General features: G+C 50.0%; 4 protein-coding genes and 1 pseudogene across 4 annotated transcripts; all 5 read right to left on the bottom strand.

Annotated features, from left to right (window-relative positions):
• LOC113189726 (keratin, type II cytoskeletal 2 oral-like) overlaps positions 1-2,053 on the bottom strand; it is a 27,322-nt pseudogene extending 25,269 nt beyond the window's left edge.
• A 10,150-nt stretch (positions 2,054-12,203) lies between these two features.
• On the bottom strand, positions 12,204-17,858 carry Krt3 (keratin 3). The gene is made up of 9 exons (XM_026398768.2): positions 17,190-17,858; positions 15,866-16,086; positions 15,340-15,400; positions 14,914-15,009; positions 14,453-14,617; positions 13,938-14,063; positions 13,426-13,646; positions 13,031-13,065; positions 12,204-12,562 (listed from the first exon to the last, which is right to left on the bottom strand). Exons 1-9 carry the CDS (start codon positions 17,856-17,858, stop codon positions 12,204-12,206), a joined length of 1,953 nt encoding a protein of 650 aa, XP_026254553.1.
• An 11,560-nt stretch (positions 17,859-29,418) lies between these two features.
• Positions 29,419-35,349, bottom strand: Krt4 (keratin 4). The gene is made up of 9 exons (XM_026398775.2): positions 34,821-35,349; positions 33,103-33,317; positions 32,193-32,253; positions 31,712-31,807; positions 30,999-31,163; positions 30,632-30,757; positions 30,132-30,352; positions 29,706-29,740; positions 29,419-29,606 (listed from the first exon to the last, which is right to left on the bottom strand). Exons 1-9 carry the CDS (start codon positions 35,304-35,306, stop codon positions 29,419-29,421), a joined length of 1,593 nt encoding a protein of 530 aa, XP_026254560.2. The 5' UTR covers positions 35,307-35,349.
• Positions 35,350-41,453: 6,104 nt separating this feature from the next.
• Positions 41,454-51,109, bottom strand: Krt79 (keratin 79). Its single transcript, XM_026398622.2, has 9 exons — positions 50,633-51,109; positions 47,995-48,215; positions 46,364-46,424; positions 46,144-46,239; positions 43,722-43,886; positions 43,419-43,544; positions 42,549-42,769; positions 41,920-41,954; positions 41,454-41,659 (listed from the first exon to the last, which is right to left on the bottom strand). Exons 1-9 carry the CDS (start codon positions 51,107-51,109, stop codon positions 41,454-41,456), a joined length of 1,608 nt encoding a protein of 535 aa, XP_026254407.2.
• Positions 51,110-56,301: 5,192 nt separating this feature from the next.
• Krt78 (keratin 78) lies at positions 56,302-63,855 on the bottom strand. The gene is made up of 9 exons (XM_026398779.2): positions 63,490-63,855; positions 62,908-63,122; positions 61,775-61,835; positions 61,258-61,353; positions 60,296-60,460; positions 59,828-59,953; positions 57,205-57,425; positions 56,671-56,705; positions 56,302-56,588 (listed from the first exon to the last, which is right to left on the bottom strand). The coding sequence occupies exons 1-9, from the start codon at positions 63,853-63,855 to the stop codon at positions 56,302-56,304; spliced, it is 1,572 nt and encodes a 523-aa protein (XP_026254564.2).
• Positions 63,856-69,254: the final 5,399 nt, after the last annotated feature.

Genomic DNA, 69,254 nt, shown 5'->3' with positions numbered 1-69,254 from the left:
GAGTGCTCACCTAGCATGCATGAGGCACTGGGTTCAATCCTCAGCACCACATAAATGTAAGATATAGTGTCCACCTAAAACTTAAGAATAAATCTCTTAAAAAAAAGAAAGAAAGAAAGAAATGGGAGAGCTAGAATTTGTTGAGCACCTACACTGTGCCTGCTATTTTCACATGTCTCATTAACCCTCACAACCACCTATAAATGAGACGTTATAATCCCCGTTCTGTGGGTAAGGAAACTGAAGCTCACAGACCTTAAGTTGCAAAAAAAAAAAAAAAAAAAAAAAAACTGGATACTAAGAGCCAAACCCAGAACTGCCCTGGGTCTACTGGCATCCTTCAAAACACAGCTAAAGATCAGCATGAATAAACTTACTTTAATTGTCTGTAGTTGTAAGCTTCTTTGACCACTCTAGAGAAAATGTGGTTGATGAAGTCTCACTTTTCCTTAGAAGTTTCATACAGCTGTCCTTCTCTGGAGAGTTGAGCACAGTATGACATGGAAAGCGGACCAATTGCCAATACTCCTCACAGAAAGGTAGCCCCAAAATCCATATCCATGCAAATTTCGTTATCAGCTGGTTGCGAATATTAAGCAATTGCTTTTCAAAAGGAATTGAAAGTAAACTGTCCTGATTTGGTAGCTCAAATCTCATTCTTCAAAAAACTAAGAGCATGTTAGGAGCCTGTCCTCATTCCTGCTCAACTTATTCCTACAGGGAATTAGGACCAGGAATTCTTTCCCCTGTTTCACATCTAGAAAAATGGCCAAAAGAGCAAAAGAGGCCTGCTCCCTGTCCTGGAAGGAGCAAGGCCAAGGTACCTGGCTCTTGGCCTTGCTCCAAATCTGGCAGATCCGTGGCATCTTCCCACACTGACTCCCAAGCAGCCCAAACCCTCCACTCTGGGCTTTGCCTCACCTGGTCAATGAAGGAGGCGAACTTGTTGTTGAGAGTCTTGATCTGCTTACGCTCCTGGGCCTTCCCTTCCCCAATATGGGGGTCAGTCTCCACATTGAGGAGCTGCAGGAAGCTCTGGTTAACAGTTACTTCCTGGATTCCTCCAGAGAAGCTTCCAGGGCCAAAGCCACCAAGACCCAAAACCTCCAGCTGCCCCAAAATTACCAGCTCCCCCAAACTCACCTCCCATTTCTCTACCAAACCTCCCCCATATCCACCCCCAAATCTACCTCTATAGCCACCACCCAAGCCACTGGCACAGATGCTATATCCTCCACCAAAACCACCAGCCCTTGAGCCCCCAGCTGCCACACTGAAGGAGATACTCTTGTTGCCACCTAGATTGTAGAGGCTGCGACTACCAAAGCCACCTGCTGTGCCCCAGAACCCAGAGGCCCCACCACCGGCTCCCCTGGAGCTAGCCACACTGCTCATCCTGCTGCTGCCGGTCACCACGGCCGAGTGGCCGGAGAAGCCCTGGCTCCCGCTGCTGAAGGATTCTTGCCAACTTGTCTGCTCATGGCGGGGAGCTTAGACATGAGCTAGAGATCACTTATCAAGAGCTAAGGTGTGAACACAGAGGCTGAGCACAGGGAACACTGGCTTTTATACTCCAAGCCATTTGGCCTGTCAGAAGGAGAAGCAAGAGCTTAGCTGAGAGTCGTCCTGGGTTTGGTTTGCCTTGCAGGAAACAAGCTACTTCTTAGTTCCCAACACACCTCAGATATAATCCCCGGACTAAAATGGCTTTGCTTTCTTAGCTTAATCACCCAAACTTGCCTCTGTTGACAAAAGATGGAGACCTTTGTCCGCCCTTCCTGGGATTTCTTGAGGGAATCCAAGCAGCGCCAAGTCCAGCAGGATTAACTGGCCTTTGACCCCAGGAGTTAGGGGCCACAAGGATAAGGACCAAGGAGCTGAGTCCTCCTCTAGATGGGCTAGTCCCTCCTTGGGATGCCAGAGGGCCCATGAGCTCTGGTAATAGCTGAGCTGTTTTTGCCTTTGGGCATTCTCTCCGGTGGCATGTTACCTGTGCCAACTCTTCAGAGAGGGCCTTAAGTGAGGCAGAGGGTGAGAGGCACACTGACCCCATGGGCTCCACTCTGTCACTACTCAACCAAGGGCATCCATCTAAGCACGCCTGGAGTTGGAGCTTAGAGCTGCTTCTTACGAGAAAGAAACTAAAGAGGAGCCAACATGTCCAGCCCCTGGGGAATGGGAGGCATAGAAAGAGGAGGGGGCATGTGCAGGGAAGACCAAGTCCTGCGTGTGATTTTTAGATCTGGCAACGAGAGGGGACAGAATGTGGGGACGCTTCGGATGACTGGAAGAGTCAGTTCAAGGACCCCCACTTGTCTCTGAGTGACAGAGTGTGTCGTGTTAAGGTCCCAACTCAGATCTGAAAGGTATGATCTCCTCCCCACTCTACCTCCTGGTCTGGGTCAGGAACCCTTTCTGTTCTCCCAACACACCCTGTACGGTTCCTGTCATAGTCCCACTCACTGGTCACCGCCGTTCTAGGTCCTCAAGGAAAGGGATGGAATCCCACCTGTTCTCACTGTCCAGCTCCTACCTTAGAGCAAGCACACCAAGGACATGTCCACTGATAATGACTCTTGGCTAAGAACACAAATATCCAGGCCCCGCCAGGAATGGTGGTGCACGCCTGTAATCCCAGTGACTCCAGAGGCTGAAACAGGAGGATTGCCATGTTCAAGGCCAGCCTGGGCAATTGAGGCAGAATTGCAAGTTTAAAGCCAGCCTCAGCAACTTAGCAAGGCTCTACGCACCAAGACCCTGTCTCAAAATAAAAAAGTAAAAAAGGGCTGAGGATGGATGAAGCTCAGTGGTAAAGTGCCCCTGGGTTCAATCCCTAGTACCCCCACCCCAAAAAAAGAAAAGAAAATCTAGGCCAACTTCCTGGCCCAATCTCATGAATGAAAATCTGCAAATAAAAAGCTTGGTGAAGGGGTCTGTATTTCTTTATATATACACATATACATACATGCATATATTTATATACATATATATATATACACACACACACATATATACATACATTTATATATATATAAAGAAATACAGACCCCTTCACCAAGCTCTTTATTTGCAAACTTTATATATATACATATGTATGTGTGTGTGTATATTTATATATATATATAATATATATATACAACTTATATACATACAATTTATATATAACTTATATATAATTTTTTAATTTATATATGTATAAAATTTTTAGTTGAAGATGGACACAATACCTTTATTTAATTAATTTATTTTTTATGTGGCTTATTTTCATATGCATGTATTATGTACTTTTTTTAAAATGAGAGACAATGTTTTTTAAGAGAGAGAGAGAGGGCTGGGGATGTGGCTCAAGCGGTAGCGTGCTCGCCTGGCATGCGTGCGACCCGGGTTCGATCCTCAGCACCACATACCAACAAAGATGTTGTGTCCGCCGAGAACTAAAAAATAAAAAAAATAAAAAAAATTTAAAAAAAATAAAAAAATAAAAAAAAAAGAGAGAGAGAGAATGTTTTTAATATTTATTTTTTAGTTATTGGCGGACACAACATCATTGTTTGTATGTGGTGCTGAGGATCGAACCCAGGCCACATACATGCCAGGAGAGCGTGCTACCGCTTGAGCCACATCCCCAGCCCATGTATTATGTATTATATGTGTGTGTGTGTGTGTGTATATATATTTTTTTCTGTTCTATATATATAAAGAAATACAGACCCCTCCACCAAGCTCTTTATTTGCACTATACACACACACACACACACACACACACATATATGTATGTATACTTATGTAAAATTTATACATATAATTTATATATATAATTTTTAATATATATATACTTTTTAGTTGTAGATGGACACAATACCTTTATTTAATTAGTTTATTTATTTTTATGTGATGCCTCACTTGTGCTAGGCAAGCACTCCACCAGTGCACTACAACCCCAGCCCAGGTCTGTATTTCTTAACAAACCCTCTGGATAATCCTTAGGATCCAGGAAGTTGGAAAGCCCTTGTCTAGACCATAGATGTCCCCTCTGGGACAGGGAGTGGGAGATGGAGGACCCTTGATGGAAGAACTCGCACACAGTTCTTCTGACTTCTGGGAGCTCAGCCGTCCCCCATCCCCATGCCACACCCTCTATGCCCAGCCCCACCACACATGGCAAGAGCAAACTCCACTTGCTGAGTCGATGTGAGATTTCACACAGCATGACAAGAGTAAGAGGGAGCCTCCAATTCTAGACTCCCCACACAACAGATGGCTGTCTATCTTCAGAATTCCAGTCAAGATAGTAGCTAGGATCAGTCCCTCTGTGATGGTTCCCGGACAAGCCAGGCTAAGCAGAGGATTGAAGAACTGAGAACTGTGAAGGAATGGAGTCAAGGAGTTTCAAGTGCTCAGGAGCTTATTCTCAGTTCTCTGGTCTGCAGCTTGCCTGTGACCTGTCCACCTGGTTGGATCCTGCTCACCACTTACCAGCTCTTTGACCTTCGACAAGTTTTCTTAACTTTTATGTGTCCAGTTTTATCAACTGTAAAATGGGGCTAATAATAATAGGTACTTCCTGATTGTAGTGAACATTAAACAAGTTAAATAAATATAAAAATAAAATGCTAGTAAAGAACTTGACACAGTAAATACGTGAGATTAGCTACTGGTGGTACTCTGCCTGGGGACATGGAAGAAATAAGTTATGCTGGGCCCTGGCTGCTCTCAAGATGACTTTGTAACCCTAAGGATAGTAGGAAAGGAAGCTGAGCATGAGTGGAGGGAAAGAAAGCAACTGGAATAGTAGGTTGGACTCAGGCTGGGTAACTTTGGCCATGATTTAACACATTAAGCCTGTGTTCCAATCCGTCAACCCTTTCCTATCTCTGGTTTGTCATGAACTTTGCAGAATGCAATGTAAGTGAAAGTCCTTTGAAATTATTTTAAATGCCACATAAGGGTAAGGTAACTGTGGTCTAACAGGAAGCCTGTCATGGAATTGAGAAGACCTGGTCTCAAATCCCACATCCACTTCTCACCACATGATAACCTTGGACAAGGTACTTGACTTCTACTCTCTTTCCTTATTTGTAAAAGGAGACATCCACCTTCTTCACGGTTGCTCTGCAAGGTAAACACGTAGTGTCCAGCAACAAATGTTTGGATTTTTAAATCAACATTATCATCCATAGTCAATGCACAAGGAAGATTCTGTGCCAGGTTTTTCTTAGAAACATTTACTCCCACCCATTAATTAGGATGTCGGTCCTTCCTGGTGAGGTCTTTACTCATATTCTTTGGAATTCCTTTCAAAGCAGATCAAATGACCTCTCTGGGAAAAAAACTGAGCCAGGCTCAGCTGAAGCCCCACGTGAGAGCCCATGGACTTGGTGTCTCCAATTCCTTCCCCCTTCCTGGGCTCCAGTACCAAGGCAGCCTCTGGCAGCCTCCTAAGTGTGCCTCAATGCTACCACCCTGGCATGTATGGGAAGAATGTGAAAAAGAGAGGTGATGGAAACACCACTAAAATGTGTGTGTCTGGGTTCAGTTCCCCTCATTCATGTCCCCAAGCCTGCCAAAGCATCACCTTACCTAGCAAGTTGCTATTGTTTTCTCAGCAGTTGAATAAATCTGTCATTGGCAATATTATCTTTATTCACTGTAGGAGATAGTAGAGAAGAACTTCCCAGAGCTGCTCAAATTTAACAATGTATTTTTCTATCTTTATTGGTGGGGAGGAGTCGGGGGAGGTTCCAAGGATTGATCAGATTCCCAGCCCTATTTTGTATTTTGTTTAGAGACAGGGTCTCACTGAGTTCTTAGCGCCTCACTTTTGCTGAGGTTGGCTTTGAAGTCGTCATCCTCCTGCCTCAGCCTCCCAAGCTGCTGGGATTACAGATGTGCACCACCAAGCCCAGCACATCTTTCTATCTTAACCCCTAGAGCCATGCTGTTGAATACACTTGGGGAAACACCAGTCCAGCTACCCTTTAAGGGTGGGTGAGAATGGCACATAGACCAGCCTCATGGTAAGAAGACTGCTCATCCCTGCAGAGGACTTAGTGCAAGTAAGACAGCAGGAAGCTGAGAGCAAACTGAGGCCTGAGGTTGAAGAAACAGGAAGAAGGTCCCTGGAACGCTATAAAATGGACAGGTTCTCTGAGGACCAACTCCCCTGTCCCTGTGTATTTCTCACCATATCTGGAAAGTCACATATCTTTCTGGGACTTCCCAGAAGCCATGCTGGATTTTCTGGAACTCACATAACTGCATCTCCTCCCTCTCTTCTCTTGTCACTTAATGGAGTGGAAAACATGAAGATCTTGGAGGTGGGCAGAGTCCCCCTCCTTGCTACTCTCCAGCTGCATGCCATCTGGGCCTAAAGTTTCCATTGAGCAAATCGGAGTTAGCATAACCTCCTCTTAGGACTCACTGTGGGGGTTGTCAGAAGTAATGTTAGAAAACCTTTACGAATGTCTGGGGGATAGCTCAGTGGTAGAGCACTTGCCTACATGCACAAGGCCCTGGGTTCAATCTTGAGCACTAGAAAAGAAAGAGAGAGAGAGAGAGAGAGAGAGAGAGAGAGAGAGAATGCTCTTACACAGGACATGTGTCCGGCACTTGCCCTTGTGATGGAAATGTCAATGTACAAAGCCTTCTTGGGAAGTGTCAGTTTGAAGCCAAAGAGGAGAAAGGAATTCTGCAGGGTGGCCCAGTATAGGTCAATGCAATATTGAAATATGTGATAATTTTTGCAATAAGTTGCAAGGGATCATGGTATTTGCATTGGGAGCAACATGCCTCCCTCCCTAGCCAAGCCAGTTTCCTGCTGTAGGGGCTCATGGGTAATGCAATCCAGCAAGTAATAAATATTTGTTGAGTACTGCATACGTCACAAAAGTTTGAGGATGATATTTTAGTGAAAACAATTTTCCTGGGGCTGGGGTGGTGGCTCCAAGCACTTGCATAGCACACATGAGGAGCTGGGTTCAATCCTCAGCACCACATAAAAATAAATAAAACAAATCTGTGTCTGTCTGCAGCTAAAAATATTTTTTAAAAAAGAAAAGAATTTTGCCTCTTCAAATCCTTTCTCCTTTCACCTGTGAAAATATTGTAAAAATAGCATTGCTTAAGTGCACGTCTTCAGTGCAGCGCTGACTTAGGCTGCTTACAGGTATCCTTTCTATTTGTCATAAAAATTCTTCAAGGTCAGAATTTTTATTCATATTTTACAGATGAGGACATGAGGTTAATTAACTTGTCCAAGTCAATCAGCTTACCGAGTCAAGATTTTAATCAGATTACCCAACTCCAAAGGTTGTCATAAATTCATGGGACCTTTTTATTTCTGTGTGGATATCAGCAAGTCAAAAGACATTGCCACAGAGCAAGAAGTCCACTTTGACATTGAAAGAACCCACTCAGAGAATGTGGTGGTTAGATCTGCCTTGAAACATCAACTAGTGCAGATGAAAATGTTTGAAACCTTAGAATGCCTCTTTGCATCAAAGAGAAACACCCTTGGTTGTTGAGTCATCTCCCCACTTCAATCTCTCTGGCTTCTCCAGCTGGAGATGGAAAATTCTCTGGAGTTGAAGGTGGACCTGCCCACCTGCTTAGGGCCTTCCCTGTGGAAACCTCTCCTGTGGACACAGGAACCTTAGGTTTGGTTGGTGGCTCCTCCGTACCCCAGAAAGTTGTTAGCGCCACTTGCCAGAGCTGCAGAGCATACCAAAGAGGAGCACCCAGAGGCCAGGAAGATCTGGCCCCACTTGGCAGCATAGCACAGTGATTAAGCTCGTGGGCTTTGGATTTGAGACCCAGATCTGCCACTTCCACTCAAGCATGTCACTCTGCCTCTCTAAGCCCCAATGTCCTCAACTGAAAAAATGAGGGGTAATTACTACCTGCCTCCCACGGCAGCTGTAAGGATTAACTGAGATGACATGCAAGATGCCCAGTGTATGACTTACACCAGGAACAGAAGTTAGTTTTTTAATCTTGTTGTTTTTGTTAAATACAACAAGCACCAATTGCATGCAGGAGTCCGCCCTCCTCTCTTCAAAATCTCAGGAGCACAGTGAGGTCCACAGTTCCAGGCCCTGGGCTACTGGTGAAGGAGCATAAAGATGAGTAAGGAGACCCTGTCCCTTCAAGCAACTTCCATTCTGGTGTGGAGAGCAGACACTGAGACTTGTCATTTCAATAGAACATGGCACATGACAGAAAGGTCTAAGAAAATCCTGTGGGAGCACAGACAGGCAACCAGCACGATATGGGATCTGGGAGATTTCACAAGGCAGCGCCCAAGTGACTACCAAGGATACATGAGTGGCCAAAGTGGGAGTGAGCATTCCCAGAAAAGGGAACAGAGTGACAAAGGTGCAGGTTTATACCAGAACTGCAAGCCCTTCACAGGTCATGGCACAGGCTTGAAAATCCCTAAATAAAGCCACACAGTTTACCTGGCTTGTTTCCTATGGCTTTGGTCCAAAATAAAAGTCATTTTCATCTTAAAACAAACTCCCAGGAGTGATGACATATGCCTATAATTCTAGCAACTCAAGAGGTTAAGACAGAAGGATCTCAAGTTCAAGACCAGAATGGACAACTTAGCAGACCCCGTCTCAGCATAAAAAAAATAATAAGGACTGGGGCTATCTCACGGTAGAGCACTCCTGAGCTCACTCTCTAGTACCAACAAAAAGATAAGGAGAAAGAAAGAAAGAGAAAAAGAGGGAGGGAAGGAGAGAGAGAGAGAGAGAGAGAGAGAGAGAGAGAGAGAGAGAGAGAGAGAGAGAGAAAGAAAGAAAGAAAGAAAGAAAGAAAGAAAGAAAGAAAGAAACTTCTTTCAAATCCAGAAGGGTCTCTGTCAACTCCACTATAATAATGTCACTCCAACTAGTGACCCTCTCCCAGGGAGAGGGTGACTGCAAAACCCTCTTGCTTGGGTGAAGGTTTTCCAACAGTAGCATTACTGACGTTTCCAGATGGCTATTTATTTGTTGACCTGCACACTGTAGGATGTTCAGTATCATTCAGGCTTCTGTCCTCTAGATGCCAGCAGCCCCCCTCCAGTTCTGACAACCAAAAATGTCATCAGACATTGCCATGTGTTCCCTGGAGGTAGAATCATCTCCATTGAGAACCACAGCTTTATGGCCACCTACAGCCAACTTTTCCTGCCCCCTTGTTCTCAGGGGGTTTAAGGAGCTGTCAACATTCTCTCATGTCACCATGGATTCCAAGGGTATCTGGAAAACCTCCACTGGTGGTTTCCTAGGAGACCTGCTTTACCTCCAGCCTTCACCTGGGCTGAAGGGTTGGTAGCGATTAGCTTGCTGTCAGGCATGAGAGATGTGTGTTCTGTACTTTGTCTGCCAAAAGGGCTTATAAGGGATGCAGACAAAAAAGTCAGACAAAATATGGGAAAGAGTATTTTCAGAATTGAGTTTTTCTCAGTCATCCCAAGAGTATTGCGAGGTGTTTGTGTGTCTGGCCTTTGTCAGCAGAGAGAATACACTTGGGCTGAAGTGCTAAGAAGGCAAAGAAGAGGTGGCCCAAGTCCCAAAAGATGAGATTTCTGATGATTATCTGACAAAATCTCCATCCAACTCTAGACAAAACAGAGAGGAGTCATGTAGAGATTTACCTCCAAATTACCCAAAAGTTTACGTGCAAATCTTCATCACCAGCAGTCAGGTCTGGATTACCCATAATTAGGTGTTAAACTACTTCCATATTCTTCTGGAAAATGATCCCAGTTCCCTTAACCCAGGCTTTTGTGGGTGTGTCACTATCACAGCAATACCTGCTCTGGCCTGCATCCTGCATCCCAGAAGATAGAAGGAAATAGCCTGAAATCTGCAAATACACCTTGTTCTCCTCAATGTCAAGGAGCATGTGAGCCAGTGAGTGACGACTTCTTAGAACAGGAGCTTGCTCTTTTGAGCACTCCTTCCAGTGGGAGTCAGGGAGAAGTCGGCAGATGCAGAGAGTCAAGGATAAAAATTGGTCCTCTGTGATATCATATGATGATAACGTCACTCCACGCCCAGAGAAGAGGGTGAGGATCAAAACATAGGAGAGAAGAGATTCTTCACCATGGAACAGTGGCCCCAAACCCCAGGCATCAAGTAGGTGGTATCCAACAATCACTGTTCTTTCTCCTTGTGATAAAAACATGCCTTGGAGGACAGAAAAAGGATAGACAGATGACACCCACCAATCCCTACTCAAAGAAGGAAAAATCTAGTCAAGTACAAGAAAGCAGGGGCTAGGGTTTGGCTCAGTGGTAGAGTGCTTGCCTAGCATGTGTGAGGCACCGCATATAAATAAATGAAGCCCATTAACAACTAAAGAATATTTTTTTAAAAAAATAAAAGAGCAAACCCCAGCCCAGCAACTGAAGAGCACTTGGAAAGTCAACACAGAATTGCACAAAGAAACTATGTAAGTGACGAGGTGAAGGGAAAAGAAGGGGCACTGGGAATCAGCTCAAGTTCCCTGGAAGGTATTTGCAGGCTGCACTAGAAATTGTCAGGGCTGGACTCAAAATATCAGCCAAACATGGAATTAAAAGCTTCTTCAGTCTTACGTACTGATGCCAAGGTCAGCTATCCCAGCCACTCCCCTGATGCCTCTAAGACATAGACCTCTCCACCACCCACTCCTCCTGAGCCAAGGTCTCCTTTAAGAAGCTTCATGGATCCCCACCATTAAAGGACTTCCTAGATAGTAGGGTCTCCTGCAAACCTCACAGGAGGAACAAGGCCAGTGGGCATAGGTTGGAGTCCAGGGAGAGCAGCAGAGGACAGAGGACACTGTCTAAATGTGAGACCTGTGGCAAGTGGATACTGTGGCAAGTGGGCTTTGACCTAGGATGGAAATACTGCTTCCCTGGCCTGGTCTGGATGAACGTTTTCAAAGATAGCCTACGTGCTCACTGGTGCCCAGGCAGCAGGCCATGACCGGAAGGAAGGCAGCCTCAGAGACTGGGGAAGTGAAGGAACCTAGACTCAGGACACTTGGGTCCATTTGTAGCTCACATCCTCACCTGCTATAAAACCCCCAACCCCTTCATCTGAAAGATGCAAATTGAGGCCTTGGGCTCCTTGCTCCTGAGTCTCTTCCAGCAATGATCTTCTGGACAATCTTCCAATGGCCAGCTAGCACTCCACCCGGGCTGCCTGGGGCAGGGCAGAGCCGGGACAACAGAGCTTTTGTGTTTTCTGCGGGCTATCAGCAATTCTTTCCCAGTGGGTTCTCTGTGGAAAATGCTGGGTTAAAAAACAAGTTTTCTTTGCTACAGGACTGCTCAGAATCTCTGATTTGTGCTTCAAAGAAAGAAACTCTAATGGGCATGGGACCTTTAATTTCAGAGTGTTTCAATGGACTGGTGCTCTGGGTCAGACTTTGAGACAGACTGCTCTTGAGGAATACTGCAATTCACACTGTCCCAAGGCACCTTGATGGCAGAAACATTTTCTGGATGTCAGCTGGAATGGGGACCAGAGGAAAAACCCTCTGTCCCCAAGGCCTTCCTACTTCCTCCAAATGAGAGGAGGTAAGAGGAGATAGGTGCCCACATGGCCCAGCCTCCCCCCAGGAGCTGTGAATCCCCTCAGCCCCTCCCCACAGGGCTCAAGGAATAAATGAACAACCAGCTGGTGCCCATTCCAGTCTCATTCAGCCGATGGTGGGGACAAACTGTCTTGTTTTAGAGCAGGGAGTGCTCCAGCTGCTCTGTTGACCACAGAGTCCACATGGGAGAGGTAGAAGGCAGAGAGCCCAGGGAGGTGACCAGAAGGGTAGGTCCAGTGGGAAGAAGGATGTGAAGGAATTCTCAGAGGCCTGGGGTGAGACACAATGCACTTTATTGGTGACAGAACAGATGAGCAGAGGGTGCTGCATGTTATATACATCAGAACCATGGTGACTCTCCCAACCAGAGAGAGAACACCGAGGGCAGCGGAAGGTGGCAGCTGAGGCCACAGCTGGATAATCACAGGCGCAGGCTGGAGCCAGAGAGAGGCGACTTGGCCAGGGATGTGAATGGAAGAGCAAGAGCGCTCGCCTTCCAGCCCAAGAAGCCGCTCCTTGGAGGCAGGGGCAAGGCACTGGGGGTATCACTGACACTGGGAGGGGAAGAAAAAGACAGGTGGGGAGCGAGACACTGGGCTTGCTGCAGTGCGGGTGCCCGTGAGCGCTCTTTATCGGATGTAGCGCTGGGAGGACTGGGAGATTTGGGAGGACTTGATGCTGCTCCCGCGGGTACTGCCTGAGCTGAAACCTCCGCCGCTGACGCCACCGCGACCTCCAGAGCTGGAGCCAAAGCCACTGCCACTGCTGAAACTGCTGCCGCCACCAAGTCCACTGCCAACACCAAATCCGCTGCCGCCGCCGAGTCCGATGCCGATGCCACCGCCGAGTCCACTGCCACCTCCGAGTCCACTGCCACCTCCCAGGCCAAAGCCACTGCCTGCACCACCTCCTACACCAAGGCCACCGCCATAACCGCCTCCATAACCACCTGCTGAGGCCGACGTTGTGCTGCTGCTGTTGACCACAGCTGTCGGGGAGGAGAGGACAGCAGTCAGTGGCCCAGTGCCCACAGCACCGTGTTATAATTAATTAATGAGCCACCAGGCTCAGGGAGATCAGGAGTGATCGGTGTATCTGATGATCACTGTGAGCCATTCTAATGTCATCAGTTATGCACTCCAGTAATGTTGTCATTGTGAAGTAGCCAAGGGTTCCTTTTATATATGGTCAACCCTTGATGACCCCCTTGGGTCCAGTGTCTGAATTTTTCCCCCAGTGATGGGCTTCTTATTGGATCCTTCTTACTGACCATCTATACCAATTAAAAGTACCCTGAACCCAGGACAATTTCAAAAGCCAATCCACTAGCCTCTCCATTTCCAGAATACTCCTCCAACTTATATAGGAATGTTTTCTTAAGTGATCACTACTTTCCTGTATTAGTACAGATATTTGAGAATCAACTCTGATTGTCAGGGTTCCTTTAGCTACTTACAGATGCTGACAGCACTCGGGCACTCTCCAGACATCCTGTTTAAACAAGAAAGCGAGAGAAAGGCAGCTCTGTCACTAAGCTGTCTCCAGCAAGTTCTTAGACCAAGGAGAGGAATAGCAACTAGAACTGAACTCAGAAGCCTGGCAGGTTGGTAAGCTCCAGCCATAACAAGGAGACCTGCACACACTGTCTGCATACATGCATTGGCTTCCTGTGAACGGAGTGGGCTGGTAAAGGCAAATAGCTCTCTGCAAGATCTAAGGAAGGCGTTTCTTGGGCCCTGCTGTATCAGGTGGGCTTCTCTCTTTCCATCAGGCCACCATCTCCCTTCACCTGGTCACTTACATGGCCCTCAGCATGTGACTTGGGTCAGGGAGATGGGACTGGAGGCTCACCTGCACTCCTCGCCCTCCAGGAGCTTGCGGTAGGTGGCAATCTCCACGTCCAGGGCCAGCTTGACATTCATCAGCTCCTGGTAGTCCCTCAGCAACCGGGCCAGGTCATCCTTAGCCTGCTGTAAGGCAGCCTGCAAGTCTTGGAGTTTGGCATTGGCATCCTTGAGAGCCATCTCCCCACGCTGCTCAGCTTCTGCGATGGACGTCTGCAGATTGGCATTCTGGGAAAGGGGAAGTTAAATGAGATGAGCCCAATTAAAGGGTCCAAGGCCTTCTGCATCCTAGAATGAATTACCCATTCTAAAGTCGGGGAGCATCACCCCACCCTAGCATCTCCATTTTGTCTCCATCCACAGAGTCACCAATCATCTAGACTAGTTTGCTCTTTGAACTCCCTGGAGGCAGATGCTAACTAGGATGACCTCCAGAAGGCCATTCCTAGTTAAGAAAGGACTTCCTCACCCCCATCACTCACTAGGCAGCCCAGGAGCCAGCATTCAGGACCACCCCACCTGCTTCTTGATGTTCTCGATCTCTGCCCGAAGTCTCTGGATCATCCTGTTGAGCTCCATGATCTCACTCTTGGTGCTTTTCAGGTCATCTCCATGCCTGCCAGCTGTGCTCTGCAGCTCTCCCAACTAGAAAGCAAAAGGGAAGACTTTGCCTGACTTGTTTCTGTACCCAACACCCCCTACCAAACCTTGAGATGCTTAGTAAGCATTTCCGAAAATGGCATTGAATTGGGTTTCAGCAGGGAAGAGGACAACTGATTTGTTATGGTAGAAAATTCTTCCAGACTGTAGTCACTGAGCAATCGAGAATCAATCCCCTAAGGCCTGGCAGGGGACAGTGCAAATATCTCCCCTCCCACCAGGGAACAAGACTTCTGCAACTGAACAATCACTGAAGGATGTAGAACCAAGAAGGGTGCCCCCAGTAACCTTAGGAACTCACCACCTAGGAGTCCCATAGGCCACAGCCTCCCTGACATCCCCAGTGAGTCCTCTGAGAAATGCCTCACACGCACCTTGGTCTGGTACAGGGCCTCAGCCTCAGCCTTGCTCCTCTGGGCAATATCTTCATACTGGGCGCGGACCTCAGCAATGATGCTGTCCAGGTCCAGGTTGCGGTTGTTGTCCATGGAGAGGATGACAGACGTGTCACTGACATGGCTCTGCATCTGAGACAGCTCCTGCCAACACAAAAGGAAACTATTAACTTTCAGGGTCTCTGCAACAAGAACACAGAGCCCCAGAGAGTCCTGATCAACAGTCCCACTCACTGACTCTTAGTTGTAAAGGTATATCTAGCCCACCCTGCCCCAGCCCTACAGAGAACTCAATGTCTACAGACCATACTGCCAAACCCCTTCCAAAGGGCCTCATCTCTAGGTTCTTCGCCAATAGTTTTCAAAATATATACCAAAATGCCACAGTCCCGAATCTGAAAACATCTCCCCCTCCCTCTCTTAGTAGGAAACATTCTCACTGCATCATAGAGGGTCCTCAGGAAGTTGATCTCATCCATCAGGGCATCCACCTTGGCCTGAAGCTCCACCTTGTTCATGTAGGCAGCGTCCACATCCTGAGAGAGACAGGAGCATAAAGGCCTTATTCCTCCAAAGAACAAGCTGCAAACTACAGCGAGAGAGCCGGGGGAACCAATGCTTGAGATGGTCCTTGTCCAAGATGGGGCACCACAACCAAGAGGTGATTCCTAGCTCAGAGTTCAATTCCATCAAAAACTAAAGGCCAGTGAACTGACTCTTTCAAGGATCTTTCCAACTAATGTGCATGTGATTTCTGTTTTTTGCTCCAATGGCCTGAACTTGGAAGCCCCCTGGCAGCAGAGTAAGGAGATCCCCGAAGCCAGCTGGAAATCTGCAGCTACGAGACCCAGAAACCTCACACATACCTTCTTCAAGGTCACAAATTCATTCTCAGCAGCTGTACGTTTATTGATTTCATCCTCATATCTGTGAAAGTAAGAAATAGATGAATTTGGTTATTAATCATCAATACAACTGTTCTCTGAAATCTCTTCCACCCCTCTGTCGCTATCCCAACCTCTTAGATGAACACATCCTCCTATCTCCCTAATAGTTAGGGGGACCAGCCATTCCAATTTCCCAGGCAAACTGGCCCCAGGAAACTCCTCAATCCCAAGCAAACCTAAAGAATAGATCTTCCCTGACCTGGCTCATGAGAAAAAGTTTTGACTGTAATCTCAACCCTCTTGCCCCAAGTTCATTTGTAAAGGACTATGCTTGGAGAAGGAGAGTGAGGGGGAACCCAATAAACCCAACTATCCACCATGAAGGCAAGAAGAGGGAAAGAGGTTAGGTGACACCACAACACAGCAGTCACAAGGAATGCAGACAGGGCCATGACTCTGAGAAGGGTGACCCATGACATCTTCCCACTCCTGCCCTGCCACTCACTTCTTCTTGAAGTCCTCCACCAGGTCCTGCATGTTCCTCAACTCGGAGTCCAGGCGGCCTTTCTCCCCGAGGATGCTGTCCAGGTAGTTCCGCAGATAGTTGATGTGGTTCTCAAAAAGGGGCTCAAGGTTGTTGGTTCCTGTGATGGAATTGGTGCCCTGCTGCTGGAGCAGCTCCCACTTGGTCTCCAGGACCTTGTTCTGTTGCTCCAGGAACCGCACCTGCAGCACATGGGGGAGGCAACATCAGACAAAACGTGCAGCGGAGGAGTGGAGGCCCTTAATTAGCTCAGGTAGGTCTGGGTGTCTATATCTCCTGGTCCACCAGCACAAAGGCCTAGAAAGCACGTGAAGAGCTCCAGCTCCTGCTACAGCTGCAGAGAATGTAGTCAGATGGGGGAATCAATCCAAGCACTAAGTTTGCAGCATGGCTTAGAAAGTTACCAGGAAAGGAGAGATGTGCAGGGAAACTGGAAATACCCCTGCCTCAATGAAAAATGAGAAAGATGCTTGGTGTTCCTGGGGACTTCAAAACTCTATCCCAATTTCCCAAAATGCAGCACTCTCTACAAAAATGTACCCAGCAGCACCATTTCCACATAAGACTACAGACGACACAGTTCTTCAAAGGCTATGAACCACTGGGAACCAACACTGATTGACATGTCACAGTCAGCACCTCTCTTGAGACTGGAGGGAAGACAGCCCCATGTGAGCTGTCCTGATCTGAAGAAAGTCATGGAACACCTTCCTTTTCCTGAGAAGGTTGAGTAGGGGCATAGAGGAAATCACCAACTTCTCAAAGCCCCTTGGTCTTTAGGGTTCCACTTAAGCCTCATTCATCTCATCTCGGAGACATCTGTCTCTTTGCAAGGCACCACACATAGGGAAAAGGGCCTCATTAAAAGTCTCAGAAGATAGCTCCTATTTGCAAAGTCCTCAGTTCTGGGTCAAACTCTTCCTCGCAAGTGGCCATGGCTCTTGGTTTGAGCTGCCAGCTCTGTCAGCCTAGGCCTAGGTAAGGCAAAGGGAAGGAGACTGGGGCATAGGGTCACACAAGCAGGATATGGAGAGTTTGGGTCCAAATAGGGGACCATTGTCTTTCCAACCCCCCACACACACACACACACACACACTCACACTCCTGCTTGACTCTGAGGACAAACTCATCAGCCCTGAGTATCTTCCCAGAACCCCCCCAGAATTCTGCCTGAGACCCTCATGTCCAGCCTGGCCTGTCCAGGACACAGTTAAACACTAATGACTCTAAATGTCAAATTCAAAGTCCTTAGCCTAACAGTGAGGATCCATCATAGCTTCGTCACCTTGTCAATGAAGGAGGCGAACTTGTTGTTGAGAGTCTTGATCTGCTCACGCTCCTGGGCCTTCACTTGCCCAATCTGGGGGTCAATCTCCACATTGAGGGGCTGCAGGAGGCTCTGGTTAATGGTTACTTCCTGAATTCCTCCAGGGAAGCTTCCAGGGCCAAAGCCACCAGGCCCACCAAAGCCACCAGGCCCACCCAAACCTCCAAGACCACCCAAACCTCCAAGACCACCAAAGCCACCAGCTCCCCCAAGCCCACCAGCTCCTCCAAGCCCACCAGCTCCAAGCCCACCAGCTCCCCCAAGCCCACCTCCCATTCCTCTGCCACCTCCAAAGCCACCGCCAAAGCCACCTCCATACCCACTCCCAAAGCCACCTCCATAACCACCTCCAAAGCCACTGACATAGATGCTACGTCCTCCACCAAAGCCACCAGCCCTTGAGCCCCCAGCTGCCACACTGAAGGAGATACTCTTGTTGCCACCTAGGTTATAGAGGCTGCGACTGCCAAAGCCACCTGCTGTGCCCCGTAACCCAGAGGCCCCACCACCGGCTGCCCTAGAGCGGGTCACACCGCTCATCCTGCTGCTGCCGGTCACCACGGCCGAGCGGCCGGAGAAGCCCTGGCTCCCGCTGCTGATGGATTTCTTGCCGGCTTGTCTGCTCATGGCGAGGAGGTTAGTGAACAGAAGAGCGTGAGAGGTAAGCAGGGACACAGAGTCAGAGGAGGGAGAGGGACTGGAGACCTGGGCAGAATAAATCCCTTTATATACATTTGAGGAGGTTGCTGGGCTCCAATGAAGGAGGGATAATTAATCCCAAATATTCATGGGCTGGGTTTGCCCTAAGGCAGTAAGTTTGTTCCAGGCTACCAAACACACCTTGAGAACAAGCTGAAATGGTAAAAGTGCTAAGGTGGCAGGCTTACCTAGCAGGGGGCGGTGCCTGGCGGTGCCCTGTGCTTGGGCATGGCCACCTCCTAGCTTTGTCTGACAGGACCCAGGAGGCATGCTGACCTGCATCAGGGGCTTAGCTCAGGTCTCTCTACCCAGCAACCACCCCTGGGTGCTACCAGATTCAGGCTCAGCTCTGAAAAGTGAAGTGGAAGGAGTAGGGGAGGTTCTGGGTCCCTGAGTGATGGAGACAGTGAGGTCCACCAAACTCTGGGAAAGTGTCTCCACAGAAGGGGTGATACGATTCACTCCACAGTCAGCACACGGTTACTAAGTGGTCACGGTCGAGCTCAGTGCTAGACTCAGGAACAAAGTAATGACCTCTCTTCCTCCCTTGCTAGAGACAAAGACCAGGATGATCACCAATCTCCCTCTATTCCAGGCTTCAGCTCAGTGGCTTTTGGGCTTATGATTATCTTCTAAGAGAAAATGTGAAGCTCACCTGAATGCACATTGATCAGACACTGGCAAAACCCAACATGACAGATATTTGTTTGCTTTGAAAACTTCCTAGAGAAACTATGGGGCTCCTCTAAGGCTTCCTTTCTTGCTTCCTACATTTTGGCATTCCTCTGGCTTTATTCCAGGTCCCATGGAACAGGAAGCTCAAAGATCAACTCAACAAAATATTCAACCAATTCTCACAGATCCACTAAGTGCACCAGGCACCATGCACAGTGCAGGATGCCAGGTCAGGAGCCAGATACACAGGGCCCCTGGGGACCATTCTCTGGTAGCAGGCATGCTCCTGAGAGTCCCCTACCAGTCTCAGGAGGCTAGTTCTGGCTAGGCCAGCAGCACTACTGAACAAGTCTGACTCCAAAAGCCTGAGAACTGCCAACCCGGTGTTTTCCAAGGCTTAGGCACTGGCTTGGTTTGTCCAAGAGAAGAGGCGGCCTGCACAGCTCTGAGCTTGCCAAGTTAACTTCTTATCTCTCCAGGACAGGTCTTTTTTCGTTGTGTCTCCTGCGTATGAAGCTCTGCCAAGGGTGTGGCCTGTGTGCTCTTGGCAGGAGCAGTCTCAGAACTGGGGGAAAGGAGGAAAAGACAGGGATGTCAGAGCTCATGGGGTAGGGTTGTGGGAAGGGTGACTCAAGTGCGTATTTCCCCAGTGGTCTGGTTCTGCCCTTTTGTCCTTCTCTTCCCTGCATGTTACCCCCAGGCTACGCAACATCCCAGCCCCTTTCCTAGGACAAAACCATGAACTTTCCAGAAGTTTCCAGTCTTGATCATGTACTGAATCCTTTGATTCTTAACACAATGCTTTGCCAATAATTGATGCTTATAAAGCTTGATTGATGGAATGAATGAATGAAACAAATTATTAATGAATCAATTGATTAATGAAACCCTTAAACTGGACTACAAACAGATACAACTGGTTAAAAGCTGGTTCAACTGCTATTATATGAGGTGGCCCAAGCTTATTGAGATCATCTCGACTTGAGGAATCCAGATAGACTTTTCAGACATGGTGTTCAGATTTGGAAACATACCCATGCAAAATGAGCATCATCTCCTCCACAGCACAAAGAATATAGAATCACAGAATCAGAACCCAATGATCAAGAATCAATCAGAGAATCAAGCCGAAGTTGGGCATCCCTAGGATCTTCTCTCCAACATCTCCAACTTCTTTCCCTGATCTCCCACAACTGCTGCTGGAGTCTTAATGAAATGTGAAATGAGCCCAGGCCCAGAGGTGGCCACACACAGCCCTCTTCCCCACTTTGCTACCTCAGAGGAAACAGAGTTTGAGGGATGAACCAAACCCAGGGCTGAACCAGACTCTCTCCATGACTAACCATGACCAAGGCTGGTCCACTGAGCTTTAGCATCATTAAAAAACCATCAAAGGTGATCAATCATCTCCACCTTTCTGGATGGATCTCCATGGAACATAGCTAGATAAAGGAATTCTGACAATATTTCACAAAAATGTATCACACAAATTAGGTCATTTTTTTTAATTTAAGAGAGTTGAGTAGTGTATAATGCTGCTAAGTGTTATTACACACTTAGCAGCAGAAATGTATTTGTACTATGATGAAGTAATTTTCTACAAAAATTACATATGTATGTGTATTTATATATACTTACACATACATTTATATATATATATATATATATATACACACACACACACACACACACACACACACACACACACATACAAACACATATTACATATATGGGGGAGTGGAAACCCTGTCTTTATACCAATTAAAAATGAGCTTCCACATGCTTCAGCTTATCCGTGAAGTCCAGAGCAGATGGATTTCAGGAATTCTTAAACCTATGGTGAGTCAGGGGACCTCAGTGTCCCCCTAGGGGAGATCCCAGCCTTTGCCAGAGTCCACTGATTTTGAATCATGCTTGCCCTTTCTTTAGATGGAATAAATTTGAAGAATAATCTTTGAGAAGCAAGGTCACAACCACCATTGTCAAGAGTTAGTCCCATGTCTGGGACGTCCCCAGCAGAAGGAAGGCCTGACAAGAAGGACATGATCTATACTTATTCTAGGAGTCAGAAAAGAGACAAGAAGGCTGGGGTTATGGCTCAAGTGGTAGAGTGCTTGTCTTGTGCATGGGAAGCACTGGGTTCCATCCTCAGCACCACATAAAAATAAAATAAAGATATTGTATTCACCTAAAAATAAAAAATAAAAATAAAATTATATATGTTTTAAAAGAAAAGAAAATCAGACAATATATGACCTGGTCTTGGGGAGACAAGAAGTAAAAATAAAGACCAGGGAGTACATTAGCAGGACTGGAATGTCAATTCTGATCAGAATTATGAGAGAAGGAAGCGAAGGAAGGGGAGGAGGCCATGTGTGAGGGGAACTCTTGGTGGTTGGGCTGGTCCTCTGCACTTGGGGCACCTGATACATATTTTGAGAAAACAGAGTTGGTTTACACGTACCCCACCACCACCCAAACGTGAATTTGGTTAACTACGTATCCTAAGCACTTTCTGGAGAAGAGTGAGTCACTGGGTTGCAATGTTTGAAATCCAATACTCGCAGGGTGCTGCAGCCAGGAGGCTGCCCATCCACTCCTCCTAGAGACCAGCACCCACCTGGCCTCTCCCACTCATTAAGATCCTTGTGGAAGCCAATTCATCAAATCCCCTGACTTGTCCAGACCAGCAAGATGCCACCCTGATTCCAGCAAGGTCTTCACGGATGTAGCTTTAGTGCTTTCTGCTCCATCCAGTGGGAGCCTGACTCCTCCATGGGATCAGTGAAATCGGGGTCAGAGGGGCCTCATCTGCCCATCTACTCAGGGGGGACCTATATGTCCCTAGGTCTGAAGTTGCCTTTTAACACACACACACACACACACACACATTGCATTGTCAGAACTTCTGTTTTCAACGTCCTTTGATAATATTCACTTTTACTATGAATTCAGCAATAGTTGTAAATAAAATTGCATTTTATAATCACATACATTTGGAAATGACAATACCTATATATGAAAAGGCACACTATTCTTCAATCTACTGACATGTAAATTGCAACAACACAATAACCACCTCACCAGAGCCTTTCAACTTCAGGTCCCAGTCCCCTGCCAATCAGCCTATGTCCCTGCTGGACAGTGCATATACTCCCTAGAAAGGACTCTGTCCCCAATTGAAATTCCTCACTGGACCATAACCCTCTGCATGTTGTCACCACCTGTCCTCCTTGCCTTTGTGTCCATCAGCCTTGGGCCCTGGGTAGACGTCAATGAATGTAAACTGAACTAAGATGCATTTGCTCTTGCTTGGCCTTCATAGTAATGCGCACAAACGTCCCTGCTTCTCCATGATGGCCCTTACAGTAGCAGAAAATACTCCTGCCTTCCTGGAATGTCCCAGGCTAGATGCACCCACTGTTTCACCTCGTCCTCAGTGTGCATGGTTCCCAGGAGGCTCCCCTGAACCAGCTCCCTCTTGGGTTCACTTTTCTTTGTTTTTGATTTTGAGGGAATGGTTGGTTGTATTTGTTTGGTTTGGGGTTTTTATTTTGTTTTTGCAGTCCTGGGATTTCAACTCAGGGGTGTTCTATTACTGAGCTGAACCCCAGCCCTTTTAATTTTTTGAGACAGTCTCACTAAGTTGTTCAGGCTGGCCTCAAACTTGCAGTCCTCCTGACTAGACCTCCTGAGTAGCAGGGATTACATGGCTGAACCTCGAGGCCTTTTAAAATTACAGTGCCTACCTAAGGCATAACACTCAAAAACAGCCAAATGTACACCAAAAACTGGTAGGAAGCCCCTTTCTATCTGTGACCAGGACAGAGTGCTTCTTCCACTACAAGTTAAGATCCTATTCCCTTTTCTAACTTTGGGCTCATCTCAATCCTGTCTGGAGCTAAGATAGGGGCTTTGAAGTCAGGCTGTCCTGGGTTTGAATTCTGGCTCGACTTCTTCCTGACCGTGCCTCATGTTTCTCCAAGCCTAAATTTCCTCCCCTATAAAATGGAATGAATAGCAGATTCATCTTTCCTAGCTCTTGTGAGATTTGAAGTAAATAACATAAGTAAACACCAAGAATGGCACCTATACACAGTTAGCACTTGGAAAAATATTAGCTAATATTTTGTATTTGTTATTTTGTCTCACTTGAACTGTGCTTCTATCCTAATATGAGAAGAGGGCCTCTCTATTGCTCTGGGGAAATTGCAGGTTAATGCAAAGAACTAATTGCTCCTGTGACAACCCAGGAATCCCATTTTGTTAAAATATTTTACTTCATGTCTTTCTTTCACAGATGCAAAGCATCATGCCTGGTCTCTCCTACCTCTTTCTCTTCATGCAATGAATACTTACTGATTGTCAAACACTGATGCAGGAACCAAGAAAACAGTGGACAGACAGAACAGAACCTGCTAGGTCAAGCTCACATGCCAGTAGGGGGCAGACAATAGAGAAATACACACAGGATAGGCAGGGGGCAGAAGATGATGCTTGAAAGAAATTCAGCAGGAAAGGGATGGGAAGCCTGACCAGGGCCATTTCATAGAGTGCTCTGGGGGAACTAAGCAAATACTGAACACATTAAGAAACAGGCTAGGTAGCCCTAGGGCAAAGGCCGTGAGGCAGGAGCGTGGGGCGTATCAAGGAACCATCAGGGGCTGGTGTGGCTGAAGCCAAGGACGGAGGACAAGCAGTTTATGAAATGAGTTCCTTATGGCTGCAAAACAGATCCCACAGGGCCTCATTAGACCTCATTGAGAGGGGGGTTTAAGCAAAGGTGAAACATGAGCTTACTTTTTTTTTTTTTTTTTTTTTTTTTTTTTGTACCTGGGATTGAACTCAGGGGCACTTAACTACTGAACCACATCCCCAGCCCTTTTTTGTATTTTATTCAGAGACAGGGTCTCACTGAGTTGCTTAGTACCTCACTAAGCTGCTGACTGGCTTTGAACTTGTGATCCTCCTGCCTCAGCCTCCCGAGCCACTGTGATTACTTTTAAAGGCTCCATCTGGCCAGGCACAGTGGCACATGCCTGTAATCCCAGCAATTCAGTGAGCCCTGTCTCTAAATAAAATATTAAAAAGGGCTGGGGATGTGGCCCTGAGTTCAATCCCTGGTACCAATAAAATAAAATAAAGCATCCATCTGGCTGCTGTGTAGAAAGCAGACTTCAGGGGCTAAGGGGGAACCAGGTGAGACCTGTCGGCCTTCCTTCCTTGCCTCCTGGTTTTAAATAACTCACTTCCACCTCCTGCTGTAAGAATAAGTGAAGGAGCAACAACCACAAAGCCATTAAGGAGAAGCTTAGCCTGGCAATCAAACTGAGAAAAGGCTTTGCCCTGAATAAGCCTGGATTTATGTGAGATTCCTCTGCATGACAAAAGCCGTCTGCTTATATTTGTGTTGAATCATGTTTATCCTGCATGACTCCTCAAACCAGAGGTTAGTAAATAGCAGCAATCACAGCCTTGTCCTTGCTAGGAGTCCCCAAAAGGCCTTGGGAAATTTTTCAATAGGTTACTTGACACAAAAGATAAAAGGGGAGGTAGAAAGATCATTAAGTGATCATTTAACCTGGGAAAGAGGGAGTTAAGAGGAAATTTATTTTTTTTTTAGAGAGAATTTTTTAATATTTATTTTTTAGTTCTCGGAGGACACAACATCTTTGTTGGTATGTGGTGCTGAGGATCGAACCCGGGCCGCACGCATGCCAGGCGAGCGCGCTACCGCTTGAGCCACATCCCCAGCCCATGAAATTTAAATTTATTTTTCCATGGAATTATTTGCAAAGTATGGATCTCTTTCCATTGAAGAATTTGAGGGAATCCAGTTGGATGTAAAGTGGATTGTGTGAGCATGGTAGTAAATAGGGTGAGTATGGACACTGCAAATAATCTAAGGAGAGCCAAGTGAGTAGTACATACCTGTAATCCCATCAGCTTGGGAGGCTGAGGCAGGAAGATCACAAGTTCGAGGCCAGCCTCAGCAACTTAGTGAGACCCTTTCTCAAAATTAAAATGGGGATGTAGCTCAGTTGTTAAGCACCCTAGAGTTCAATCCCCAGAACCAAAAATCATCATCATCATCATCCAGAAAGATTTAGAAATAAGTGAATACCAAAGAGATGAATATTCTTTTGGAGGATAAGAGACAATTCTGCCAAGAGACAAAGGAATGACAATAAATGCCTTAGTCCCAGACACATCTTCATAGTACACAGGAATGAAAAAGGAGGTGGAGCAGGTGCAAGGCTCAGCATTTCTACTGCATGGAAGGGGAGTGAGGTGCCCTGTAGCAGGCCCCAGACATGAGTCCAAAACATAACATGGGCCCCGAGGCCCCACCCCAAAAGCAGGTAGCCCAGAGTTCCCTTCTCCTCTCCTGCTGAGCTTTATCTCTCAGACATGCCTTGTCTTGCACTTGTCTGGTCTTAGAACACGAGGACCAAGCCCCACACAGATTAGACAATGGGCCAAATCATGGTCTTCCACTGCCCAGATTCGACCTACCTCTCCAGCCTCCTCTCCCACCACTCCCGGCCCTTAACCTTGACTGATGCCAAGTTACTTTTGGTTTATATATGTACTTCCCTGAACCACACTCCAAGAGCCTCTACTCTGATATTCTTGCTGCCTAGAGAACCCTGGACCCGGGGCCCTTCCTCCCAACTCCGAGTCTACGCCCCTTTCACCCCAGTGACCACTAGAACTTTGACATTCATCTCAGGTGCCACCTCCTCCAGGGAGCCTTCCTTGAATCCCTGGCCAAAGTAAATGCTTCTCCCCTGTGCTTACTTCTACCATTGCTCTTAATAGTCTCCTGAAAGCACGGAAAAACCGTATCTCATGTGTTTGCTTCCCAAGCGCTTCCCACACTCAGGCGCCCTATTCACGTAATGCTAAGCTTTCCTCAAGGGAGGACCCAGCCGCAGTGTGATTTCTATCCCCACAGGTTTGCACAGAGCCAGACACAAAAGAGGTGTTTGCAAACCTTGTCAGGCTGTCCCCGTGAGGCTCACAGGCAGAGTCACAGGAGGTGGACAGCCAGCCCAGTGCCACAGGGGAAATGCTGCCAGGGAGAAAGGAGCAAGATCAGAATCCACCCAAGGAGGCGTCAGGGAGTAGGGCATCGGGTGGAAGTCCTGGAAGACTTCCTGGAAGAAAGGTCTTGCTCTTAGAGAAGATCAGAGTCCTGCTGTCTGTCAGGAGAATACTTGCTGCCACCTCTAGCACCCAGGCCCCACCTGTCCTGCTTAAATGCCACCTCCTACCTGGAGCTTCTCTGTGCTGCCCTCACCCAAGACCAAAAGTAATTCCACCCTCGTCTGGACAGCCAAGGCCTTTGTTTATAACTCCCAGTGGCCTTCATCTGCCTGTCTGCCTCCAATCATTCACATCTAGTCATGACCATCCTTATTGAAAGCCCGTCAAAAGCAGATATAGCTGTTGATTCTATGCGGGTCCCTATCACCCAGCACAGACCAGGCACTCAGTGGATATTTATTCATTCATTTAATCAACATCCGTTAAACAGCTACTCTAAGGCAAGCGCGGTGGCCCTGGAATATCAAGATGAATAGCGCCATGGCCTCTGCCCTTAAAGAATCCATAGGCAGGTGGGTCAATAATAGTGATGGGTCACTGGCAACTGAAAATCAAAACCCTTTCTCCAGAAAACCTCTTCCTAGCTTACTTAGCCTCTCAACAACCTTCTCCTTCCATTTTTGAGAGGCAAATCTGTAACACTTAAAAAGAAAAAAAAATGCATAAAAACGGTCTTGCCTTGACCTAAGCCAACCAGGAAACCACAGGAAGCAATGGCAATGTGTCCTGGTCCAGAGACTCCCACCACAGGGACTCCTCATGGCCACACTTTACCCTCCAGCCTTCTCTCCACGGGATAAAGGGACAACTGTTCAATTTGGCAAAAAAAAAAAAAAGAAAAAGAAAAAAAGAAAGAAACAGGAACTGATGCTAAAATGGCTCCTTTCCCTCAGCCTGGTCTTTCCCTTTGTCCCTGGACTGGCCCACTGTTACCATATCCTTAGAAGACACAAAAGGGCACAGGTCCCTTGTTTGTTTTCCAACATAGCTGGTGCACTCAACCCCAACATCCATCCAAGTCATGACAGTAGCCGTGCCTTACTCTGAGGTCCTCTCATCTTAGAACCCAAAGCCTCAATCCCAATAGTGAACTAACCCAAAATTCTACAGTGAGACATCACTAAATAAATCCTCCTTTGCTATGTTCTTCTGATTTGACCAGCAGCAAGGGAGGGAGATTTCGGAAGTGTTAGCAAGAATCTTCTAGAACTGAGAGGGCTTAACTCGGCACAGAGGGTCTTGGTGATGGGGAGACCTGTGCAGGTATAATAGTTGCTTAGAAGCCAGAGGGACCTAGGCCACATAGAAGGTGGGGCTACAGCCAGGTCCCAAAGCCAAGACCCTGGGGAGTACAGGTCTGGGCAGAATAAAGGATGCACCAACCCATAGTTGGGCCCTTTAGTTGGGAAAAATAATTTCAGTATAGCCAGAGGAAAAGATTTCAAAGGAAGGGAGCCATGGGGCTTCCAAAAAGCAGGTGGTGCACCCTATGTCTCCCCAGAACACAAAGAACTAGCCAGAATCCAGTTCAAAGGATCTGAGAGAAGGGGTGCCCCTATGATCTCAGCAATGCATTTCCCCAAAAAACTCCAATGATCCCCTTCAACTAACCAAACAGCTCCAAACCCGTGGATCCACTCCCCTGGACCCCTCAGGAAATAGAGGCCGATGTGACTGTTTTTCCTCTTTCATGTCCAACAGAGGTCTAAGACACCTGTCACAGAGCCCCAAGGCCTGGCCACTTCCACACTCCCCTTGCTCAGGAGGCACAAGACTTGTGGCCCATCACAGCCTCCAGCAGGTGACCTTGGGAAGTCCCAACCCTGCCTCCAGGCCTGAACTCTCCTCCCCACCCCAGAAACTCAAAAAGGAGCCACTGAGGCATTTTCCCAGGGAAGGGGCGCAGTGGGGACCTGGTCAAAGCTGCCCGACTGGCTGCAAGGGCTGCAAACACTTCCTGTTCTGACACACGGGCAGTGAGCTGGGAGACAATGGAGAGATTAGGGCCGGGCTCTTGAAGGATGAAGCCATCTGGCCGAGGGAGGGAGCCGTTCCTCCTGGTTTCTCTTGGCAAACAGCCCCTGCCCAAGCTCCTCAGATTAACCCTTGGCTGCTTTTGGCTGCTCAGCACCTGATTTCCTAGGAGACCTCATAGGCAGGCACTGGCCTGGGCAATTCATGCACCCTCTCATCTGCATAGTTGGGCCCCCAAGGGCACTGCACTGGAGGAATTGGAGTCAGCATGAACTCCCCATGGACAAAAAGGGAAGCACCAACTGGTGACCAAGAAAGCATAGCCTGCGCCTGCAGCAGGAGGGATTTAGGTTAGACTGCACTTGGAAGAACTGCAGTCCTATGGAAAAGGGAAGATTGTGCAGCTCCAGGAAGTTGGAATTAGTCCAGGACAGAAACAGGGTGTTCTCAAGAGCTGCACCCAAATCCTCCCCCTAACTGTCCTCTCCCCACCTCAGGATTGCAACAGCCAGAATCTCCAGGGCTGCCCCAACCAGGAAGCTGCCTCCTCTACCGCTCCAGAAGAGCTGCCTCAACTCCACATTCCATGTTCTCCCATAGCGACCCCAGAGTGACCCAAGCTCCTGGGGAGGCCGGGAAGAGAGGAAAGCGTTAAAGCTCTGGGAGAACAGCAGGCTTGTACTCCCCCATCCAACCACAGTGATCTCGTGGGTTCTTAGAACAGTTCCTGAAAGCCCTGTTGTTCCAGGGCTTTGAGCTCCATGCATGGAGTTTTGTAAAAATAGAGAGGCCTTGCTAGCCCTGAGTGTAGGTTCCCTTCCTAAGCTCCACATCCTCTGTTCTGCATTCAGCAAAGCCACCACCCGGCGCCTCTCCTCACACCTGCAAGAGGCCCCACACTCCAGACCTAGACTCCTTCCCTCCAGGCTCACTCCAGACTCAGAATTAAGAAGGTGCTGCCTTGGGCCACCCTCTGATGGGCCTCCTCTCTATAATTGTTGGTTATCTCTTGAATCTGCACACCTGCCCACAGGCTCCAGACACTGCACTTCTGACCTCGGTAATCTATGCAACTTACAAATAGAGACCTGAAAAACTAGTGGATGACTTTGATCCATATAAACAGATCCTTCAGACCCCCCAGTGGTCCACTTTCACCCAAGTTAATAGATGTTCAAGATTCTAGAGACTGCTCCCCAGGGAACAAACACAATGGCTCAGACTGAATGACAAAAGCATTTTATTGAAGATTCACCTGCAGATAGTTAAGAATGATGAGAAGAGTTGAAGGGGACCTGAGCAGTTCTTTCTTAACCTTGCAGAGCCCGTTGCTACCGGGTGATGGAGAGTGAGTTTGGTTCTCTTGTAGCTGGATATCCAGAATCTGGTGGGCAACAGTGTTGAGCTGGGAAGAAATGTGTGGCCCTGACAATTCTGGAGAGGGAGCTCCTGGTCATTTTCTCCTCTGTCCATGGGAGGTGAAAGCTGAGACCCCCTCCACTGGAGGTGAGTCACCAGGCCCAAGTCAAAAAGAAGCTACCGAACTCCAAGAGGGCAGAGTCCACATTCCAGACAAGATGGTCCTGGAGCAGAGATCCCAGAGGAGAGTCGAGGTGTCAGCATCAGGGTGAACACCAGAAAGGGAAGGTGGAGATGAAGTAAAGGAAGCACAGGGACCGCAGGCCTGGGCCAGGTGGCATTTGGTTGCCAGCAAGGACCTTGTCTCCTCTTATCGGGGTTTCTTGCCCAGGGTGGTGGTAGAGATGATCTTGCTGCCGGAACTACCGCAGACACCGCCGCCAAACCCAAAGCCACCTCCAGAGCAGGAGCCAAAACCACTACCCAGGCTAATTCCAGAGCAGTTTCCGCCGAATCCTCCACTGATGCCTCCAATACTGGAGCTACCACCGACCACGGCTGCAAGAAAGACAAGGGACACAGTTGTTCCCACAGTGCCCAGAACCCTCCACCCAGATCTGGGTGAACAAATAACAAGAAGGGGCAGGAGGTACTTACAGATGCTCACGGCACTCTGGCATTCTCCAGACATCCTGTTGGGGAGAAAGAGCCGTGAGTCTCATCGAGCCCAGAACCACAATTTGTTCAATAAGTAGGTCTCATGCACTGTCCTTAAAGGACAAGATTCTAAAGGCCAAGTGTGAACCTATTATTTACACCATCCTGGTTCTTTTTTTTTTAATACTTTTTTAGATATTGATGGACCTTTATTTTATTCATTTATTTATTTGTGGTGCTGAGAATCGAACCCAGTGCCTCACACATGCTAGGCAGGTGCTCTACCACTGAGCCATAACTGCAGCCCCTCCATCCTGGTTCTTAATGCACCATCACAGCATTGAAGCAAGCAGCCCTGCAGAGGCCCCAACTCACAGCCCAGGGCCTCTCTGTCCCTCACATCACCACCCTGCTTTCCTGCTTCACCTGCACTCCTCGCCCTCCAGCAGCTTGCGGTAGGTGGCAATTTCAATGTCCAGGGCCAGCTTCACGCTCATGAGCTCCTGGTACTCGCGCAGCATCCGGGCCAGCTCCTCCTTGGCCTTCTGCAGGGCAGTCTCCAGCTCTGTGCGCTTGGTGTAGGCATCTTTGAGCGCCAGCTCCCCACGCTGCTCTGCGTCCGCCACAGACGCCTGCAGAGTCTGGCACTGTGGACAAGGACATTGGACAGGCAGCATCAGTGCCCTGTTTTCAAGACCTTTATACCTGACCCTTCTCTTGGGCCAGTTTTCCTTGGGTTAGGATGTCAGGATTCCAATTGTCCCTCTTCCCATCTAGGATATTGCTCAGAAGATCCAGGTGTGGCTTCTATAATGAGCTAGAAATGCCATGTAGACAGGATCAGGGTCTTCTGACCTCATGCTTTACCTGCTTATCCACCCCAGGGCATCTACCTTGCACTTCGGCTAGGAGAAGGTGACACCCACCTGCTTCTTGACGTTCTCAATCTCTGCCCGCAGCCTCTGGATCATCCTGTTGAGCTCTGAGATCTCGTTCTTGGTGTTCTTCAGGTTGTCACCATGTTGATCAACTGAGTTCTGGAGCTGCTGGACCTAATGCCCAAGGATACACAGGGAATCACGGGTCAAGAGTATTTGGGTAGGGTCCAGTGAGAGTAGCCACAGGTGACAGGGATAGCCCAAAATGTCAAGTGTTCCCAAGCAGACCAGGATCAGTGATGCCTGGGAGAATCTACCCATCTCTAGATGCTCTGGGGATCAAGTGGATGAGCACCTGACATTAAGAACAGAGTCCTAAAGTCACCCCCATCTCCTGAGACATCCTACCACCCACCTTGATCTGGTACAGGGCCTCGGCCTCAGCCTTGCTCCTCTGGGCAATCTCCTCATACTGGGCGCGGACCTCAGCAATGATGCTGTCCAGGTCCAGGTTGCGGTTGTTGTCCATGGAGAGGACCACAGACGTGTCACTGACATGGCTCTGGATCTGGGACAGCTCCTGCAAAGCAAATGTCTCCAGTCAGCACTCCAGGAGGTCTCCCCCTGAGCTCTGAGGCAAGCCTCTGGGTTGCAAGTTCAAATGCAAGTGGGGTTGGCATTCCCAATGTGTAGGGAGTGGAAAGAAGATACATTTTGAAGTAGAAATCAAATATTTGGTGACATCTCAGGAGAGGAAAAGCAATGCTTCTCATCTTTACTGCTCACTGGGAACTACGGCACTCTACGTCCAAAGCAACAGGTGTTCCGTGTGTTAGATGGAAGGGAATGGAATGGATTCATTTCACCAGAAAAATGGTAGACAGTAATAAATTCCATCCCACACAAACTTCAGCTATAATCACTTCTTCTAAGACAACATCTGGTTTTGAGAAGCTCTCACTTGAATCCTTCACTTGGCTCCAACCCTTTCATCCATGACCCTGCTGAGAAGCCTCTGCCCTGAAGGAAGAGGACCAGAGTCCCTTCTAAGCACTGAATCCCAACCAGCAGCCTCAGAGATGGTGAAGGAGTCGCTTTCCGTGAATGGAGGGAGGAAGGAGTCCTCACCGCCTCGTAGAGGACCCTCAGGAAGTTGATCTCATCATTCAGGCCGTCCACCTTGGCTTCCAGCTCCACCTTGGTCATGTAGGCAGCGTCCACATCCTGCAGGGGAAACAGGAGGAGAGAGGAGAAGCAGGAATGATCATGGGGACAAGGTATTAATCAACACCTGCAAGTGTTTTCAGTTGCATTTAGGAAAATCTACACAATGCCAGGTGAGGTGGCCAGGGACCAATTATTCACTCGATTCTGTCCCTGAAGCTACCTGAAGACATGGAACTTAATTGTCTACACAGGCTTTCCTCCCAAGCTTCATTCCTGGAAACTTGGTTCCCTTATCTGCTTCCTTCAGCTGCACAGATGTAGATAGTACCAAGTGAGGTGGAGATGAGCAGAGATGGGCCGTGGGTTCATGGCCAGCTGAGGACCATCACCAACGGGGAGGGGTTCCCTAAAAAACACTTCCCCACCATCTTTCATGCCCCACCTTCTTGAGGACCACGAAGTCATTCTCTGCCGTTGTGCGTTTGTTGATCTCATCTTCATATCTAGGGGTGGGGACAGGAAGGAAAAGACAAAAGCCCACAGTGAGCAAGTGTCTCTTGGATCTCTGCTGCTTGTTTGCAAACATCTATTTGGAAATATCCAGGTAATTAGCTGCATTTCCCATGTGCACAAATATCCACTCAATGTACATTTATTGAGTAACTACCATGTATGAGATAACAGGTCTAGGCCCTGGTGTGTTCAGAGACATAAAAACCAAATTTTACAAAGACGATTTTCAAGAGTTAACATGTGGGGTGAAACATCTGCAAGAAACTAATCAATGCTGTTTCCATGGAAGGAACTGTCCTTTGGGCCATTTTGGCCGATTAAATTCTCAAGAATGTTGCCAGCACTTCAGTTCCTCTATTTGGGCTGTGAGGGAATTGAGAGAGAGGGTGTGGGTCTTCATTTTATGTCTAGTGCTATGCTACCTATATTTTCTCTCAATTAATTTCATTGAATTCTTATAACCCATAAGATAGGAATAGTATCTCCATTTTTAAAAGTAAAGGATATCATCCCCATTGAGGCTTAAGAAAACTGAAGCACAGAGAAGTTAAGCAACTTATCCAAAGTCACATAGCTAGTAAGTGAGGGAGTAGTATTCAAATCAGCTCCATCTGTCTCTACAATCTCTTTGCTTCTGACTGTGGGGCAACTTGAGGTACCTAAACCTCACCCTATGAACATGTAATCATGTGGATGCAGGGGCACTGTCTAAAGGATCTTCCTGGCCCGTTGGGATCTCTTCAGATCCTGAGGTTCTAAACCACTGGAGAGGAGCCCAAGGAACCTGGGCCATGGCCAGGCAGATGCATCAGATGATCCCTTCCTTCCTCCCCACATACTTGGTCTTGAAGTCCTCCACACTGTCCTGCATGACCTTCAGCTCCGACTGCAGGCGCCCTTTGTCATTGACCAAGGTATCCAGCTGCTTCCTGAGGGCATTGATGTACGTCTCAAAGAAGGGATCGAGGTTTTTGCTGGATGTGGTGGTCGTCTGCTGCTGCAGGAGGTTCCATTTGGTCACCAGGACCTTATTCTGTTGCTCTAAGAACCGCACCTGTTTGAAGAGGGTACCAGACCACTGATGAGGTAGAAGGATCGAACCTTTGACTAGGAGGGGGCCCACCGAGGCCAATGCCAACCCAGTCAATCCAAGGCAACCACGTAGCTCAAGAGTCACCCAAGTAGAGCTACCACATGGCAACTCCTAGTGAATGACCCTCATTCACTAGGGTCAACATGGTATCCCTGCTGCCCAGGGCTGTGGAGAACAGAGTATGCATGGCCAGAGCAGCAGGGCCAGCTTCCTAAGCACCAGCATCGAAAGGCCCCAGATGACCCACCAGAGAAGCAGGGAGCTTCTACGAAATAATTAAATAAAATGAGGAGATACAACCGTGATCTGGAGGCTCTTGCATTCAAGTGACCCTGACCCAAGGCAAAGAGTTCACTAAATACTTTTAAAATAAGCCTTCTTATCAATAGACCGGTGTGTCCCCATGAACAACCTGTGCGTGACAGTATGGCTATCGGTGAGCAACATCCTACTCCTGTTCTAATCTCAGCTAGACTCCATCCTGCCAGGGACATCCCTGGACTTTCCCTCTCTATGAAAACATGTAGCCTGATAGGCCAAAGAAGCAGCTGAGTGTGACCTCTCCACCTATGGGCTTCAGAATAAAAGGAAAATAGGTAAAGAAGATCAATCACCACCTGGGCCGAAAGGGGGAGATGAGACGGAGAAGCCCCCAAAGAACTCTTCTTCTTGCTTTCATGTCTCTGTGTCCTAGAGTCACAATGAAGCCTCCTGAAGTTACCGCGGGTTTATTCAAACTAGCAGGAGAAGTAAATGCACGCATTCAGCCTGCACGAGGAAGATGCGTTCTTGCCCAAACATCTAAGAGGCCTAAGACTTTGATACGCCATGACCCAGGACAGCCGAGACCAACGTGTTTACACTTGTCTACCTGGTCATCAATCTCAGGTGACTCAGCTCTCTGAGATGACCCGATCACCATAACCTACCACACTAGGCTGGGATTGAGCTTTCAGGACTTGGCTCTCCAAATGCTCATGAAGAGGAAGTTGGGCAACAAAAAGAAAAGAGAGACCCAGCTCCTCTTTAAACAGGCAGTCGAGCCTTCAGTGAGAAGAAACGAGAAAACCTCCCAAGATCCTGCTGTGGCCTAGAATCTTCCATGGAAGTCAGCAAGTTGTTATGTGCAGAACCAGCTTGGTTTTCTTCAGCTCCCAGAACGGGAGTGCCAGTCGTTAAACTACTGAAATTAACTGTTTTTTTCCAAAACCAAAACCTAAGAGAAAAGCTAGGAAATAATGAGCCCATTTGTGACTAGAATCAGAAAAGCCAAGTGTTTTGCCTGGTAGCACACAGCTCGTCTGCCCTCTCTTACCACAGACTCAAAGTACCATCTGTCTCTCCTTCATCGCTGAAAACTGAGGCCCAGAAAAACTCAGTTGCTGTCCCTTTGCCTACAAGGAGCTCCAATTCGGGGTTCCTTCCACTCACTGCCTCTCTCTGTCCAGGACATCAGTCACGCACCTTGTCGATGAAGGAAGCGAACTTGTTGTTGAGGGTCTTGATCTGCTCGCGCTCCTCAGTGCGCACTTTCTGGATCTCGGGGTCTATCTCCACGTGGAGTGGGGTCAGCAAGCTCTGGTTGATGGTGACCTCCTGAATCCCCCCAGCAGGGCAGGCAGCGAGGCCAGAACCACCCCAACCAAATCCACTTCCAAAGCCACCAGCACCAAAGCCACCAGCACCAAAGCCCCCAGCACCAAAGCCCCCAGCACAAAAGCCCCCAGCACCCCCGGCACCTTGGCGAGACCCGGCCACACTGAGAGAGATGCTCTTGTGGCCGCCAAGGTTGTAGAGGCTCCTGCTGCCGAAGCCCCCAGAGGAGCAGCGGCCTGCACCTCCAGACACGGAGCCAGAGCTGAAGGCAACCCTCTTGCCCCCACCAACAATGGCTGAGCCACAGCTGAAGCCCCGGGACCCGCCCCGGACACACTGCTGTTTGGCGATCATGGCTGAAGAAGCAGGACAAGCTTGGAGCTATGAGACCGAGGAGAGAGGGGCCAGGCCGTGTGTGCTGCTGCCCTCAGCCTCCCTCTCTTATATGGGCTGGAGCAGCAGGGCTTGGTTGCAGGGGCATAAAGGGAAAAATCCAAAACATCTCTGGGCGTGGCCTTTGGCTCAGGCCCATCCTCTCACACCTGCTCAGCATGTCACTAAACACACCTACAAAAGTCATTCGGAGGGCACAGGTCCTTGGATCCCATCCCATTCCCCTCTAGGAGAACCTGAACTGGGCCCTAAGGCCTCCTGGATCAAGGCCTTGCCCAGGCCCAGCCCTGCAGCCTCCCCCAACCAACCGGCCTTCCATCTCCCAGCACCACGGAGGCTTAGTGCTCCAGGCCAAGCATCCTGTCCCACCCCAGGAGCCTGGGCTCAAGTGCACAGCCTGCCACCCACCAGTTCAGCACTCCTTGAGCAAGCCACCCTCTGAGGCTCAGGTGCTGAGCCTAAAAGTTGGAAATAATGCAAATGAACCGAGTGCTTTGGAAGCTGTGAGGAGCTGTTCAGACACTTGTCACCATTGTCATTTTTATTCTTCCACATGTGTCTGGCCCCATGTCACATTCAAAAGGAAAAGCCTTCCCTGGTGCCCTTCAGATCCAAGCAGAGCCAGGTACCGAGTGGAGAGAGGGAAAGGTAGACCTGGGGCCTTCCCCCTCCAGCCCTGGGGACCCCTGTGCTTCCGTGGTGGGAGCAGGGTGGCGCTCCAGTGCCCTGGACCATGTGCGCCTGCTGCTCCATTTGCTGGCCACTCTGAGCTTTGCTGGGCTCCACCAGAACAGGGCACATTCTGGAATGATCCCAGTGTTCAGGACAGGAATTCATAACATTTTTGGTGCTAGGAACCTTCTGCAGAACACCATTCTGCAGAAACCCACCTGTTCATGTGTAAAATTCTAGTTTCAAACCCTTATATTCTACAACAGATCTGTGTTCAGATGCCCACCCCCCCCCCACCGTTGCCACTAATTAGTTCTGCAGCCTCAGGCAGGTCACTTAACCCCTAAACACATCCAACTCATCTTCTCATCTATCGAACAGGACACCTGCCTCACAGGTAATGAAACAATTTGCCCCCAGTGCCGGCCCCTAAGTTAGCAGACGCTCATTCTCTTCCCGACCAGGCTTTGTCATTAACGCTCACGAAAAAGAGTTAGATGCACCTGTGTTCCCCCTCTGCTCCTCAGCCCCTCGTGGGAGAAATGACCCCAAATCTGAGGAGCAGCAGTGACCCATGTCTAGGTGAGTCCACAGGCTGGAGCTGGCCCTGGCCTAATGACAGCAGAAGTGAAGACTCCCTCGTCGACACAGGGAGGGCAGAGCCGTGAGGTGGGAGAAGGTGGTCAGGAACCCCCAGGGCTGCAGGGAAGGCCAGGCTGCCCGGGGTTCAGCCGTCTCTTCTCTCCCTCCTCCCTACCCCAGTCCCTCTCCCCTTGCCCAGCCACCGTCCAGGAGGCCTTTAAGCAAATGGAACTGGCAGAGGGGCTGGGGCTATGAGTCCTGGAGGCCCAGGCCCCGCGAAACCATCCACAAGGGAAGGCTGGAACAGTGGCCAGTCCACTGGCAGCAGGGTACCTTCTATACAGGCCTGTCTCCTTCAAGGGAAGAGTCTGGACATTCGCTCTTTCTTTCAACCAGTATTTATTGAGCACCAAGTTGGTGCCAGGCGTGATGCAGGATGCTTCACATACACTGGACAAGTGGTCTCCTTGGAGGCTCTCTGCAGCTGGCCTCACTGACTCTGTTACACTCGATGACTTGGACACTCAGAGAGGCCAAAGAGCTCCCAGATTTGCACAGCATGTGGTAGAGCCGTGACTTGTACCCACATCAGACTGGTCTCAAAGGCTCCGTGCTCCAGGCCTCTCACCTGTCCTCTCCTGCCTGGTATGAAGTGAGTATGTCCATTTTGTGCATTTTGTGAACCAGCCAGTCCAGAAGCGAGCACCCGAGCAAACCTGACTGAGCCTGCTACTCAGGAGCAAAGGGCCTGGAGGGCACTGGCCTCCCCGTGAGGATCCCCTGGGGATGTCCACCGGTCTCCCCTGGGAGCAGGGAGTTCTGCTCCCTGGGAGTCCCCCATCAGGGAACTGAGTCTAATTAACTGGTCCCTGTCCCCCACGTGTGGGCCTGGAGCCCCGTGCCCACCACCTCGTCTCCATCTCTGCACCTCCACCAACTGCTCTACCCTCTGCTGCCCCCAAGGGTTTGATGGAGACTTTCATGAACTTGGTGGATGTTTGCATCACCAGACATGAAGCCCCGAGTGGCTCATGTCCCCTGGGTCTTGTGGCACCCCAGCACTAGGGAGGGAAGACGTAGGCACAGCGAGCCTAGGGCTGTGTCCAGGGGCCCAAACAAAAACCAAACAACACTGGAGGATGCTTCCAAGGGAACCAGACGTAAAGTGATGGATGTTATTTGTGCCTGTGGGGCCCCAAACTGCAAACTCCACTGAGGACTTTCTGGAGGTAACTGGAAGCATATGCCATCCCTAGGACAAAAAGTAAGATGATTTTTTTTATCTTAAAAATGGTGCTTTTCAAGTAGAAGGGACTTCCTTAGAACTGCCATTATATATGAACACTAAGTGCTCATTCCTCACAACAACCCTACTAAAGTGGTGTTGCTATGCCCAGTTTAGAGCTCCAGCCACTGAAGCTCAGAGAGGCTATGTAACTTGTCGAGATCACACAGCTGGGAAGTAATGGAGATGGGAACCAGTCCCATTCATTCATCTGACTTCAGAGCTTGTGATCTTCACTTCTAGACTGCAGTGTTTTACATGGTGACTCTGCCCTACAGGTCCACCATTACAGCAATAGGATCTTGCCACTAGGTTATGTGTTCCACGGACATGGCTCAGCTCCTTTCTGTCCTTACTCTTGTCACATGATTGGTTGCTTGGTTTATGTGGCCCGGTTCTTACGGGGACTTGACAACACTGTCCTGAGGGGCTAACCCTGTGTCCTCCAATTAATTAAATCTAAATTTATCATAAACCCAAATCAATCAGAAAGTCCTAGTCTAGCATCATATCCTGTGGCCTTTTATTAAATCAGAATTGCCAGAAGTTCACAAAATCCTTGAACTGTAGCCTAAGAAACTAAAGGTAGACATAAAGAAGAACTTTTCAACGAAAAGAGCATTTTCCCCCTATGGTGAGAGAAGAAGAGAGAAGAGTTTCTCCTTCCGGGACTGCTGTCTCCTTCCCCCCTAGCCAGAGGTGGCCAATGGAGTGAGGTCCTCCCTGGCAGTGACAGCTGAGAGCTGGGCCCCCTCCCCACTCCCCAGTCCCCCACACAGCTTTTACTGGTGCCCTCGGTGACCCTCCTTCCTCTGGCAGCTGTTCCTGATCCTGACATGGGGCGGGAGCAGGGCGGGAGGGTGTGCCCGCCTAGGGCTTTCGGGGTGAGCCCTGGGATTACAGATCCTGAGGCCCTCTGTCACTGTGGCCCCAAACCCAGTCAGTGCACGGTGTGAGAAAACGCTCCCGCCCTCCCTGGCCAGGTCCGTGCCGTGCCCCGCTCCGCCACCCAGACTTGACGTTCTGAGTCACTCTCGGGGAGCAGCAGCCAACGAGGGGATCAGAGATTCTGCAGAGAAGGGCCGTCAGCATTTCAGGAGGAGGCCGCGAGGGCAAGAAGAGGGCAGGGACTTAGATCAGGGGAGGGGTCTGGCCCAGGGCCCTCTTCCCCTGGGCTGCAGAGCTGCCCTCTTGGTCTCTTCCCTGGGCATGTGCCAGCAAGGGCTCCCCAACTTCTGGCAGCGAAATTACTCTTGCAACAAAGTAACACAGGGAAAGCAGAGGAAGGACCCAAGCTCTCTGCAGCCTGCTGTCCTCCTGGCCCCCTAGAGCACCCCTGGGGTCCCCAGGTCCCAGGAACTCTGTATGAAAACCTTAGCAAGGATTTCTGAGTAATGTGATGTGGATCGGAACTCCTGGGCGGCAATGTAACCGCTGAATTTTATTTAACTTAATGTTTCATTAAAACTGACCATTGTTCTATTTCTAAGCCCTAATTTTTAAATTCAATAATTTTTTTTTCACTCTGTTATTGGTTTATGGTGGCTTTTAGACAAGTTCATCCCTCTCTCAGCCCATCTTCTCACCTACAAGATGACACGTTTGGACAAGATTATATTTAGCACCTTCTCTAGCTCCAGTACCCCCTGCTTCTCCGTTTCCTTTTCTGAACAACTGGCATCAACCAGTGGTTAAGAGCTTGGACTATGCAACCAGATCGCTTGGATTCCATACCCAGCTCTGCTACTTACTAGCTGTGTGATCCTCAACAAATTACTTAACCACTCTGTGCCTTTTCTTTCTCATCTGCCAATGGGGATGATAACAGTGCATCTATCAGAGTTTATTGGGAAGATTGAGTCTGTTTGAGGTTTAGCAGCACCCAGTAGGCACTCAGAAAACTTTAGCTATTATCACTAAAGCGTGCACATCGGGAGTGGTCTACACCCCTGAGAAGAGATGGGTCATCCTGCGACTGTGGCTAACTCCCAAACTCAGGAGCACCCGGGTGAGGGGAGCAGAATCTTCATGCTCGCCCTGTGTTCTAAGCCATGCTGAGGGTTCCGGCCAGAACCCCTCTGCTGGCACCCCTTGCCCTGCAGAAACTTGACCAGCTCCCAGACTCCTCTGAGGAGGGCCCCATGTCTAAGCTCCAGGCCTGGGCTGAGCAGGCAGCCTGCAGGAACTGCAGGAGCATAGATGGAGGAGGGGGTCCCGCTGGGGCAGAGAGCTCTAGAGCTGAAGAGGGGGGCAGATCTGAGTCCTGAAGGAGGGAGGGTCATAAGATCTGGTGAGAGGCACAGGCAGGGGCAGAACGGAGGGGGCTTCAGGGGAGGAAGGACTGAAGGCTGGAAATGGCAGCCCCAATGCCTCAGACCCACCCCCAACAGCTGCCTTCACATTAGACCAGCTCAGTGCCCAGACCCAGTAAGAAGACCAGGGCGTGGCAGCGGGCTTGAGGGCTCGTTCTGGGAGCCTCAGTTGCCTCACCTGTAAAATAGGGGATCACATACCCCCCATCGAATTCTGGGGTGAAATAATGTATTTGTAAACCATAAAATCCAATTGAACGTGCATTGGCATGGATGACTGAATACGGGGGCTGAGAGAGAAACCATCTCACTCCAAGAAGGTGGGAATCCAGAAGCCAAGGGGAAGGGAAGTATGCTTAACCCATGTTTTCCTCACAATCCTGATTTTACAGAGGAGGCAACTAAGGCTCAGAGTGGTTAATCGACTTGCCCAATGTTGCATAGCTAGTAAGTGGCAGAACTGGAATTTAACCTGAGTCTGCCTCGTTCTGAAGCCCAGGATCTCTGCACTGAACAAATCACACGCCGCCTGCCCCTCAGAGAAATGAAGGGCTGAATGAGCACCAGGGGGCATGCGGAGTGACAGGCAGCCCCCCAGCAGCTGGGTCAGGCCTTCAGCAACTTCCATCCTCCCTCAGAGCCTCAGGGTCCTCCCACAGCTACACACAGGCCCTGGGGGAGCCGCAGCATAGAGCAAATGCACTTTGGCCCTCAAGGTGACCGGGACATAGTGAGTGTGTGGTGGTCAACCCTCCGGTGCTCATTGATTGACATGACTCACTTCCCAGGCAGGACAGACTGCAGCCACAACCGCTGACTGGAGTTGAAGTTTATTGAGACAGATCACAGGCACGGACCGGGGACGCGGTGGAGGAGGGGGTGGGTGACTGGGGAGGTTGGAGGATCTTGGGGAACCACTCTTCACTTCCCCTTCCTCCCCCGCCAGCCCTGGACTCCCAGCAGAAAGGCAGAGGTGGTGAGCGAGACAGAGGTGGCCTGGGACACCCAGTCTCCTCTCAGCGGTCACCATCAGATCACTCGACCATGCTGCTCAAGATGAGGACCTTAACCTCCCAGGAGAAAAACTGGGTAGATTTGAGCCTTTCCCCCAATACAAATCATACCCAAATAGTGTGGTGTGAAAAATCACGGGTCTGTGGTCCCCAGGGCTGTTCCTGAGAAGGTTGGAGAGGGTAGCAGGGATGGGAAGGGGGCAGCGAGAGGACTGCAGGGCCCCCAGCATGCACGTCTCAGAGGCTAGTACCTCCGGCTGGACGTCTTGACCGTGGTGGTCTTCCGCAGGATGGAGGTGCCCCCGGAGCCGGCCCCGCCTTTGACATTGCTGTAGCCCATGTTCGTGCTGAATCCAGCCTTGAAGCCACCCCCGCTCCCACCTAGGGAGACGCCACCCCCAAAGCCAGCCACACTGCCTCCAACCATGGTGGTGGAGTTGCCAGTCACAGCTGCAAGGCAAAGGGTCTGGATTAGGCCAGAGGCAGTGCCAGGAAAGGGCTGGCAGGGCAGGGGGGGGGGCAGAAGATCATCGAAGGACTGGAACATGGGAAATTTCCCATGGGAACTGGGGAGGGGAGCCCAGCACAGGGAGCTCACTCTCCGGGAGGCTCTGAAGGAGAGCACACTTTAGGGCAGGTTCAGGTTGAATGGACAGAGTGTTCTGGGGCCAGGCCAGGGGTGGGGCAGGAAGGGAGCAGCAAATACTCACAAATGCTGACAGCGCTGGGACATTCTCCAGACATCCTAGGGAAGCAGAAAGGCCAGGAGAGGGGTCAGTGACCCCAGGAACCCAGGAGAAAACCCGCATTAGATTACATTAGACTGGATCAGGGCCAAGATAGGGTGACAGTAACAAGACCAGGAGACATAAGTGTGTGCATGCAGCTGGACTGGGACCCATGGCCCTCCCATCATGCCCTAAACCAGTCCTCTGGGACCAATGGCCCTCCCAGCACATCCTCTGGCCACGCCCACACACACACCTGCCTCCCCCACCCAGGACCCTGGATGGCATCCCAGCTCCGGGGGAGACAGAGTCCCTGGCCTCACAGAGCCGCCCCAGTCCTGCCCACTTCCTCTCCACATCATGCTGAGGGAGATGTGGTTTTGTGGGGGTTTGGGTTTTTTTCAAAGTTTATACTGGCTTCCTTTCTCCCTGGCTGCGGCCACCCCCAAGATTAAGGATCAAGTTTGTGCCACCCTGGAAATAAGCAGCAGAGGCAAGGAGTCCATGGGGGGAGGGAAGTGTCCCCGAGGTGAGTCAGGACCCCCTCCCGGTGCTGCCTCCTCCCAGGGGACAGGGACAGGAAGCCCTCAGTGGGGCAGAGGGGCCACCACCTGCTCTCCTCGCTCTCCAACAGCTTGCGGTAGGTGGCGATCTCCACGTCCAGGGCCAGCTTGACGTTCATGAGGGCCTGGTAGTCACGCAGCAGCCGGGCCAGGTCCTCCTTAGCCTGGTGCAGGGCCGTGTCCAGATCCCCGAGCTTCTTCTTCGCATCCTTGAGCGCCATCTCCCCACGCTGCTCCGCTTCGGCGATGGCCGCCTGCAGCTGCTGACACTGCCCCGGGGGTGAGAGGTGTTGGGAACACCCTCTAGGGTCATCCCATTCATCTCTCTGCCCTCAAGTCAGGAGTCACCTTCCCCAAGTCTCTGCCCCAACCCAGGGGGAAAGAACAGAAAGAGAAATATGCCTCTGAAAGAAGGATTATCAGAAAGCAGGATCATGTGCCAGCACTGGGAAGCCTTGACTGAAGTCTAACTTCAATCCCTCCAGCTGCAGCTCAGACCAGTGCTTCAGAAGAGATAGAATAAATGATGCAATCTCACTATTAGCCAAAGTCTTCGTTCTGATCTGGAGAAGAATTTGTGCTTTTAAGCCATACCCTAGATGGGGTTAGCCTCTGTGACCTGGATTCTGGAAACTTCTGCCTCCTCCAAGAGATGGGATGAGTCAATCTCCTTAGAGGAAGTAGCCAACCTGCTCTACCACTTCTATGCTGTGTGACCTTGGACAAGCCCCTTCCCCAAGTCTCTGGGCCCCAGTTTCCTATCCTGTAAGTGGAACACATTGACCTTGATGATCCAGCATCTGAGTCGTCCCATCTATCAGAAGAAGAGCCGGCCTTGCCCCTCAGGGTGACCATGGAAGAAGGCCCTCCAGCCCTGCCAACACCTGGCCTGACCCCGAGGCCCAGAGAGAGGCCTACCTGCTTCTTGGCCGCATCCACCTCACTCTGCAGCCTCTGGATGGTGCGGGTAAGCTCCGCAATCTCGTTCTTGGTGTCCCGCAGGGTGTCTCCATGCTTCCCAGCCGTCACCTGCAGCTCCTCGTACTGGAGCCCAAAGAAGCAGCAGTGAGCCTCAGAGAGTGAGCACCAGGACCAACCCAGAGCCACCTGCCAGTGGAGGCCTGTGGAGGCTGAGTATATCAGGACCCCAGGGCTCCCACGTCCCAGTGGCCCAGGCCATCGGAGGTCTGTGCCCAATCCCTGACCAGCCGTTCTTCTCACCTTGGTCTGGTACCAGGCCTCGGCCTCCGCCCGGCTCCTCTGAGCGATCAGCTCATACTGGGCCTTGACCTCGGCAATGATGCTGTCCAGGTCCAGGCTGCGGTTGTTGTCCATGGACAGGACGACATTGGTGTCAGACACATGGGTCTGCACTTGGCTCAGCTCCTGAAGGAACACAAACAGCTACTACCAGGGTGGGGTGGGGAACAGGGGACAAGGACAGTCATGGTATCAGGAGGGCCATCCTAGGCTTCCCCAGGAACCCCCCTACAAAGAACCCATGACTGCAGGAAGAGACTTCGGTCTCCCCGCTTGTCACCTGGGCTCCCATTTTTATAGCCTTCACTTATTTTTGTACATTTGCAGGCCACCAAGAGATCAGAGAGGAGAAAGGGAACACGCACTTTCAGCTCTAACGCTGGTGACAAGGCCCAGATGGCTTCCTCTGATCACTCCAGACTTTCCTGATACTCTTGGGCCCTTCCTGTATTTCTAGGGTCCATTGCATTTATAAGCAAGCAGGGAAGGTGACAGAGAGGGAAGATGATAGGAAGCTGAGGGTCTCTGTGTCCTGGTCACTGGATCATGACTACATTGGCTCCCAGGGGCTCTGCCTCTCTCTCCCCTGGTCCCTCCTGGGCTGCCACCAAATTGCCCTAAACCCCATTACCCTTCCCTTAAGTTGAGTCTCCTTAAGGGTCTCCTCTAGTTGCTTAGGGCCTCATTAAACTGCTGAGGCTGGCTTTGAACTTGTGATCCTCTTGCCTCAGCCTCCCAAGTCCCTGGAGTTACACTGTGCCTGGCTACACTGGAGTTTTCAAATAACTAAATTGGGTTAGCAGGTAGCTGTGGTGGAGCGCTTGTTTAGCATCATGGGGGCCTGAATTCCATCCCCAGAAACACACACATGAAAAAAAAATCTAGATCAAATAACTAAACTAAAAGTTTACCCAGTCTACAGAGGACCCGGAGCAGAGCATTACTAGTACAGTGGAGAGCGGAATCAAGATTCTCCATGCCCGCATGGCTTCAAATGATGGGATGAAACCACAGGAAAGAAAAAAAATGATTAACTCCTGCATTCTGTTCCAAAAATTCAACTCCCTAAATACAGAAAGTTGGAGAAGAATAGATGCTAGTCTCCCTTGAAAACATTCATGTGAAAAAATCCAAGGGTTGTCCAGAGATAAGATGGCTTCTATAAAGAATACACAGACTGGGGCAGCATTAAGCTGCATGGATGGACATCAGTTCTGCCTCCCGACCCTCTGTTTTCTGACTATATCATTTAGAATCCTGTTTCCTGGAAAGCACCATAGCAGATGCCCGTAATCCTCACCGCTTAGGAGGCTGAAGTAGGAAGTTTGCAAGTTCAAAGCCAACTTGGGCAACTTAGGGAGATGCTGTCTCAAAATAGTTTTCTATTTTATTATTCTTTTATTTTATTATTTTATTTTTATTCTCTTTTTAGGGCTGGGGGTGCATAGCTCCATGGTAGAGAGCCCCTGGGTTCGATCCACCAAAAAAAAAAAAAAAAAAAAACTGTTTCCTGAAGTTTCTCACAGATTTTTTGTTCCTTCATCATCCTGGCCACTAAAAGACTGTTGTGGGAAAGACAAGTGTCACATGGAAGACAACTGGATACATGTAGCCCAGAGGGCAGAGTCAGGACCAGTCAAGAGACGAAATAGGAACAAGATTCAAGTCAGGTTTCTAAGAGAGCACTCAAATGGCCATGCCTACCCTCAAAAACAGTGAGCTCCCTGCACTAGGAGTTCTAGGGAAGCTACCTGACCCCTGTCAGGGAAGTCATAGGAAGGTTCTTACACTGGACCCAGGGTTAGCCTTGTGGTCCCTGATGATCTGAGGAGCCTACGATTCTCTGGCCACTTTGTGTTAAATTCAACCCTGTCACCTTAGTCTCCAAGGCCCCCTGTCTCCTGGGACCCCACTTGGATCCTTTGATCTACCCACTGCCCCCACCTCATCTCCTGCCACAACCTGGAACCCTTTCTCTCCTCTCTGCCCATCTCTGCTCCTCCATCCTTTGCTCCAATACGAACTGGATAGGAAGAGGGCAACTGAACAGTGTGATGAGAGCCAGATTCTGGAGTTCAAAGTCAAGTTTGAATCCTCACGCTGCCTCATCCTAGCTCTGTGACAGTGGACAAGTCACTCTTTGTGTCCTTGACTATGAAGCAGAGACAACAATAGTACCTACTTTAGGAAGTTGTGGAGAGGATTCTCTAAGAGGCTTGACAAGTGCCTGGCCCATCGAGAGCACTTCATGCATGGAAGGCAGCGCTAATTAAAGGATTAACATCCCACCTTTTAACAAGTTGCACTGGTAAATTCAGTTCTGATCTCCGTGGGGAGTCCCCAGAACTGTAAGGGAATCCTCCCTGTCCTTTGGCCACCTCACCATTTCGTAGAGAGCCTGGAGGAAGTCAATCTCCTGGGTCAAGGAGTCCACTTTGCCATGCAGATCCATTCGGCCCATATACGCAGCATCCACATCCTGGGGGGAGGGGATAGGAGAGAGCAAAGGAGATGCTCCATTGACAGGGGTCTCATCTCTCTGGGACAACCCAGCACCCTGGCAGCCAAAGGACCACCTCCCCAGCTCCCCACTCCCTGCTCACCTTCTTGAGCACCACAAACTCATTCTCCAAAGCAGTGCGCTTATTGATTTCATCCTCGTACCTGTTATACAAGGAAAGCTCAGCTCAGTTCTGCCTTTTAGGCATTGGACCCTCCTGGCTTTAAGGAAGCCCTGATGGGTCCCCCATTGTCCAAGAATGATTTTGGGGAGCAATTTTTGTTGTTTTTGTTTTGCAATACTGGAGAGGCCTTGTGGTCCCTGCTGATCTGAGGAGCCTACAATTCTCTGGTCACTTCATGTTAAGTTCAACCCTGTCACCTTAGCCTGAACCCAAGAGTGCTCTGCCACTGAGCTACCTCAAAGCCCTTTGTATTACATTTTGAGACAGGATCTCACCCTGTCATGCATCACCATGCCCAGCTTGGGAGCAATTCTTTAATGTGACTAATCAGTGAAAAAACTTGGGGTACTGTCTTTGTTTAAGCATTCTCTCTCCCAATCCCTTCCTGAGGAAAGGGACACAACTTTATGCAATAAATATGACAATCAACAGCAGCCATGTCTTTGGAAGAGAGCCCTGCAGCGGCTTTATAGGAGCAACCAAAGATGTGCCAAAATGGTTACCTTTGCATTCACTTTCAACAACTGGATGTCACTTCAAACAACCAATGCCTCCATATCCATTTCTGTTGAGGCTTTTAAGGTTGAGAAATTGATAGTGTCAAGTTATGGAAAAACTTGTGACTTCAGGGTCTGGGGTTGTGGCTCAGTGGTAGATCACTCGCCTAGCACAAGCAAGGCCCTGGGTTCAATCCTCAGCACCACATAAAAATTAATTAAATAAAGGTATTGTGTCCAACTAAAAAATAATTTTAAAAAAACTTGTGACTTCAAATTATAAATATACATATCCACCATCCTCAATAAGTGAACCGTATTTGGAGCTCAGTTCCAATGAACTGTATTTTTAAATTTATGACATTCATGGAACAATTAAAAATTCAAAACTGGATGTTTGATGATATTGAGGAATGACTATTTTGTGATTATAATATTATGTTCATGTTTTATTACATTAGGCAGGCAAACTATATAAATAGATCTAGTAAAACATTTGTGAATAAAATGATTTGATGACTGCAATTTCTTCAAGACAATAAGGAAGGAGGAGTGGGTAGAGGGAGAGATGAACTGAGATTGGCTATGAGTCAATAATTATTAAAGTTGAATGGAACATGAAGGTTCAATATACTATTCTCCCTACCTTATAGAAATGATTTTTTTTTTTTGGTACTGGGGATTGATCCCAGGGGCGCTTTACCACTGATCCCCATCCCCAGCCCTTTCTATGTTTTAATGAGAGATAGGGTCTCACTAAGTTGAATAGGGCCTCACTAAGTGCTGAGACTGGCTTTGAACTTGCAATCCTCCTGCCTCAGGCTCCCAAATTGCTGCAATTACAGGTATGTGCCACCATGCTTTAAAAAAAAAATTATTTTTAACTACAAACAATACACAAACTAAGTCACCAATTCTCCAGGCAGCAGCAGGTCCCAGAACTGAGCATCCGAGGGAAACAGGTAGATTCTAGAACCCTGGGAGTGGGAGGCTCTCTCCAGGAGATTCCCACACTGCCCCTTGCCCTAGGCCAGCCTGCCCAGTTCTCCTCACTTGTTCTTGAAGTCCTCCAGGAGATCTTGCACGTTCCTCAGCTCCAAGTCCAATCTCCCCCGCTCGTCCTGCTTGCTATCCAGCTGCCTCCGCAGGCTGCTCAGGAAGGCCTCAAAGATGGGCTCCAGGTTGTTTCTGGTGACACCCATGTTCTGGCTTTGCTCCTGCAGCAAAGCCCACTTGGTCTCCAGCACTTTATTCTGCTGCTCCAGGAAACGTACCTAAGCCAGAGAAAAGAAGGGTATCATCCTCTGGCCACAGGAGGGACTGAGGACAGGGACCACCACCCCCTTGCATCCCAAGTCAGCATCACAGTGGCAGAGCAGAAGCACCTGCACCCTGCTGAGGGGAGAGAGTCCTGAGGGGACAAGTGTTGAGGGGAGCATCTGCTGGCATGACAGCCCCACCTGATGAGAAGGACTCTTAAGAATTAACAAACACAAGAGCCCCGGCTCAGACATTTACAGGTTGGCCTTGGTCACACCACTTCTCCCTTTCTTGCTTGTCCTGAGTTAAAAAGACCAGGTCAATTCTGAATTCTGAATCCTAATTCTGCACCAAAATCAACTGTCAAAAATGCTGATAAGGCTAGGTATAGTGGTGCACTCCTGTAATCCCAGCAGCTCGGGATGCAGGAGGATTGCAAGTTCAAAGCCAGTCTCAGTAACTTAGCAAGGCCCTAAGCAACTCGGTGAGACCCTGTCTCTAAATAAAATATAAAAAAGGGCTGGGGATGTGGCTCAGGGTTAAGTGCCCCTGGGTTTAATCTCCAGTACAAAGATAAATAAATAAATGTTAATGATACACACACAAAGCAAGAGAGAAAAATTATGGCCAAATGTTAAAAACTACTAAATCTGAAAGCCTATGCAGAGGCATGTTGGACTATTCTTGCAACTTCTCTGCAAATTCCTCATTTTTTATGTTTTTTGTGTGTTTGGTTGGTTGGTTGGTTGGTTTTGGGGTTTTGGGTTTTTGTTTTTGTTTTTGTTTTTTTTTAATATCTATGCCTGGGACCAATTCTACAGGCCTAAAAGGAGCACTCCCCAGGAAGAGGGGACAGCTCTGCCCAGCCAGACTCTGAAACACCAGACACACATCTCTCACCCTCCAATGACCAGGCAATGATTCTGGAAGCCCAAGTAAAGGTTTTGCCTATTTGACCCCTGGAACAGTCCCACAAAAGAACCAAAAGTCACTAGGGGAGAGAGCGAGGAGGTAGGCGGGAGGCCTTGCTTCATCCGAATCTGCCATCCTGTCTCTCCACCTCCACAGGGCTTGAGCCACTGTCACACCACAAGAGAGCTCCAGGTAGCAGGTGAACCTCTTGGTGCCAAGGACGATGGGCTCCAGTTCTGCCTCTGCCTTCATGTACCTGTATGAGCCTGGGAAAACCCCTCAACCTTTGTAAATCTCAATTTTCTAATCTCAAAAATGGTACCAGCCCAGCACAATGGCACAGCCCTCTAATCCCAGCAGCTCGGGAGGCTGAAGCAGGAGGATTGCAAGTTCAAAGCCAGCCTCAGCCAGCCTTAGCAAGGCCCTAAGCAACTCAATGAGACCCTGTCTCTAAATAAAATATAAAATAGGGCTGGGGATATAGCTCAGGGGCTAAGTACCTCTGGGTTCATTCCCCAGTATCAAAAAAATGGTACCAGAGTCAGGGAACAACTGAGGGTATTGCATGAAAATGGGGATGTGAGTGTTCTTTGCGAAAGCACAAATCACTGGACCAAACACAAATCATCTTTCCCAACGTGACCCCACTTCCGAGGCTCAGGGCCAAGAAAGACAAGGCCAGAAGGATGTACCAAGAAGTGCCAGAAAACAGTACAAGAGTCACCCTAGTCAGCCTGGAGGCCAGAGAAGGATGCAGACACTCCCAGTGTGCAACAGTCCAAACTCCACAGCCTCAGGGCTTGGTAACCTGGTGACCACCCACCTCATTGTCCATCCCAAACTGAGCTTCTTGACTTCAGCAGGGAGCAGAAAAAGGAGAAGCAATGGAGGACTTCCCCTGAGACCCCCCCCCAACTGTGTTCTGAACACATCTTGCCCTTAGGCCTCCTCCAAGCCTGAGAGAGCAGGGACAGACGGGGGCCAACCTCAGCTTTGGATAACTTGTTGAACTCCCGAGTCACAGTTTCCCCAGCTACAGAATGACAAAAATACAGTAAGGGCCACCACACTAAGAGGAGCAGCAAGGACTATCCAAGTTTTGATTCTGAGAAAAGACTGCCATGTAGTTATATTAAGGATGACCTTAGGGCTGGGACTGTGGCTCAGCAGTAGAGCACTCCCCTCGAACATGCGAGGCCCTGGGTTCGATCCTCAGCACCACATAAAAATAAATAAATAAAATGAAGGTATTCAATGAAGGTCCAACTACAACTAAAAAATAAATATTAAAAAAAAGGATGACCATAAAAAAGCCCCCCCCCCCCATCACTGGGCTTGGCCAGGAGGCCTCGTGCGTAGAATGAAGATTCTACAGAAAGAGGCGGAGGTCCATCCCCATCCACATCTCAGCACCAGGCTCAGGCCCAAGGAAACCAAATCCTCCTCCCACCCAGCCCCACCCCAGTGTCTGCCCCTGCTCCCTCCCTTAGAGGCCCTACGTCCACTCCATGCCCCCCACCTTGTCGATGAAGGAGGCAAACTTGTTGTTGAGGGTCTTGATCTGCTCACGCTCCTGGGTGCGCACCCGCTGGATCTCTGGGTCTATCTCCACATTGAGGGGGGTCAGCAGGCTCTGGTTGACAGTGACCTCCTGGATTCCCCCTGGAGGACAAGCAGGCCCGAAGGTCTGCCTGCCAGCCCCCAGGCCCATGTAGGCCCCACTGCCAAAGCCGAAGCCCCCCAGAGCCCGGCCCGAGGAGCCCCCTCCGGCCACACTGACAGAGATGCTCTTGCTGCCTCCCAAGTTATAGAGGCTCCGGCTGCCAAAGCCACTGGTGCTGGGGCCACAGCAAGCCCCCCCACCACCGCCACTGCTCCGGGACATGGTCACCGAGCTGAAGCTGGTGCGGGTTCGACACCCGCCCCCTCCGCTGGCTGAGTTGGAGCTGAAGCCTCCTTTGGTTGAGTAGGTTTGCCGAGACAGGGAGGATCTCATGGCTGGCAGAGCGGCCGAGAGCGGGCTGAGAGCAGGAGGCAGCGCGGGAGCTGCTGAGCCACCAATGGCGTTTTTATCTTCTCCCAGCTGGGCTGGTTCCTGGGCTCCACACTGCCCCCTTGCCCCAGGAGGAGAGGGAGGGGCCATGGGCCTGGAGGGAGTCCCCTCTCCCCCAGCAGGCAGGAGGGGCCGGCCCCTCCCAGCCCTCACCTGTGCTCCAGAGCTGGGGCTGAGCAAGACTCTCCCCCTCAGGCAGTCCTCACTTAGAACAGGATGATAAGGGCTCCCACGGCCACCCCCAGCACCCAGTGGCTGACTGGTTCTCCTCCCACCCAGCCCTGGTGGCCTCAGTCAATGGGACTCTGTGTTCTATGGGCTTCCTCCCAAGGCCCAGTTGTAAGCCAAGGCCCCAGGGCCCTCTGCTGTGCAGGTGGAAGGGAAGGAACGTTGGGCAACGGGCTGCTGAAGAGTGCCCAGGCCTGCTCCAGTCCCACATCCTGGCCCACGGGCAGCCTCCCTGTTGCCTCCTAGCAGGTCCTGGGTTGGGGGCACAGGTGACAGGGTGGCAGTCTGCTCTTTCGACTGGCAGATGTCTGTTGGGTAGAGATACTATGTGGAGCAAAGTGAATTCAAGGACATAAAGAGGCCCCTGCCCACTCATGGGCTATGGGCACATGATGAGGGGTAGAAAGCCCTGGGGTCTTCAGGCATCTCCCTGGGGCCTGGGGTCACAGCACACTCTCCTGAGGGCTGGATGTGGGTAAGGAGCTTCTGCCATCACCTGAGACCCCTGACCTTCTGCGGGTGGAATCTCCCTAGAAGGGTGTGGCCACTTTGGAAGGAGCTGAAAGTGGGTGAGGGACACCTCCCTTCATGGGTGGAAATACAGATCCCAGAACAACAGAAGCCCCCAAAAGCCCATGCAGCACCCCCATGAGTCCCCTTTTTCCCTGCCCATCAAGAGCCCAAATTCTTGACTCAGAAGGGGCCAAGGGCATCCTTCAGCTGAGGATGTAGCTCAGTGGTGGAAACATCTGCATAGCACCGCAAAAAATTAAAAATCACATAATCCCTTACTCCCTACCCACCTCAGGCAACTCAAACCAAATCCAGCCCCAAGCAAAGCCAGGGAGACTCCAAATGTTAGGACTGTGGGCTGATTGAGGAGGTGATTTGGTGGCCCTCCTCGCCCCCTTCAGCTTTCAGCAATGAAAAAGGAAGAAGAGGAGACCCCCGCAGCACTCCTCACACCCCACTGGGCTACAGCTGGGAGGCTCAGCCAGCTTGGCTCCCTGAGACCCCAAAAGAGAGGCATGGGACCCCAATGGAAGAGGCATTCTCCATTCCCCAAGGGAAGGTAGGTGGAGAGAAAGTGCCCTCCAGGCCCCAAGGAGCTCCCTGGAGGACCGTACGGGCTCCCTATTGCTTGAAGAAGTCCAGTGCAGCTCCCACGAGGAGTGGGGTAAGGCACCCACAAGACTAGTCCCTAATGCCCGAGAGACCGTCTTCCCTGCTTGGAGTGAGGGTGTCAGACATTTGCAGGAGCAGGGCTTAAAGACAAATGCCCACTAGCTCTGTGTCCTCAGGCAACTCTCAACCTCTCTGGACCTCATCTCTTTGGCCTATAAGCTCGGCCCACAGAAATCCTTTGGGAAAATGATGACCAGTGAGCCCTAGACTGAGCCATCTCTTCCCACCGGCCTTTGACTCCTTTCCCCAGGCTGGGATCACTTTCTCAGCCTCCCTTATCTCTCCCTACGCAGCGCAGCGTGGGAGGGAATACTGTCGTGAGCCGGCCTAGCCTCCAGGATGCAGCTGCCAGCCCCCTGGAGAGGGAGTGATGTCAGTCCTCTGAGTCACCATGTGGCTGGGGTGGTGGGAGTGGGAGTCAGTCGTAAACACAAATATACCCCACCCCAGAGACTGACATTCACTCCAAATACACCCCACCCAGAGAAACACTCACTCACGCAACTCATTCACAGCCGTACCACGCACGCCGTCTGTGCCAGGTCTTGAGCTGGAAGCTAGTGACAGGTGCACAGGCCACCCTGGCCCACTCTCACGGAGCACACAGCTGCTCAGGAGACAGCCTCCCGCACACCCAAGCAGGACCATGTATGGGCCAGACCAGACAGGGGCGTGGGCAGCCCCTCTGCCTTCCCCAGCACCACCCCCCACTCTACTTTCAGACATCCTCACCCACATCTTCCTTCTACTCCCTCTTAAAAAGAAAAACTCAGACTTTTAAGATTAGTAGAATTTATTTGAGCAGTCATAAACAGAACAAAGTAAAACCAAACAAACAAAAAAACCCAACCAGTGAATTGGACAGACCTCAGAACCAAAGCAGCTTCAGAGAACTCCGACCAACAGCACTTACAGAAAACGGAAGGGCACTGTAAAGACAGCTTAACTGGCTCTGGCTTAAATGGTTCATCAGTTAGAGCGCCCCCCACAATTAACTAGAGGTCAGATATGGTAGTTAAACTCCATATTGGGCTGGTCTCTTTCAAATCAATGGCTTCCCACAAATATTATTTAACAAGCCCAAGGAAGAGCAGCTTCCTCCCCTCCATTTCTCCATAAGAGAGAGCTGCTTGTTACCAAGGTGCTCTAGGTCTGGAGACCAAGGCAATCACTGCCCAAAGTCCTTCCCAGCCATCAGGAGGCAAAAACAGATTCCATGCTACTATTGCTGCTGCCAAAGGAATGCAGCAAAACAGCCGCTAACAGCAACTGAGCCCCTAGTGTGGGCCAGGGGGTGCTGAGCAATAGGGAAGACACAGGGGTGAGGAGTCCCCAGGGAGAAGTAGAACTTTCTACTAATCTAGTAATAATCATTGTAGTCCGCATTTATTGAGCACTTGCTACATGACCCAGAGCGGCCTAAGCATTTCCTGTGGAATAGCATGGTTATTCTCTATACTAGTTATGCTCCATTCGCTTCCTTCCCACCCCAGAGCTATTCTCTACCCTCCTCTCCAGCTGTGAGATGCTCCCCTACTCTTTGCCCTCCAGTGGAGTTGACCAAAGGGAGAGGAAACCGGAAGGAGGGAGAGAGAGAGAGCAGGTACTATCCCCTCTTCCTCCTTACTTCCCCTCTGGGATTATGGCTTCCAGAGATCCCCTCTCAGTTCCTGCAACTCTGTATCTGTCTTCTCTTGTCCCTTCAGCTCCACACAGGGCAACCACCTCCTTTTGATTTTCCCAGGACCGTCCCAGGTTCAGTACTGCACTTCCCCTCTGTGCTAGACAATCTGGGTGGTTGAGCACCCTGATTTAGGGGTGGTAGAGGCTTCCCAGCTTCCAGATGGTGCTTGCCTCCGACCCCCTGGTTCTCCAGATCCAGCTACAGAGTCCTGGTCTCACCCCTTCATGCCTCCCTCACACGAAGCTGAAAAGCTTCTTCTTGGGTCATTTTAATGGAGAGATCCACGGAGCTAAAGAAAGGGCTTCCCTCCCCCTAATGCAGGGCGAGGAGTGGTGTGATGCCCCACGGCACAGGTATGAAGTTGACAGATGAGCCAGGTTCCCACCTTGGTCTGAAAGGGAACAAGGGGCAGGAGCAATGGCAGAAGCCACCTGACTGCCAGGGGAGGTGGAGAAACGTCCTCCCAGCCCCTCCTAGCCTCAGCCCTGCCTCCCACACTCCCAGCTTCCAGCAGAGCTTCCTGAAAGAGAGGAAAGCAGGGGAGGTTTTCAGCTTCATGTTCAGACAGGCTTGAGGATGGGATGGGAGCCTAGAGAGAGGGCAGGGGCATAGTTTCAGCCCCTGGTCCCCAACAGAGCCCCAGGCGGGAGCTAAGCTGAGATCCCCTTCCTAGGGGCAGAAGAAGCTTCCCAGAGGTCCCAGGCCAACAGAGAAGCTGAGTCCCCAATTAACCAGACAGACACAGAGCTCAGGACAGCCGCAGGTGCAGCCTGAATGTGTTGGGGACAGGAAGAGTTCCGCAGGGGAATTCAGGAAGATTTCCTGGAGGAGAAATATTGGGTCATTTTGATGAAAAGACCCATGGCATCCCTTGGCAGCCCCACCCACACCTCCATAAGCAATCCTATCATTCAAGTCAACTTAGCTCTCGGATCCTCACTTCCAGAATGACAAAGAAATGTCATCTTGAGTGAAGTGTGCAAGTTCGGGGCAGGGATGAATGGCTGGAAAGAGTAGCAGAGGAGCTGCACATTGCCACAGGGAAACTTCATCTCTGCCCTCTAGCTTCCCCCGAATGCCCTTGAACCCATATGTGAGGCTATTACTTAGCATCTGTGTTCAATTATTGACCTGCCTGGGCATTCCTGTCTGGGAGGGCAAAGGCCAAATTAAGATCAGAGATGAGAGAATCAGGCTTGCCACCCTGCTTAGACCTGGGGGAGGGGGGGCATCACTGGGAGGGGACTGGAAAAAAAGACAGGACACAGAAGGACTTTCCACACGTCCTCATTTCCCAGCACAGGAGATCTGAATTAGTCACAGGAGGCCTGCCCTCTGACCCTGAAGCCAAGGGCTCTGAGAATGAAGATCTGGCTGTTGGAGGTGGGAGGGATTATGCTGGAGATCCAGAAGTAGGGAAAAACACAGTACCTAGTGCTTGCCAGAGTAGCCCCAGTCCCATGGCAGCACCTTAAATATTGTTTGCCCTGTGTCAAATTGGGGGGAAGGAGAGAGGGAGTTGAGAAATCAGGGGAGAGATAAAAGAAGATGCACCAGGGAGAACTGGATTCTGTGCCATTTCACAGAGGCCTAGAGGGGGGTTTTAGTAGGTGGGTAAAGAGGACAAGAGAGAGCACTCTAGGTTCCAACCTCCAGTGTGAGTGGGTCTCAGGTCTCCCCTCTCCTGCTAAAAGACAAGCTTTGGAATGGAGATGTAGCCTGGTCAAGCCCAGCTGGGAGATTTTCCCGCTCAGCCTGAAGGCCATGGAGAAAGGAGAGAATATGGTCAGCTGGCTGGAGGACCAGGCACAGGGCACTGAGACTTGGGATGGGCAGCATGCAAATGAGATGTAAATAAGTATGCAGAGCAAGGCCAGCCAGGCTGAGCACTCAGAACAGCAGGTGGGTGGGACTTTATTGACTGTCTTCAAACCCGCATAGGCTGGTTTGAGCTGCAGGCAGTGGACATGGAGTTGACCATGCAGAGCTGGGGGATGAGTTGGGAGCTGATGGGTTCAGGAGGGAGGAGCTGTGTCACTCAGTATGTGATGGACGTCTTCACACTTGACTCCACCGTTTTCTTCAGGATGGTACCGCGGCTAGAGCAGGAGCCAGAGCCAGAACCAAAGCCAGAGCCGGACACAGAGCAGGAACCCAAAGCAGGTCCCTGTCCAGAGCCCCAGTTGGTACTGAAGCCTCCTGTCACAATGCTGGAACAGCCGGACCCAAAGCTGCCTCTCCCGCCTCCGGGTCCTCTGAGTCCACAAGTGCCCACCTGGCCATCACCAACTCCTCCAGACACCACGGCACTGCTTCCCACAGTCGCTGCCAAGAAATGCACCAGGGTCAAAAGCAGGGTCATCAGTGCCCCATGGGAATACCTCTCTTAAAGTCCCCAGATACTCACAGATAGTGACCTGGTTGCTGCATTCCCCTGACATCCTGGGCGTTGGGGGGAAACAAAAGGAAGAAATGCTAAGAAAATCTGTAAAGAATGCATCCCCAGGTGTTAAGCCTCTAGGAGCAGCTCACCTATCCTCCCAGCATACAAAATCCAGTCCCCAATTTAAAATCCCTCCCAGCAGAGTCAGTTGCTCTTAGCAACTCACAGTGTCAAGAAATCTTTCATAATCCACCCCTCCTTTTTTTAATATTGGAGATTAAACCCCCAGACACTTTACCATTGAGCCACATCCCCAGGCTTTTTTATTTTTTATTTTGAGACAGGATCTCACTAGGTTGTTTAGGACCTTGCTAAATTGCCAAGGCTGGCCTCAAACTTGTAATCCTCCTGCCTCAGCCTCCCAAGTTGCTGGGATGACAAGCATGCTACACTGTACCCGGCCTCAGAATTCCCTTTAGCAAGGAGAGCATTTTGTTGGCATTCCATCCTCCTCCTCCACCCTATCACATATTCCCAGGTCCCTTCAAGCTGCCCCACCAGTACTCCTCGCCCTCCAGCAGCCTGTGGTAGGTGGCGATCTCCACGTCCAGAGCCAGTTTTGTGCTCATGAGTTCCTGGTACTCCCGCAGCAGCCGGGCCATGTCCTGCTTGGCTGTTCTCAGAGCACCTTCCAGCTCGTCCAGCTTGGCCTGAGCATCCTTCAAGGCCAGCTCCCCACGGTGCTCGGCGTCAGCAATGGCTGATTGCAGGTTGGCATTCTAGAAGGCAGTAGAAATGAGAGAGAAAGTAGCTGTAAGTCCAACACAGCATCCCAAAGAACCCACTATGGATAGAGCTGGAGGGACATCAGCCTCATGAGCTCAAAATTATCCATGACTGGCCCCCTCCCCATAAGGAACAGTATAGCCTCCAATGCTTTCTTAGTTCCTGCAGGGAGTTCAATAGAGTCCCCCAATTTTTTCCTGCCCGCCCAGAACCTCAGGATATGACTATTTGGAAACACAGTCTTTCCTGATATAATGAGTTAGGATCTCATGATGATATCATACTGTATCTAGGGTAATAACTAAAACAGTGGCTGGTGTCCTTATCAGAAGAGGAGAGGACATAAATACAGACACAAAGGAGAGGCTATGTTAAGACAGACACAGAGATCAGAATAATGCAGCAATAAAACATGGAAAGTAGCCAGGCGCCGTGGTGCACACCTATAATCCCAGTGACTTGGGAGGCTGAGGCAGGAGAATCACAAGTACAAGGCCAGCCTCAGCAACCTAGAGAGGCCCTAAGCAAGTTAGTGAGACCCTGTCTCAAATTAAGAAAAAAAAAAAAAAGGGTGGGGACTAGAGATGTGGCTCAATGGTTAAGCACCCCTGGGTTCAATCCCTGGTTTAAAAAAAAGGAAAGTTAAAGAATCCCTGGAGCCACAAAAAGCTAGAAAGGACCTCTCCATCCCCAGCAGAACCTTAATAAATCACCATGATTTCAAACTTAGAGGCCCCAGAACTGCAAAAGAATAAATTTATGTTGTTTTAAGCTGCCAAGTTTGTGACAATTTGTACAGCTGCCTAGGAAACTAATACTACTCCCTTGAGCTCAAGAGATCCTTCCCATTTATTTCCCCCCAACCATTTAAAGGGCTTCCTTCCTGTATGGGCCCTTATCCTCAGGTCTCATCTTGAGGGCAGCCAGGGTTCATAAGTGGCTGGGGACAGCCCTGTTACAGTGTTCTGTGAAACCCTTTGCCCTGAGTTTCCATCTGAGACGCAGCCTCTGCATGTGTTTTCCAATTAGTAGGGGACCCAAGGAAGGACAGGCTCCCTGAGTCACCAGCCTCCCATCCAACTAAGAAGGAAGGGGTTCCCTAAAGGCTCTATTCCACCCCCAACAGGGACCACCGTGGGAACGTCATCTCCACTCTATCCCTGAAGAAGCTGAGACTCAGAAAGGTGAAGGGTAGCAGAGTGGGGACCCAGTGCCAACCTAGGGCAACTGGCATCCAGCACCTGGGACCTGGCACAAGAGCACCCAGGCCATTAGGCTTGCATAGAAAAAGGAGAAGGGCACTTGATCCCCAAGAGGGAACTCTCAAGAAATGCTCATGCCTTTGCATAAGGAGCCATGATTTCCAGGCCTGGGCCCCTGCTAGACACTCCTCAGGGCTGGCCCTGGAAAGACCTCAGGCTTCAGAATCAGTGGTGGACTTGATTAAAAAGCAGATGTCTGGACCTCACGCTTGGAGATTCTGATTCCCCAGGTCTGCCTGGGGGCCTAGGAATCTGTGTCATAAAGATACCCCAGGGGATTCCACAGCAAGGGTCCAAGTCCTTTGAGAAAACACAGAAGCAACAAATTGAGCACTAGGACCTGTCCTATGCCTCTCAACCTCATCTCATTCCAGAAGACAGCTGTGAGGATGTTTGGGATGAAGTAAGTGGCCTGCCAATGCTCCTAGAACCTGCCCCAGGGGAACCTGCTTGGGAGTGTGACTTGATCATCAAACTGCCCTGCTTAGAGAATCCACCTGCCTCTGGCTTCTGCTCACCACCCTCTGTGGGTCCCAAAATGTATTCTTTGGGTTTGGGGAATATAAGTGCAAAGACTTGAGTACTTTTTAAATCATCATCCTTCCCAACTAAGAGTGAGCTCTCTGCAAGGAGCAGGGCACTGCAGCCCTCCCCGTACCCTGCCCTCCTCCCCTCAGAAGCTTGTGAGGCACCTGCCTAAGGAGGGCTCAGCCCCCACCTGACCATCACCCATCTTGCCTTTCTCTGGGCTCTCACTCTCCCCAAAAGGGGACCAGGAAATTCAGTGGTTGACCATAAGACCCTGCTTGGTTTGAGGAGTAAAAGTCAAAAGAAGAGATGGGAAAAGAGATTCAGAAGCCAAAAGCAAGACGTCCACCTGGATGTGGTAACAGTCCCCCTGGGGTTTTTGAATGCAGGGGCCCTTTCCTGAAAAAGTCAACAAACAGCCTGGAAGTCACAGAGGAGGTGGAATTCATCCCAGAGGATAGGTGGGGATCTCTCCACCCCAATTACCCAAAGCCCCATCCGGGTACCAAGCCTTCCCACAACCCACACGAGCCTAGCCAGGAAAAGCCTGGGACCTGGGGAGAGCCGAGGCACAAAGCAGTGAGCCAAGGCCCTGGGAGCCTGACCTGCTCCTTGAGACTGGCGATCTGACTCTGCAGCCTCTTGATTGCTTGCTGCAGCTGGGACATCTGGACCTTGGTTTCCTTCATGCTGTCCCCATGAAGCTGGGCCGATGCCTGAAGCTCCTGGTACTGAGGGGAAGAGGGGAGACACCAGTGGTTGGGCAGACGGCCCCCTTAACCCCAACACTGAGGAAACCCCACCTCCCAGCCTTTGGAGATGTCTCTTCACATCCTCATCTTCCAGATGTGGGTTCACTGCTTGAGACCAGGACATAGCAGTTGTGCCTACGGAAGCCCAAGCTTGTCTCCCACAGTTGCCCTGCAGAGGATATGCTCCTGCCCACCCAACCCTGGACCTTCAAGGAGGTTATCAGAACTGCCCCAATGGAACCCAGATGGGTGACCACCTTAGGGAGCAGACATGGAGACCCAGCCATTTCCAGCATCATGCCATCCCCCTGGCCCCAGCACCTTGGTCTGATACAGGGTCTCAACCTCAGCCTTGCTGTTCTGGGTGATCTCCTCGTAGCGGGCGCGGACCTCGGCAATGATGTCACTGAAGTCCAGGCAGCGATTGTTGTCCATGGACAGCACCACAGATGTGTCGCTTGCCTGGATCTGCAGCTGGCCCAGCTCCTACAGGGAGGACCGACTCAGTGGCCACCAGTTCCCTCTCCCCTGGAACCCCATGTGGGGGAGGACCCCTGAGTTTCTTCCCACATTTTGTCAACTGGCCATCCTCACTCAATCTTAGTGGCCTTGCATATGTCCTGCTCTCTGTGGGCCTCAGTCTTTCTTCCCTCTTGAAAATAAGGCCATAGGATGGATGGTCTCTAGTAACCCTTGAAGCTTGACCATTAAAGGAAATGGTCTTCAAGACCCAAAGTCACCTCCTCTGCCCTTTATCACTGTCCTGCCCACATGCTCCTACTTCCTCCAGCACATGCCCCCCTTGCAGGGGCCACGTGACATCAGCGCACCAGGCTGTGGGCTGAAACCTTTGCCCACAATCCCAGAAGCCCTCCTGCATGAACTTCTTCACCTCCTTCAAACCTTCACTCTAACTTTACCTCCTAATGAGGGCTATTTGAAATCACCACCTGCCCCACATTCCCAACCCTCCTTTCTCTATTCTCCATTGTGTTTGTCACCTTCTGTCATACTGCACAATTATTTACAAGCCCAGTGCTTATGTCTGTCTTCCAAAAGAAAACAAGCTTTGTGCGTTTTGTCTGGTTATTGATTGATGTACCCCTGGTACCTAGCAATCCACATAGTAAAAGTTTTCAATAACTGATTGTAAAATGACTGAATAACCACAAATCTAAGCCACCCTAAATGGCTTCTCCTCCTGGTCACTCCCCACATGGCCACAGAGAGCCTGCCCACCCTGTCCCCTTTATCGCTCCCTCCTGCCCTTGGCAGATCCTCACCTCTTCATACAGACGCTTCAAGAAGCAGACGTATTCTCTCAGAACTTCCAGCTGGGCTCCCAACTCCATCTTGCTCAGGAAAACCCCATCCACATCCTGGAGACAGGAAGAGAGAAATCACGCGTCTCTTACTTCCTCTTTGTGAACTTTACACTGGCTTAGAGTTCTGGGCACCCACTGCCCAAAGCCCACTTTCCAGATGCTTCTTGCTTCCTCCTCCAGCCCCATCCTGGCCCGCTCTCTTCTTTGCCCTACTCTGGCCCATGCTGCCTTCTGGAAGCTTCCTTGATTGACTCCACTCCTTCCCCACCCACTCCTTCATTGACACCCAGAGCTCATCACTTAGGGCTTCAATTGGATCTTGTCTTGGAGTCCCTTTTCCCAGGGAGTGGGGGGTCTGCAGGTAGGGTGGGTGGTGTCCTCACTCAGGACTTCCACCCTCTGCCTCCCAGTGTAGGAGCAGGCTCCATGCACAATAGGGCTCAGGATCTGAGTGGAGCTCTTGACACCCCCTCACCTTCTTGAGGACCATGAAGTCATTCTCCACCGTGGCATGCTTGCGGGCCTCCTCCTCATACCTGCCAGGTAGAGAAGGACAGTCAGGTGCCAGGCCAGAGCCCAGGGCCCTGCCTCCCAGCATGCACTCCCTGAGGAGGGCTCCCCTGCTTTAGATGGTCCAAAGCAGAACCAGTGACCAGACCCCTTCTCTGCTTTCCTGCCAGGAGGCTCTGTCACATCCTAGCTATGTCCCTGTGCCACTCTTCCAGCTCATGTCCCTGTGACAACAGGCCACATTACTTTACAGTTTCTGGGGCACATTCAAGTGCCTGTTCTCAGTTACTATTCACACCATCATCTGCAGTAGGCCTTTTGGATTTATCAGGGAGAAAAGACTTAGCCAGGGTCCCACTGATGATGAGCCTGCCATAGCAGATCTAGAATCTAGGTCCCCTTGCCCAGTCCTGGGCTCCTTCCAGCCCTTCTTCCTCCTCCTTAGAGCCCACTCCCAATAGCTCTGGGAGATAAGAAGGGTGGATAACCTTTTTCCAGTGCATGGATATGAAAAATGAGGCTGAGAGAGGTATATGGCTTGCCAAGGCCACACAGCTAGTCCTTGTCACAGTCTCTCCACCCATGCCTCCTGCCAGTCAACGGTGGTGCTCCTCACCACCCGGTGACCTATCTGGGAGCCCAGAACCACAGCCCGACTGTGAATCATGCCCTGGGCCTGGGGATAATCCCAATAAATTGATTTCCTTCCACCTGAAACAGAGAACATCTGAGTCACTTTAGCCCACAGCCTGCTAAACAGGAATTTCTTAAAAAAAAAAAAAAAAAAAAAACCTACTGAGGCATTGTTTAAATAGCTCTTCCCATCCCAGAACCATGGGCCCTCACAGCTGGGGCCTGGAGGAAATGGGCCTGGACCCACTGGAAACAGATCACCCTGACCTTCCTCTGAGTCTCTCCAAACCTGGGTGGAGGTGGGGGCTGTGGGGTCTCCACTCCCTGTGGCAGGTGGGGCCCTTGTGAGTTAGGGAAAAGGGAACGCAGAGCAGAAGAGGGAGGACAGTCATGTCCTCTAGGCACAGGCTACAGACCCCTCGGGTCCTCTCCTAGCAGACCCCAGGGGGCGACGTCAGTACCTACTTGGCCTTATGCTCCTCCTCCTGGTCCTGGCAGGCCTTCAGCTCGGCATCCAGAGCCCCTCGTTCTCTCTGCAGCTGCTCCAGCTGCCTCCTGAGATGTGCCAGGTAGTCCTCAAAGACAGGCTCCAGGCCCCGGGGGCTGTCACTCACCTCCAACTGCTGCAGCAAATGCCACTTGGTCTCTAGGACCTTGTTCTGCTGCTCCAGGAACCGCACCTGCAACCCAAGCATGGGGTCCCTGAGGCTCCCGTGGGACTCCTCAGGCAACCTCTGGAAAGTAAAGCTTCAGAGGCCCTCCTGTCAGCACCCTGGGTCTGCCTTCCAAGCCTGGTGGCCTTTCATCAGAGCCTGGACACATCAAAATGATTGGACAGGGAAGGGTCTTCCCAGCAGGCTGGCTATTTCCTGTCCCTGAACCCCAGCCATGGAAAACAGGGCCTCAGCAGAACCAGGCCACAGGGGGACTTCCTTGCTGTGGAACTGACTAGAAAAGTGGTAGAAGAAGGACAGATTTCCCCATTCTCAGTCCATCAGGAGCAGCTCCTCTGAGGGAGGGGGGAAGACAGTTCGAGTCGACCCTCACCTTGTCAATGAAGGAAGCAAACTGGTTGTTGAGGGTCCTGATCTCTTGGGTCTCCTGCGTCCTCACCACCTGGAACTGGGGGTCGATCTCAATCTTCAGTGGGGTCAGCAGATTCTTGTCGACGGTCACTTCTTGGATGCCCCCAGGAGGGCACAGAGAAAGCCCAGGCCCCCCACTCCCCTGTCCAAACCACACCCCCTGCCTTCCCCTCGACCCCCAGGCCCTCCCACGAGAGGCCCCTCGGCAGCCGCCAAAGGAACTGAGGCTCCTGCTGCTGAAGCTGCCCTTGCTGCGACCCCCTGAGAGAGCAGAACAGGCCGAGTGAGCGCTGAAGCCCCTCTTGGTCTTGCACGGGGAAAGAGACATGGCAGAGACAGTCGCACAGAGGCAGACAGACAGACAGATGGTCAAGGTGTGTGTGTTTCTGCCCCAGGGCCCTGGCACGAGACTTTTATCCCCTCCCGTACCTGGGCTGGGCCTTGGAGAGCAAGATGCTCTCTGCCTGACTGTGTCTGTCACTTGGCTCCAGCTGACCTACTCTGACACACCTGGAGAATAGATGTTTCGCTCGTGCAGAACTCAAGGAAGAAGGAGACCCAGGCCCTACCCTGGGAGCCCCTGGGCGGATGAGCAGACTGGCCTGCCCTAAAGTCAAGGAAGCAGCTGTGGACCTGGAACACAGTGCTGAGGATGAGGGACGTCCCCAAGCAAAGGCACAGAGGCCGTTCAAGGAAGGCTTCCTGGAAGAGAAGGGGAAGGAGAGGAAGGAAGAGGGGGTCAGATGAGGCATGAGAGTGCCCTGCGGAGGCCACCACAGGAGAAGGCAGCTTCTAAAAGGAAGCTATAGCTTAAGGAGGCCTAGGAGGAAGGCACAGTGGAGCCAGGAGGTGAACAGAGGTAGAGATGCCATCATGAGCTCAAAGACACTTCAGGATTTGGAAATGACAGAAAAGCAGGGTGTCCCAGTCCCTCCTCTTTCCCAACCCAGTAATCATCCATGAGGCACCACCTGCTCAAGCAGGTAGCTCCAGCCAGGATGGCCTGGATCCGTGCTTCTGAGCCCAGCCTGTGTCCCTGTCCCTCCCACAAGCACGGTGCCAGGCCCATCCACCTGAAGCTGGCTCTGCACATCCAGGGTACACATCAGAGGCACCCTGTCTCCAAAATAAAATGAGCATTTAGAAGGCTATTCTTGGAGGACCAGGAGCAGAAACAGCAGATGTGGGTTCCTCACAGGATGAACTTGTAATGCCAGATTCATGGAACCCCAAAAGACCTCCAGGAGCCAAATCCGATGCAATCACACAAGAGTCTTTATTACAAGCTCCAGCCTGGACTTACAACCTTTCCCAAGGGAGTGAGATTTTATAGGTTTTGGGGGGATAATCTATGCGTCACAATATCACACAGAAAATCATTTTATACCACAGAAAAATCAAACAACAACTCTTCATATTGATTAGCATTTTGCTGGCTGGAAAAAGTTGGGTAGGGGTGATTGGTTAGTACAAGAGGGGGATTCCTTTGAACTGATTGGTTTAAGCCACGAGGGGTGTACATGCTAAACTACATGGTTTTCCAACATGTTATTGACCACCATAAACTACTGGGGGGTCATCTGGCATCCCAGGTATTTTCCCTGTCTCATGCTGATTGGTGATTGCTAGGGGGTTGCTATGGGTCCTCACCTAGCCTAACTGAGTCAGGGACACCTGGTGCCACAGATCTCTCCTGTTATTTGCAGACAAACAACTCAGCAGGGTGGGTATGTGCCCAGGAGTGCTCTGTGGGTTTTTCCCAGGACAAGGGTCACGCCCCCTTCCTTAGGACAGGCCTTGAGGTAGAAGCTGGTTTCTCAAAAATGGAGTCACATCAGTTTCTCAGACTCTGTCTCAGAGCAGAGAGTTTGGCCAGTGGAGGAGCACACAAGTTTCACCTCCCACCCCAGGCAGGATACCCAGGGGAGGGAATCCGCTGCTGCACTGAGGCTTCTCCCTGCCAGCCAAAATAACTGGATGGCCCTGATTCTTAGGAATGTCTACAATTTCCTTACATGGCAAGAGGGCTATTCCTCCCTGTTCTAGAACCTGGTGCATTCTAAAGATAGGATACCAGGGCCTTTGATAATGCAACTCAAAGTCAGGACAGACAGAGACTCAGCACACTGGACAATCAAGAGAGATGCTATGAGGAAGTCAATCCTGCAGATGCTCCACCCTGGGGCCCAAGGACTGTGGATATGTCTGAAGCCCCTTCCTCCTTCCCCAGCTCCCCTGGATGGCACTGAAGGGGAAGAAGGGGCGGGGCCTTTGATGGTGAGAGCAAAGCAATCCAAGGAATGAGGGGTCAGGTAAAGAAGAAGAGAGACAGGAAGGATCCAGGGGGTGGTGAGTGCCCCCAGGGAGAAAACTGCATGAAGCTGCCCCAGAGTCAAAAAGGGAGAGCTAGTAATGGCTTGGGAGTCTACTGAGGACCCAGCTTGGAACCCTACCCCTGGGGACTGCTTTCCAGAGGCAAGTTGGGGACCTGCCCTCTGGGTCTGCAATGTGCTTAGAAAAGGGCTGCATGAACTAAACTCTACCACCCTGCCTTCTCCGAGTTCAGAGAGAAAGACAGAAGTCATACTTGGCATGGGACCAAACCCACCTCCACGGAACTTCCCCATATTTGTAATATTACTGGATATTCGAACCGGAAGGGAGCTTCAGTGTCATCTGAGCCAATGTTTTTACACTTAAGGACTCTGAGGCCCCAGAAGGTGTGGAACGAGGTATGGAGACTGTGCGTCCTTGGGTAGACTTCAAGATTGCACAAATGACCTCTAAATCTGCTTGAGCCCTCACTCTGGGATCTAAGGCATTTGCTCAAGGCCACTACACAGAGACTCAGGCTGGGGCCACCACCCCCACCCAGCTCAGACCACAGGCCCACAGAGCAGCCCACAGTGAACCTCCTCCCTCTTCCTCATACCTACCCTTCAAACTTTTGTGAGAACACCACAGGACACTAGATCATAACTACAGAGTCCAGTCTACCACTCTGTCCCACTCAGGGTCTGAAACACACTAGGCGTCAGTAAGATTTGTCTCAAGAGATGAATTCTGAACCATTGACAATCATTCCAAGAGACCTTCTTGAATCCCCAGATTTGCAAATGCTATCATACCAGATACCTCCCCTGTGTAAAAATTAGTTTAAAAGATCATGTAGTTGCAACCACTATAGAGACCCCTCAGGAAATTTGGAATAGAACCACCATTTGACCCAGGTATCCCACTCTTTGGTATATAACCAAAGGACCTAAAATCATCATACTACAGGGACACAGCCACCTCAATGTTTATAGCAGCTCAATTCACAACAGCCAAACTATGGAACCAACCTGGTGTCCTCCAGTAGAAGAACAGAAAAAGAAAATGAGGTACATATACATAATGGAATATTACTCAGGCCATAAAGAAGAATGGAATTATGGCATTTGTTGGTAAATGTGAAACTATCATGCTAAGTGAAATAAGCCAATCCCCCCCCCAAAAAAAAAAGTCCAAATGTTCTCTCTGATCTATGGATGCTAACCCATAATAAGAGAGGGTGGGAAAGAGAAGGATAGAGGTTTACTGGATTAAACAAAAGGGAATGAAGAGAAGGGAGGGGGATGGGAATGGGAAAGGCAGTAGAATGAATTAGACATAACTCTCCTATGTACATAAATGAATACACAAACAGTGAAACTCCACATCATGTACAACCACAAGAATGGGATCCTAATTAGAATGAGTTATACTTGTGTATGTATGATATGTCAAAACACACTCTACTGTCATGTATGTCTAAAAAAAACAAATTTTTTAAAAAGATCCTGCAGTGAAGGAGAGAAAGACCCAACAGTCTGGAGATTGAACTGAGCCCCTCGCTGGCTGGGTGATTCCTTCTAGCACACAAAGGAGCAGGACAACCCAAACCATGCGGCAGTGAAATGACAAATGGCTCAAGCTGCAAAATCATGGTAAAACCAACAGAGCTGAGGTTCTCCCTTTGCTGTCTTCCCTTCTCTCAGTTCACCATTCCCCACCACACCCCTGCTCTACAGCCCCCCCACCCCCACCCCCGGCTGCTCCCTGCTCCAGGACAGGCCCTGGCCACAGCTACAACTCCCTGACCTCTTTCTGCCTAATTGTTCTCAACCTGTTCTTGTTTGTACATGGGATTTTTTTTCTTTTTTGCCCAAATACCATTTGTATATCTGAGTCAATCAAATATAGTTTGGCACCTACTATGTGAAGGGTGCTGCGTGGAAAATTAGGAATTTAGCGGAGACCCAGGCTCAGCCCCTGCACCAAGAAACCTGGGAGTCTGATGAGGAAACATATGAAATAGGTAATTAGGCAAGTCTTCAATTGTAATTATGATAAGGAGAGAAAAGTGCAGAGCATGAAGAAGGCCTAACCTAGTTCACTCCCTCATTTATTCTTGAATATTCCAGGAACACTCTGCCTCAGGGCCTTTGTTCTTGCTTTGATAGCTCCTCCCAGCTACCCACCCAGGCTGCTCCCTCGCCTCCCTCATCTCTGACTGCCCTCTACCAATACTGCAACTAAGGCCATCTCTCCTCTGCCACTTCTTAGGCCCTTCCTGGCTTTATTTCTTTCTACTTAACACCTATCCCTTCCTAAGATGCCCTGAATTTTAGGATTCATTTTGTTGATCAGTCTCCCTGCTCTAGACTGTGAACTCCTTGAGAGCAAGGACTTTGTCTCTTTGGCTCACTTCTGTATTCTCTAATTGCCTTGTGTCCAGTAGGTGCTCAATAAAAACTTGTTGAATGAACAAATCTCTATCGGGTCTCATTTTACTGATTCCTTGCCATCTTCCAGCCTCTGCAGATCTTTGTAAGTCTCAGTTCTCATCTCTGAAGCATTAGTCATCCCTCCTCTAACCCCACCTGTCCACCTAAGCTGGGAAGTGTTTATACATTTGAGAAATATGGTTATGAGTGTATACGTGTGTACACATGTGTATTACTGAGCATCTATTATTGGCTGCACACTGAGCTGAGGGGTACAGGAGATACATGATGGATCCCAACCGAAAGAATATCCAGGCCCATGGAAGGAACACACAGCTCCCAAGAGGAGCTGCCCTAGCCAAGGCCTGTGGGCATGATGGGGGAAGATTCCTCTCTTCACTTTGAGCCCATAGTGTAATCTTGGGGAAAAGTGAGGGAAGAGCCCTGTGGCGCACCCTGAGAAACCCTCCTTCTAGTTGGGAATCCACGCAGTTGTTCATTAATTCAGACCTCATTTTCCCATCTTGCCTGTAATAGGTTGATGTCTCATTGAATCCTAGAGAGCCTTTGTCAGGCCTATAGTAACTATCAAGATAATAATAATGTTAGTGAGCAATTTTTTTTATTTTTTAAATAGTTATGCATGACAGTAGAATGCATTTATGCACTTTGATATACCATACATAAATGGGGCATATCTTCTCATTTTTCTGATTGTACATGTTGTAGAATCAATTGTCATGCAGTCATACATGTACATAAGGCAATAATGTCTGTTTCATTCCACTCTCCCTTCCTTTCCCTCTACCTAATCTAAAGTAACTCTACTCTTGCCTAGCGTCCCACCCCCAACCATTGTGAATTAGCACCTGCATGGGCTTTGGTTCTCTGGGATTGGCTTATTTCACTTAGCATGATATTCTCCAGCTCCATCCATTTACCAGCAAATACCATAACATCATTCTTCTTTAAGGCTAAA

This window comes from Urocitellus parryii, chromosome 5 (assembly GCF_045843805.1).
Source record: "Urocitellus parryii isolate mUroPar1 chromosome 5, mUroPar1.hap1, whole genome shotgun sequence".
Taxonomy (NCBI): domain Eukaryota; kingdom Metazoa; phylum Chordata; class Mammalia; order Rodentia; family Sciuridae; genus Urocitellus; species Urocitellus parryii.
The sequence above is the reverse complement of the archived record's forward strand: the minus strand, read 5'-3'. Positions and strand labels throughout refer to the sequence as shown.

Coding starts and splice junctions, on each gene's coding strand:
- Krt3 (XM_026398768.2), bottom strand. CDS start 17,858: ATGAGCAGACAAGCCGGCAAGAAATCCATCAGCAGCGGGAGCCAGGGC. Junction 15,010..15,339: donor AATTTGTGACCTTGAAGAAG/GTATGTGTGAGG, acceptor TGTCTCTCTCAG/GATGTGGACGCTGCCTACAT. Junction 13,066..13,425: donor CTGGAGGGCGAGGAGTGCAG/GTGAGCCTCCAG, acceptor TTGTTTAAACAG/GATGTCTGGAGAGTGCCCGA.
- Krt4 (XM_026398775.2), bottom strand. CDS start 35,306: ATGATCGCCAAACAGCAGTGTGTCCGGGGCGGGTCCCGGGGCTTCAGC. Junction 31,164..31,711: donor TGAGGGTCCTCTACGAGGCG/GTGAGGACTCCT, acceptor TTTGCTTTGCAG/GAGCTGTCCCAGATCCAGAG. Junction 30,758..30,998: donor AGGCCCTGTACCAGATCAAG/GTGGGTGGTAGG, acceptor CTTGGGCATTAG/GTCCAGCAGCTCCAGAACTC.
- Krt79 (XM_026398622.2), bottom strand. CDS start 51,109: ATGAGATCCTCCCTGTCTCGGCAAACCTACTCAACCAAAGGAGGCTTC. Junction 46,425..47,994: donor CTGGAGGACTTCAAGAACAA/GTGAGGAGAACT, acceptor CTTGTATAACAG/GTACGAGGATGAAATCAATA. Junction 43,887..46,143: donor TCCAGGCTCTCTACGAAATG/GTGAGGTGGCCA, acceptor GTGTTCCTTCAG/GAGCTGAGCCAAGTGCAGAC.
- Krt78 (XM_026398779.2), bottom strand. CDS start 63,855: ATGTCTCTTTCCCCGTGCAAGACCAAGAGGGGCTTCAGCGCTCACTCG. Junction 63,123..63,489: donor TTGCTTCCTTCATTGACAAG/GTGAGGGTCGAC, acceptor CTTGGGTTGCAG/GTGCGGTTCCTGGAGCAGCA. Junction 61,354..61,774: donor ACTTCATGGTCCTCAAGAAG/GTGAGGGGGTGT, acceptor TCCTGTCTCCAG/GATGTGGATGGGGTTTTCCT.